This window comes from Papaver somniferum, chromosome 1 (assembly GCF_003573695.1).
Source record: "Papaver somniferum cultivar HN1 chromosome 1, ASM357369v1, whole genome shotgun sequence".
NCBI classification, from domain to species: Eukaryota; Viridiplantae; Streptophyta; class Magnoliopsida; order Ranunculales; family Papaveraceae; genus Papaver; species Papaver somniferum.
In genome coordinates, this window is record NC_039358.1 from 54,691,197 (window position 1) to 54,763,285 (window position 72,089).

At 38.0% G+C, this 72,089-nt stretch overlaps 3 protein-coding genes and 1 long non-coding RNA gene across 17 annotated transcripts in view; 2 read left to right on the forward strand and 2 right to left on the reverse strand.

Annotated features, from left to right (window-relative positions):
* Positions 1–25,538: 25,538 nt before the first annotated feature.
* Positions 25,539–32,017, forward strand: LOC113287134 (DExH-box ATP-dependent RNA helicase DExH9-like). Its single transcript, XM_026535815.1, has 12 exons — positions 25,539–26,107; positions 26,224–26,784; positions 26,972–27,076; positions 27,545–27,655; positions 28,289–28,539; positions 28,730–28,853; positions 28,945–29,224; positions 29,313–29,461; positions 29,654–29,800; positions 29,880–30,112; positions 30,516–30,780; positions 31,406–32,017. The coding sequence occupies exons 1-12, from the start codon at positions 25,643–25,645 to the stop codon at positions 31,682–31,684; spliced, it is 2,970 nt and encodes a 989-aa protein (XP_026391600.1). The 5' UTR covers positions 25,539–25,642; the 3' UTR covers positions 31,685–32,017.
* Positions 32,018–49,735: 17,718 nt separating this feature from the next.
* On the forward strand, positions 49,736–50,878 carry LOC113312289 (probable protein phosphatase 2C 34). The gene is made up of 4 exons (XM_026561076.1): positions 49,736–49,744; positions 50,004–50,121; positions 50,232–50,457; positions 50,576–50,878. The coding sequence occupies exons 1-4, from the start codon at positions 49,736–49,738 to the stop codon at positions 50,763–50,765; spliced, it is 543 nt and encodes a 180-aa protein (XP_026416861.1). The 3' UTR covers positions 50,766–50,878.
* Positions 50,879–64,684: 13,806 nt separating this feature from the next.
* LOC113329068 lies at positions 64,685–67,323 on the reverse strand. 5 transcript variants are annotated; one of them, XM_026576055.1, is made up of 5 exons: positions 67,202–67,323; positions 66,163–66,276; positions 65,948–66,065; positions 65,782–65,868; positions 64,685–64,816 (listed from the first exon to the last, which is right to left on the reverse strand). In XM_026576055.1, the coding sequence occupies exons 2-5, from the start codon at positions 66,271–66,273 to the stop codon at positions 64,725–64,727; spliced, it is 408 nt and encodes a 135-aa protein (XP_026431840.1). In that variant the 5' UTR covers positions 66,274–66,276; positions 67,202–67,323; the 3' UTR covers positions 64,685–64,724. The 5 variants fall into 5 exon arrangements, with proteins under 5 accessions (XP_026431840.1, XP_026431834.1, XP_026431846.1 ...); XM_026576049.1 differs by lacking the exon at positions 64,685–64,816 and adding an exon at positions 64,937–65,220; XM_026576061.1 differs by lacking the exon at positions 64,685–64,816 and adding an exon at positions 64,937–65,228.
* A 3,802-nt stretch (positions 67,324–71,125) lies between these two features.
* The window catches only part of LOC113287140, a 3,077-nt gene continuing 2,113 nt past the window's right edge, over positions 71,126–72,089 (reverse strand). For 7 of the 10 annotated variants that reach the window (XR_003329761.1, XR_003329764.1, XR_003329758.1 and 4 more), the window contains one exon: positions 71,126–72,089. This exon is cut by the window's right edge. This is a non-coding gene — a long non-coding RNA (uncharacterized LOC113287140). The other 3 variants (XR_003329774.1, XR_003329771.1, XR_003329756.1) reach the window with 3 other exon arrangements.

Genomic DNA, 72,089 nt, shown 5'->3' on the forward strand with positions numbered 1-72,089 from the left:
CATTCGGTGTAAATAATCATAAAAGAATTGCATAAATTAATTTAAATAAATTTTACCACATAACTATCGAAAGAATGGCTTCCTCCATCGCTCCAGAGATTGGGTTTAGCTCATCATGGTGTAAACTTGCTCAAAAGTGGATTTCATTGCTCAAAGTGTTTACAAATGATGAAAAATGGGAGAAAAAGATAAAATCGGGTTTGTAACAGTTATATTTATTACAAACCGAACTGTTACAGAGAATGAGAACAGAAAAGTGTCGTTGTTACTATAGCTTATACGACCCACGGCTCTTTGTCGTTTCCACTGTTGATAAACGACGGTCCTGGTAAGTGTGTTCTTCGTGTTCTTCAGCTCTGCAGCAGCAGAAGTGGAAGCTCTGCAACTTTGATTTTTCTCGTTCTGTGATGCTCTAAACTACTCCCAAAACTCTCTATCTCCCTTTATGAAACACCAGCACCCTTTATATAGCCAGTAGCACCAAGAAATCTCGCTATAACTCAAGATAATTCTCTCTTAACTCGGCCTTGATGAAAAATATTTTTGGAATATTTCTTCCCTAATTTAGCTTCTCACGCTATTTCCCCACGCCAAATTACTCTCAACGCATCCAGTCATTGTCCAGAAGTGTTCCAACATGCAGCAGCCACGCGAAAATCTCTTGGTCACTCAATCAGGACTCGAAATGGAAAACCAACCCGTGATGCTCTGATTTCATATCTTGGGTTATCTAGCCAAATTTGATCGAAAAAAACACACATACCAGCTTTTTTATGACAAATCACATCTACCCATGAAGTTTCAGCGATTGAATCGCACAAAAACTCCTCCAAAATCCGATCGAAAAATCTGACTGTGAATAGAAACGTTTTCCCCGCCAAAATATTTTTTTGAATTTGTGAAGAAGGTCACCCCTTATCAAGTGGTCGCCCCTTATCTGTTGCTGGAGTGCCGATAGTAATTTGGGTGCCCCTTAGTAATTTTCTCCGGGGGCAAATAGCACTTTTCGAGCAACTTTTTCCACACAAGTGTATTTCTCCAAAAACACCTACAAACACACAAAACATCAAAATTAGTACAAAAATCGAGCACTAACAATACAGACACTGAGGACAATTTAGACACAAAATGCGTCTATCAAATACCCCCAAACTTATTATTTGCTAGTCATCGAGCAAAATTAATCTAGAAAATAAAATCCTAACTCACTAGATGGCCCTAGTGACCGAGTTAATCTCGGGTGGGTTTAACAGAGGTGTACCCACAAAAACCATGACTTCTAATTGGTCACAAGTATCCAAAGAGCTATGAGGACATACATATTCTCAACCTATCTCCAAGTTACTAGAATGCCATAGAAATTAAAGGTGCCAGCTCTAAAGCTGACAAAAGAAAAGGGGAGAAACATCTGCACCACTGGTAGATAAAGAGATATCCGCTACACAACAAGATAAACATTGTAAGATGCGTCCGCTGATTTACAATTGGATAAGATTAGGAGAGAGATACAAATGAGAGGGACATCTTCTAAACAGCTGGAATAATTACGTGTGATGAGTTGAACCAGTGCTAGAAAGATCTTGTGTTAGATGGAAAGCGGACTAACAAAGCAACCAAAATGCATCTTTCTTCGACTCTCTCATAGTGCTCAGTAGAAATAACGTCTTCTTCGGCTTCAACTGTTGATGATAAATTCTCGAACCTCATAAAACCTTGACAATTAACTATTCACCTTAATTTCTTGCTTGAGACTTCCTTATATTTCTACTTCCATATGGCCTTATTGAACGTAACGATGATTTTTTCATTTTTTTTTCTTCTTTATTTTTTTTTTCTCTTTTTTTTTTCAACACAAAAAAAAACAAGACAAAAATTTAAATGGCCATGAGAGAAGGACTTTAGAACTTAGATCTTCGCAACTTGTGATGTCTTGGTATCATGAACTTCAACAACTTATATCATTTACTCTTATAACTTTTTGTAACTAAGTCTTCAACTTTGATTTTTGAATTATTCTTTTCTATTGTTGCTTCTAAACCTTAAACGTCTTCAGCTTTCTTCATAGATTTTGATGTCGCTCCGCTTGTTGATAAGGATAAGTTTCTACTGAGAGAGAGTCGTAATCCAGTAACTAAGACTACAATGTGAGGTTGCTTTGTCTTTCTGGAATTTCCTTCTGACCTACTTTCCTTTCCATCACGGTTACCCTCTAAAAGGAACAAGTTCTCTCCTGAATTTCAAGGATCTCAATGTCTTTTTCTCTAATGTCTCAATAGGTTGTTATCCCTAGCAATTCCAATTTCCATATTTTTGGTGAGAAACAATATGTAAACTTAGCTAACCGGATACTATGTGACACTAGAAGTTTCTCCCTTACACCCAAACTTAAATATAACATTGTCCTTAATGTTCTAAAGATGAAATTAAAAATATGAACAAGGAGAAACTGTTACCACTTGAGGGAAAAGAAATAAGGAAGGATATTACCGTAAGCATGAGCGTAGGTGCCTCCCAGAAAATTCTAAATTTAAAGTCTTTAGCTAGACATAAAATACCTCAAAATGAATTGTCACCTTCCAAAGTCGTATACCAATAGTCGAAACAATTGTGGGTCCATAAGACCAAGTAGGGCTAACACAAAAATGAGACAACTGCATTGGTTTAGAAAAATGAATAAAAGGAGCACGTCCTCATCTAAGGTTTCTGTCAAGACAACTGGGTTTATCCGGGGAACATAAAAGAGCTTCATATGTGTGTCTCGATAAAGTGATTCATCTGAAATACTGGTATTTAATAACCGGGCCACCTCCTGGAAAGTATCAGGAGGATCGGGTTGCGGAGTCTGAATAGACTCAAGCAATATCTCAGACACACAAAGATCGAGTCCCAAGTTAGGGACTCCAATTAGCGAAACTTGACGATCACAAGAACCATCACTACCCCCAAACTTATGATTTTCACTACTCACAGACAAACCTCTAACTATTGCTTGAATTTCTGGGTCCGTAGAGTCCCTAAAATACTCAAGAGCTTCTTCTAGTTCTCCACCCCCAAACTTAGGATCATCATTACTCTCAGAAAGACCTAACACTATTGCCTGAATTTCAGGGTCCGTAGATTCTTTAAAATACTCAAGGGCCTCTTCTAAAGATTGATCACACATCTGGTCTAAGAGAATGGTCTCCTCAAATTCATTTAAAGAATCTCCCAATAGAGTATCATGCCAATTATCCTGAACTAAATCTTGAACTAAAGTGCTAATCATATTCACTTCTTCTAATTCATCATTCTCAGAAGGTTGTCTAGTAACATTAAAGACATTTAGTTCAGTGGTCATATTACCAAAGGATATGTTCATAAGCCCAGTTCTACAGTTGATGACAGCATTAGCCGTGGCTAAAAATGGGCGACCTAAAATCACTGGGATTTGAGCACTTGGGTCTTGAACAGGCTGGGTGTCTAGAACAACAAAATCCACTGGATAAATAAACTTATCAAACTCAATCAGAACATCCTCTATGACACTACGAGGGACTTTGACATACCTATCAGCTAATTGTAGTGTCATTTTAGTCGGTTTCAACTTACCAAGACCTAGCTGGGTGTATACATGATACAGGAGTAAGTTAACACTAGCTCATAAATCAAGTAATGCGTTATCGACCACGTGATTACCAATTGCACAAGATATGGTGGGGAATCCAGGGTCCTTATACTTAGGGGGTGTTTGGTTCAGAAGAATTGAACTTACTTGACCAGCTAAAAAGGCTTTCTTATGGACATTCAGCTTACGCTTTCGTGTACAAAGATCTTTAAGGAACTTGGCATAAGCGGGCATCTGCCTAATTGCTTCTAATAACAGAATGTTGATGTTCACCTGCTTAAATGTTTTCATTATCTCGTTGAAAGTTGACTCCTTCTTTGTTGGGGCTAACAAATGTGGATATGGGGCTCTAGGCACATAGGTAGACCTATCAGGAATTTCTTGGGAATCCTTGGAGACTGTTTCAGTTTCCTCAGCTACGGGATCCTCTTGGGAAGTAGAAGGTGGGACTACAGTATGTCCACTAGACATGGCTATCTTATTGTCTACCATTTTACCACTCCTAAGGGTTGTTATCGAGTTCACATGGTTTGATGATTCCTCACCAGCTAAAGATATTTGATGGACTCCCCTTGGGTTGGGTTGTGGTTGACTAGGAAACTTTCCTTTTTCTCTCAAAGTCTCATTTATCTGACTAACCTGATTTTTTAACTCGGAAATGGCATGGGAGTTAGCATAACCTATGTTTTTACTTTCTTTTATACTTTGCGCAACCAGATGGTTGATCTTTTCAGAGCTTTTAATAAATGAGGCGAGAGTTTCTTCTAAACTCGAGATCTTTTTATCTGAAGGGTTCTGAGTTTGTGCTAGTCCTGAAGGATTCTTAGTATAACCAAAACCTAGGGGAATAACCTGAGAGTTACTAGACTGACCTTGACTTTGTCCCTTAGACCAAGAAAGGTTTGGATGGTTTCTCCAACCAGGGTTATAGGTTTCTGAATATGGGTCAAACTTCTGATAGTTCTCAAATCTAGTGTTGTAAAGAGCATTGGCTTGCTCTTCAATTGTATGGCTTTCCCAAAAAGGCTCTACTCTACCATTGGTTTGACTTAGTTCTAAATCTTCTAACCTCTTAGCTATGGCTGTTATTTTGGCATCTGATTCGAAAGATCCTTCTACCCTATTAACATTCCCTCTACTTAGAAGAATTTTTTTCTTGGGTTCCCTACTATTTTCCCATTGTTGGGTCTTATTGGCGATTTCATTCAAAAATTTCATCGCCTCATCAACAGTTTTATTCTCAAACCCACCAGTGCATAAGGACTCAACCATGGTTGTTGTTGAATAATCTAAACCCTCATAAAGGATCTTAACTAGCCGAACTTTCTCTAAACCATGATGAGGACATTCAGATAACAAGTCATTGAACCTTTCCAGATACTTATATAGATATTCTCCCTCTTGTTGAGCAAAAGTACATATTTGTGTCCTAATAGACGATGTTTTGTGCCTTGGGAAAAACTTATGTATAAAGGCAGATGTAAGTTGGTCATAGGTTTCAATTGACTCAGAATCCAAACTATACAGCCAAGATTTGGCTTTATCTTTTAAGGAAAAGGGGAATAACCTAAGTTTCAACGCATCATCACTAAGGTTTTTAATTTTCAGAGTACTACAAACTTCCTCAAATTCCCTAACATGAAAATAGGGGTTCTCATTCTCTTTTCCTAAAAAGATTGGGAGCATCTGTAAAGTCCCAGGTTTGAGTTCATAATATGCCTCGGTTTCAGCTAACTTGATACAAGACGGACGAGAGGTCCTAGTTGGGTTTAATAAAGCTTTCAAAGTTGTCATTTCTGGCACTACCAAAGGACTAGGAGTAGTTTCTTCACTAATTATCAAGTTTGCAAAGCTGAAATTTCCAAAGACAGGGCTCTCAAAAGAAGAGTCTTCGAGATCCCCGCCTTCACAAGAAGAACTACTAGGTTTGTCACTAATCAAACGACCTAGAATGTTTCTTTTCCAAGCCCGCTCTCTAATGACCTCGGGCATACACTAGAAAAACAAAAATACAAGAAAAATCCTAAAAGGAAGGGAATAGCTAAGCAAACACAAACAAGGCTGACTCCACCACAGCAAACCTACTGATTTCTAGCAAACAAAAAGCATGATGGCTCCACTTAGATCGTTTTTATACCAGCATCTAATCCTTCGAAAGGGAATTCGTTACAATTTAAGCAAACCTCTGTGGAATCAATCCGAGTCAAAGTAAGTTGAATAGAGGCGAGGGAAGCTCAATGGAGCTTTGATATCCAAGGCCTCACCGATATTACAAGGCGGCGCAGTCACGCATTCAACTCACATAAACCATCATGAACTTCGAAGTATGCTTAAAAGAGTAACCAATATTTTTCGAACGACTTTCCTACTAAGCTCGTTACCCTACAGGTCTCGTTCTATTCCAAATTTTAAAGCTTAGGTTCGCGATAAGTATCGTTTTCCTAAGGAGGGAAAGAAGAGAACGGTGATGAAATCCGAACCCTTATCTTGTATGGTCAATCCTTGCCCTTTACTAGGAAATTAAAGCAGCCGTATTCAGTTCCTCGACATATATGCAAATGAAGGAATACAGTAACTCGCTAGCAGGGGATTCGCGAGTGTTTCGACAAGCTTACCTCCCGTTCCAGACGGGGGATGAACCACTGAAGTCGACTCGGGCCACGACTCCTATGTCATGTGCGAACTCGAGGGGCCGAGGCGATATCGTAATCGCCGTCCTTCTCTACAAACAATTTAATATTTGAAATACTACCCTTTCTTAGGGTTAAAAAAATAAAAGAAAGTCCAATTGTCCAAAGTCCAAAAGAAAGTCCAAAAATAAAGTGCAAAGAAAAATAAAATTACAAAAATAAAAGATTCCTAATACAATCTAATAAAATTCTCTCTCTTTTTTTTATTGTTCTTTTCGCTTCGTCTTTTGATTCCAAATCTTTAAGTAATCACCAACAGCTTTGGCAACTTCTTTTTCTTTCGCTCCAAATTCCAAAAATCTGTAATGAAAAGACAAATACCAAAGAAACGTAAAATAGAACAAAGTAAAAAAAAAAATAATAAAAACCTAAAAAAAAAAAAATCTAAAAACTTTAGCCTAAAGACAAGTCCGCGTCGGCGGCGCCAAAAATTGATGATATTTTCAATGATGTCGTAGTAGTGGTAAATAATAGAGTCCGTTCAAGACTTGTGAAGACTTTGATTTTTAGACTTAATATTTTTAAACAAAGAAAATAAAGCAAATTAAAATTAAAGTGAAAAATGGTTGAGAGTACTGAGGCTAAGGATTCCACCGTTCATCAATACATATGTGGTTCAATAATAATTTTTATCATGCAATTCTAGACAATATAACTCCAATCAAAAGAAATTGTGATTCTAATCATTGCCTATCCTAGATTTTCAAAACATCAATTGTTAATCGCAAGCATGAAGTACCAAAATCATTAAACTAAGCATACTTCATCAAGAGAAAACACAACTAATTAATGGAAATCATTCACTCAATTTTCATTCGGTGCAAATAATCATAAAAGAATTGCATAAATTAATTTAAATAAATTTTACCACATAACTATCGAAAGAACGGCTTCCTCCATCGCCCCAGAGATTAGGTTTAGCTCATCATGGTGTAAACTTGCTCAAAAGTGGATTTCATTGCTCAAAGTGGTTACAAATGATGAAAATGGGAGAAAAAGATAAAATCGGGTTTGTAACAGTTATATTTATTACAAACCGAGCTGTTACAGAGAACGAGAACAGAAAAGTGTCGTTGTTACTATAGCTTATACGACCCACAGCTCTTTGTCGTTTCCACTGTTGATAAACGACGGTCCTGGTAAGTCTGTTCTTCGTGTTCTTCAGCTCTGCAGCAGCAGAAGTGGCAACTCTGCAACTTTGATTTTTCTCTTTCTGTGATGCTCTAAACTACTCCCAAAACTCTCTATCTCCCTTTATGAAACACCAGAACCCTTTATATAACCAGTAGCACCAAGAAATCTCGCTATAACTCAAGATAATTCTCTCTTAACTCGGCCTTGATGAAAAATATTTTGGGAATATTTTCTTCCCTGATTAGCTTCTCACGCTGTTTCCCCACGCCAAATTACTCTCAACGCATCCAGTCATTGTCCAAAAGTGTTCCAACATGCAGCAGCCACGCGAAAATCTCTTGGTCACTCAATCAGGACTCGGAATGGAAAACCAACCCGTGATGCTCTGATTTCATATCTTGGGTTATCTAGCCAAATCTGATCGAAAAAAACACCCATACCAGCTTTATTATGACAAATTACATCTGCCCATGAAGTTTCAGCGATTGAATCGCACAAAAACTCCTCCAAAATCCGATCGAAAAATCTGACTGTGAATGGAAACGTTTTCCCCGCCAAAATATTTTTTTGAATTTGTGAAGAAGGTAACCCTTTATCCAGTGGTCGCCCCTTATCCGTTGCTGGAGTGCCAATAGTAATTCGGGTGCCCCTTAGTAATTTTCTCCAGGGGTCCAAATAGCACTTTTCGAGCAACTTTTTCCACACAAGTGTATTTCTGCAAAAACACCTACAAACACACAAAACATCAAAATTAGTACAAAAATCGAGCACTAACAAGACAGACATTGAGGACAATTTAGACACAAAATGCGTCTATCAACAAGTTGTTACGCGAAAATGGACTCAACATAGTAATGTTACATGGATCGACTTCAAAATCTCGACATTAATAAAGTCGTCTCTGCAGTAATGCTGCATTCACACTTCTAGCATTTCACATTTCTTTTTATTTATTTTTTGAAAATTGCATTTCACAAATTTTCATGTGATATATATTTGTATATTCCAAAGCTTTTACAGATTAAATCGTTGGACAGTACAATTGTTAATAAAAAAATGGACAAAAAAAACGTGTAATTAATGTTTAATTGCAAATGTTTATAAGCATAAAACATAATTAATTTAAATCCAAGATTTATGGAGTCAACTTTTTTTAATTATTTTAATATATGCCTATAAAATTAATACATGAATTGAGGTTTATGATACCAAATTTAAATAATAAAATCATTAGATACCTAAAGGGTATCAAAGTTTCCTATCCCTTTAAAATATCAAACCAATCAAAGACCGTTCAAAAATATTCTTATGCATTTCACCACGGGTGCGGGGCAAAGCCTCGCAACACTAAATTAGCTGATCCCATCGGTCCCGATGCGTAGCACGGATTACATACTAGTACAACACCAAAAACAATTCTAAAAGAATATACCCTAATAGAGGGTGATGATGATCCTGATGGAAGCAGTGGGTCCCTTAATTAATATCATGGAACCCAACAAACCAAAAAGAATGTGAGTAGTGTTGCAGTAGAATATTAAGGGAAAAGGAAGAGGCAGAAAAAGAAAGGATTTCATTGATAAGAGAGTTCTATAGTTATATGGGTACAATATACTTTATATACATGGAAAAGAGGAACCCCAAAAGACATCTGTTTTGGGCCGCAAACCTATGGGTTGTAAGCCCTACAACACTCCTCCTTGTGCGGTCCAATAGAACTACGTATGCAGTGCTTCATATAAAGTTCTTGGAATATAGTTATTCAAATGTTTTCCTCTCCTTGATGATTTGTGTCGAAATCAATTGCCTCATAACTTTGACATGGAACAACCCAGTGGGACAAAACCTTAGTACAACTATTCACATGTAGTACTTCACATGTTATATCGTACTTTACATGTAGTTCATCACATGCAATACAATCTTCAAAGACCGACAAGTCTAAGTTAATTTCCTCGTTAAAACTTCGTCAGGAAAACCCAGAGGGACAAAACCCGAACTAAAGAAAAAGAGTACAATATTAAGAAAACTTAGAACATAGTTGGACTCGAATATGTTGCCTGATTAAAACCTTGACAAGAAAACCCAGTGGGATAAAACCTTGACGAAGGGGAAAGAGTACAACGTGACATATGAAGGTAAAGGTGATCAGTTGTAGATGATCACTTTGCTTCGTTGAAGTTGATTAATTGCTTCACAACTTCTTAGGCAGAAAATCCTTTAGGAAAAGACAATAGCCTTACTTGGGAAATTAATTCCTGGTGTTTGTTATTGTATAATTAAAAACCTTGCCGAGCAGCAAAACCCTGTGGGGAAAAGTAACCTCGGTGAAGGAAAATATTTCGACACACCATTAGAATCTCCCCCTGATGTCAGACAATTGTCATTAGTCTAATGCAGACAAAAGGAGTTTATCACACTTTTCTTTGGTGACATGAATGTTTATAAGACGATGTTGTTGATTCTGGAAGTTACGTGGCTTAACAGATATATTTGATCCGGATATTTTCAATAATGTCAGCGAAGGATGTTTATGTCTTCAATTTCAATATACTTCATGTTTTTAGTATTGTCTCGCTAAAAACCTTGTCGAGTAACAAAACCCTTTGGAAATAATTATTCTCGATCGAAGGGAAAAAGAGTAAAACACATCTTTAATTTCGAAGTAAAATATGTCGACATCATATCCTTTGATCCTCCCCTAATGTCGGCATCTCCCCTGATTACTTTCAGAGTTGTTCCACAAAGTTCCTTTAGTCATGTGCTTTTCGAAACTGAATATCAGTAATAACCTATAAAATAATCTACCATATTTCCCTCTGATTACTTTCGTTGGAGAAGAGATTATTGTTCCTTCATAATCAATAACTTTTGGATTGCACTTTCATTAGCACTCCTTTTAATGTCTTTTTAGGGATAATACAAATTTATGTCAATGGTTACTTTTAAGTACATGATTACGTACACTATACCATTCCAATGACGTTGCGTTGGCGTTGGGCTATATCTAGCTAACAAATTCACTGAGGATGTAAAATTTAATCGAGTACATTATTATACTAAGTAAAACAATGCGTCTATTGTATTTAGATATGGGAATTTCATCTCCCAACACATATTCGTCATCTTCCTTTAGACGAAATGGTCACTTATTTACATTTGAACCTCGACTAATCATGGGAATGCTATCAGGATGCATGTCTTTGTTAAATTGCATGACAACTTTAGACATATGCAAATTGGTGGAATAATATCCCACAAGATCATTACTCGGTCGATTTTTCATCTCAAATTCAGATTTTTAAATATATCTTAAGGTCTCTTATTACATCAAGAGTACCCATCGTGTATGTACCATCGACATAAATAGCTACAATTCCAAATTAGGAACTTTCTTGTGAATACGCAAGAAAAAATAACTTATTTGTCTACCCCTCCAAATCAAATAGCCACTTAGACGAGTATACCACTTCCGCCTGATTGCTTCAATCTATAAGTGAACATTTTATCTAATTGTAAACGCACTCTGTGGTTTAGAGTTATTTGATTTGCGAAACAAAAGTATATCAAGTATTTTTGTAAATATCTTCTATCTCTTGATTCTTTTAGAGATACGTAACAACCACATACATATGCTGCATTTCAAGTCTTTTTGAAATTACCAAGCTAACTAAGTAGCGGAAGTCTATAATGTTCATTACAAGAGAACAATTCCAGGGCTTTTGAGAAACCTCTCGCCATAAGGCGAGTCTTTGTACTTTAAGACTACTTTATTCTCATTATGTGTTATGACAAATTAATTATGTATGTACAATAGGCTTTACACTTGGTTGGTTAGCATTACCCCACCAAATACCCATATATTTTCCAAATAACTAAGTTCTACCTGGATTGTGTAGGCAAAATATGCTATTTATTTGAAATTAATCAAAATAAAGCGTGGTTCGATCTCATTGTACTTTGCTTCTAGAGCAACTATTTATGTATTATATCATCATTGTGCACGCATGATCCTTCCACTGACTCATGTGCATTCACATAATCTCGGGATTTCATTATTCTCTAGAATCATTTAAAACTTCGGAGGGTCCTCCAGTATTGATTCATGGACATAGTCAGAGACAATCAAATGAGATAATTTCATTAATGATACAAACTTGGTTGTGCCTTACTCATCTACTTCCTTTATAGGTGAGCATTGATCAAACTTGGTGGTTTATCCGTCTTCCTTTATGGATCCACGACCTCAACTACACTTTCACCAAGTGTAGTTGCAACACCTTAGTCTATGGGTGTACCCCATACTGAGGATTTCTAATATTACATGAATATTTGCAGCTGGTATGTGTGACCTTGTCACTTTAGCGACATCATTGTACATTCTGAAAATCGATTATTCTTTGTCACTTCACATTTACATTTGTGGAGTACAAGAATCAATGTGAGACACAGTGGGAACACACCACGATAATTCCTGTCGTTCCCTTAGAAAATACGTTTTCTTATCTCCCCATAACGACGGGAAGACTGTCTCATTAAAATGACAACCCGCAAATCTAGCGATAAGAGATCTCCTGCCAAAGGTTTTAAAAATGCGGATAATTGTTGGGAACTCATTTCCAACATAACTACTTAACATTTTTGAAGACCCATCATAATACGATGTGGATTCGTAATGCCACATATATAGTGCAACCAAAAACACGCAAGAACATGAATGTCAGGCTTAAATCCAGTTACCAACTGGTACACAGAAAAGGTTGACTAATATTGGGTTCTAAAATCAAATTAAGTAAGATGCATGTAATATTACATATCCCCAAAGCAATAAAAGGGAGGTTGGTACGCATAACACATTCCTTAGACACCATCTATAGCCTTTGATGATAGCCTCTGCCAGACAATTGGGTATAAGATGCTCTATATTGATCCTATTAAACATACAATATTCATCAAGTCCTTTTGATGTAAACTCTCTAGCATTAACAAGGGTGATTAGCCTTTGCACTTTGCATTGTGTGATATGTTCTAGGAGTTTTCAAACGCAAATTTCTTGGGAACTATAACTAGTCCAAAATGTCAAAACATTCACCAGATCCATCAGTCACTTTAATGGTCTGCATTCTGTATGAATACTTTTCTAAATTTCACCTTGTTTTCTTTGTAATGTGGAAATTTTACCATTTGCATCTTAGGATAATCTCGATCCTGTTTTATTGAAGACTTTGTAAAAATGAGTGATATGATTTCTTACGTAAAAGAATTCTGGGAAGGGGGGTTGTGCATCTAGTAACTTAGAAAATACTTATTGAGAGATATGCCGTCACTTTGCATTCTGTCAATCTTTTTCCCATTTCGTTAACTCAAATAAAGTGATATTTGTATGAGTTCTTTCAAAACAATAATCATGTCACAACCAAGGTTTCTTTATGGTTATTCCCAAAGCACGTATGAGTCAGTTTCCAATATTTCATTGTCGGAGTCAATATGGATTAAATAATCTGAATATTATAGTAAATTACATTGCACTAGATTGACTCATTAGTTTCTCTAAAATATATTTCCTTCCAAATATATTAGAGACTATAAAAGATGCAATCAATTACATTCTCATCATTTTGATGTTCCACATGATATCCATTTGCAAGGGTTACTTGGAAATTTAACAATGTGCGATTATCTCTTGGTACATTTAGTGATTTTGCGACGTATATGTTCTATCTTGAAAAAATAAATGAGCAGTGCTGCGCTCGATAAGACAGGGAATTGGTCATACAAAGTTCTTGTTGCCATTAAAGTTAATGTGAAAAATTGGTTGTTACTATGATACACATACACATTACATTATATATACCAACACCTATGACCAGGTGCATTTCCAACTCTTTTATTATGATGCGAGCTAGAATTACATCTTAGCTGATCCCATGTTCAATTTATACCTATAGTTTGGTGCCATTACTGCTGGGAAAAAACATATTTTTGTCTCATGATATATATGTCCCTTTTCGCATGCTTTATATGAGTCGGTTCGTCTAACCCTCATTACTTTGGGGTTCTTTCCATTTTCAATTTTGCTACATTTAGCTTAATTTGAGAAATTTATTTATCTCAATAGGCCAAGAGAATCTCAATACACATGTCAACCACTTACTTTAGGTTGAATATATTACTAAAGATAATTCTCTTGTTGTCATACTTCAACATATACCCGTTCGTTAGTATTATGGATGAAGTAGAGAAATTAAAATTTTATGACTCATATCATCTTTTGTGAGTTCTTCCACAAAAATTGGAATACATATGATTTTATTTGAATGTATCTTTTGAAACTACAGACAAATTAATAGTTGAACAAGTGGATTACATTCCAAGAATCATTCAAATTTTGGGAAGAAAAAATCATGTACGCATTAATGGTGTTCAAATACTTCTAAACCCAAAATAAATATATTTGAATTGAGTTGGTACAACCAATTGAACAAAAGACGTCAGTCAACTATAGCCAATATCATATTCAATAGAACAAAAAAATAACATTACGACCAAAATTATTAATGGACGAGATCAATAGTCATAATTTAAATTGACCGTTTATATGATATAGGTTTATCTTAAGGGGATAAAAAAAAACAGAACTAGACGTGTTCTAAAAACATATTAATAAGCCCAATGAATATTCGGTGTGAATGTAAACAGTTACATACCTTACACTTTGGTTCCCACGGTATATAAGCAAAACCGGAACTAGAACATCCTTGGTCGGGTACATCCCACAACCAGAACCAGATTGGAACACAATTGGATCGGCCTGGTTGGAACGTGTAACTATTCAGGAAGAACGAATCACCAACTCACCCACTTTTGATCATGACGTGTTGGAAACAGAGACCACTTCCAGTTCCACTTCTTTTATGTGAGCCCCCCACTCTCGTTTCCGTTTCGTTATCATGAGCCAACTAACTATTCAGAGTAACGTCAAGGACGGCAACTGGGAATGCACACCGGAACTGGGAACGGGACTGCACACCGGAACAGGTTGGGCTTGGGTGGGCCCAAATTGGAACAAGTTGGCTTTTACTTTCTCCTTCACGGAGATTTTTCCCATGGATGGAACATGCCTGTCAATGGAAGAATATCAGTCGGATATTTAGAATTTCGATATCCGATAGGTTAAGCACTACCGGATATCCGATATCCGATAATATCCTATAGGATATCAAAATTAGATATCGATTCCAATAGTCTAAGCTGTCGGATATCCGATAAATATCCAGTTATAGCAAAAAAACTTAAAAACCCTGGTACAACATTTTCATAATTGACACTTATTGGATATTTATCCGACAATATCCGACACTAGACTCGAAATTAGGATAAATTACAAATAAGTTCCTAACTTTCTATACTATCGGATATCGGATATTAACATTTCGGATGGGGTCTAATCCGTTTTCGAAATGTTAACGAAGAAATATTCGATAAAATATTTTATCCGATATCCGGTATCCGATAAAACGGATAAAATCCTATAGGATCTCGAATACTCGGAAACGGATACCGGATATCGGACAAATATTGATAGGCCTAGATGGAATTGTGGTTTTCCACTGACGTGATTAGCACAGCATAAGAGTATAATATTAGAATACATGATTAGATCACGGCATAAACATGTTATAAAGAATATATTAGCATGATAAAATTCATAAAATGTATTCACAACAGATCAGATTTAATCTATTGGACGGCTAAGCCAAAATCAAATCATAGAAAAATCAAATCACAAATCAATTTTTTTCACAAAATCGCACCCAATACCTAACAACAATCAAAAGGACGGGACTCTCCTCTTCTCACGGACTGGAATCAATTTCACACCCAAGCACACGAATCCATTACAAAACATAATCATTCTATTAGTTTTAGTATAGGGTTGAGTATTCCAAAATTTTTTCTCGAAAAGACAGATTCTAAAAATAAAACCAAACAACAGGGAAAAACAAAAGAATATATATGACAAAATAGATAACTTAGCTGATTTGATTTCAGATTTCGCCAATAACCGTGTTGAAAAAAATCATCCATGTAAAAAAAAAATCAATCAATCTCGCTCCGCCGTATCGCATCGTGCGTGATAACGTGTTGCAGTAGAATATTAAGGGAAAAGGAAGAAGCAGAAAAAGAAAGGATTCCATTAATAAGAGAGTTCTATAATTACATGGGTACAACATACTTTATATATACATGGAAAAGGGAAAATCCAAAAGATATCTGTTTTGGGCCGCACACCTATGGGTTGTAAGCTCTACAACAAGTAGTTGTTTTAGAGTTGTTGTTTTTTGTTGTCCATATAGAATTTTTGATTTAACCCATTCGATAGAGAAACAAATATAAAAAGGGGAAAATATCGTTTGGTCCTTTTTTAAGTGAGCCCATGTATGTTTAGTCCTTTGGGAAAACGCCTTTACTGTTTGGTCCATAATTATTTAAAAATATAAAACAGACAAAGGTACCTTTCAATGTGAATTTTTACTTATTTTCTTGTAGCAGTTCATTCGTCAAATGAACTCCTGTTAATTTCTACTTATTTTTCAGAAAACATATAAACCAGAGCTCATTCCAAAAATGAACTCCATATAAAAACCAAAAAAACCCAGAATTCATTCTAGAAATGGACTCCATATAAAAACCTAAAAAAACAGAGTTCATTCCAGAAATGAACTCCATATAAAAACCTAAGAAAACCAGAGTTCATTCCAGAAATGAACTCCATATAAAAACTTAAAAAAACAGAGTTCATTCCAAGAAATGAACTCCATATAAAACCTAAAAAAACAGATTTCATTCCAGAAATGAACTTCATATAAAAACCTAAAAAACGACGAAAAACACACAAATTTTCATCTTCTTCATCATATTCATCGTCTTCATCTGCATCTTCAACACAAGCATCATCGTCATCATTTTCGTCGTCTTCAACAACATCAGCACCAAATAAACCCTAAAAAATTGGTCGTTCATCGTCTTCTTTCATCGTCTTCACATCTTCAACAACAACAATCACGAGTTCATCTTCAAAACAAAAATATCATCATCTCCGTCTTTAACACCAACAAAAACATCAAAAACAGTAGCAATAAATATCAAAAAAAAACATCTTCATCTTCGTCGTTTTCATAATCTTTATATGATTAATCGTCTTCACCATTGATAGGTGTCTAAAACACCTAATTTTATATCTAGTATTTATGCTTTCTTTGCTACTTTTCTTGTAAATCATGTATCTTATGTTTTGTTTTTGAGTATTTAGGTACTTTAGAGTCATTTGAAACAAAAGAAGAAGAAACGTCGCTTAAAGGGCCACAAGGTGCAACCGCTGTTGGGTAAAACTATTTCTCATTATGTGCTTTTATTTCTTCATCTCTGTCTGAAAAGTATGTCGGCTTTAGTGATGCAAATTCAGTTTGAAAAGCACGACAACTTTAGTGATGAATAGAAATTGAAGAAAGAATAAGTAGGTCTGAGAAATGAGAGGCGGCTGCTGCTCAAAGAAAGCGTTCATTTGGAGTTAGAAGGGAGAAATCATCATTTCATATGTTGTTGCTAGAAGCACAATGGAGGACAGAAAATGTCATTGTATGATGGCTCGTATCAGTTCGTGGGGTGCCTTAAGTCATCTTGGATATCCCTTATCTAGTAGTACATGGGTGGTTATATCACTCTCATTTTCCAACACAAAACCTAAAAATCAGAGAAACCAATTCTTTCAATTATTTTTCACCTGACATCAAAAGTGGAGGCGGCCATTGTTGTAAGAGAAAACTCTATTGCAGAGGAACATAGAGATGGAGATCTGATGTCACTGTTGTTGTTGAAGCTCTGATGAAGCTGAAATTAAGAAGGAAATTAGGGTTAAAGCCATTGCTGCTGTTGATTTGGGGATCTGAGATATAAGGGTTTCTGAATTCGATTCTCAAAGAAAGAAAGAAGAAGTACATGGTGGTGCTGGCAGTGGAGACAAGAAGCAGCTGCAGCTGCAGGTGTTGGCTGTTATGGTGGAGCTGAAGCTACAAAATGAGAAGTAGTTGTTACAGGAATGGTTGTAGCTGCAACTGCAGTGAATGGAGCAAAGAAGAACTGAATGTGCAAGAGGTAGCCATCATGGCTGGATGCCCAATACTATGAAGCACCATGATGGTGCAACACAAAAGTGGAGTGTGCAAGATGGCTTGGCTATTGTGACTCAGACCTGACTCATTTGACTATCCAGATGACTCGGTCTGACTTTGACCGAGTTGATCCCAATTTGACTCGGTCTGACTGGACCGAGTTGACTCGTTTGACCGGTGACTGGGCGGACTTTGCCGGTCACTTGAGCTGTTTTCTGGCGACCCTCCGGCGACTTTTCGACGACCAAATTGGTAGAGTTTCTACACGGGTTTTTATGACTTTTGGTCCACGCGGATTTTCATCTAATGGACTTTGGGCTTTGAAGACCTAATTTTGGAATGCAAAGGACTATAAAAGAAGACTTCTACAACTTTTGGGAGAGGAGGTATTCCACTTGGAGCTAAAATTCCATTGAAACCCAAAAACGAAACCGAAAACTAGAACAAATAAACTAGAAAAATTGTGGACTGATGTGTCTTATTAGTAGGCTTGTTCAAACACTTCTACACCCTTCAGTTTCAGCAAACAAAATTTGAGAGGCAGTGATGGTAATGCTACAGCCAAAAATTCAGTAAGCATACTGACCAAGTGATAAAGTAGTATCAGGATAGTACATTATAAAAACTTTTGCAAACTCATACTCCCAATAACTTCAACAATAATTCATGTATCTTTGTCGTTACTCCCTTGTTCAAAAACCTCTCCTCCCTTACCAAGACATCCAACAAAGGAACAGGATGAAAAAATCCTTCTAGAGATAAAACTAAGAAGACTCTCACTGTGCTTGCAAAACTCAAGAAGCATTTCTACAACAGTGGATATTAAATTGTGCTCAACTTTCACATGTTCACCACCCTTCAACGTTTTACTAAGATATGCCGCTTGCGCAATTAAAAACTTTTCTTCCCAATAACCAAGAAGTACGTCAAGCATAGGTCCAACGGTACACGCAATCTCCTCAGGAAGAGGTTGAATCTGTTCAGCTCCTTTATGTTTCGAACAAAACCCATTTTGTTTCCAAGCAGTTTCATCCCCACAATCACAAAACCCACCACCAGTATACATAAGACTATAATCATGATCCTTATGATTCCCATTTTGAAAACAAGTCACACATAGATTTGGCATTTGGGAAAAGCACATACTGAGAGGTTTGGCATGAAAATGGTTTCTAAAAAACTAAGCCACATAGATTTGGCATTTGGGAAAAGCACACACTGAGAGGCTAGTCAAAGGCAATCAAAAGAGAGCACTCAAGTGTGCATTTAGTTTGCAGGTGTGCCTGGCAGGGACGCACTGTTCTGATTTGGGATATTTAGCCCAAAGGAAATCAAATGCAGATTTAATGCAGGTCAGTCTGAATCTAGGGATGCCACTTTAATGCAGATCAACATTTTAAGTTTGAAAAAATTGATAAGCTGATCATTAAAAGAATGGGTTTTTCGCAATAAGTTTTTACACTCGGGTGAGGGTCCAGTACATGGTATGAAGTGGGGAACCAGCTTTATAGCATGGGATAGTAAGTCTGGGATTGAAGTATATGCCAAAGGGAAATTAAGTAAGACCTAAAGTAGGTCTTGAGGAGTATGTTAGGGTGAAATACGTATATGTAGCTCAAGAGTAAGAAACGCATAAGGTTGATGGTGGATAATTATGACTTTTGGTAGTTCATACTCTTACACCCAGCAATCAATGACATTCCTTAGAAGTGAAAGTCAGGGAATTTGGTGTATACTCAAATATATACAACAAAGTGGTATAAAGTTACCTGTAGTTGTTTGCTACTTCACACAACTACACATTTAAACAAAAATATACAACAAAATAGATGAAGATAGTTCTTTGTAGCTCTGCCACTGCAACCATCTATTCAGGCTCCCAAATTTAGCTTAATCATGGTCTATTAAACTTAAAAGTAGTGGGAGGAGTTAGCTTACTGGTTCAGGTGGTTTGGGTGCTGAATCACGAGGTGGACGAATGTGATGCTTCTCCTATATAGCTCAAGCAGTGGCTTCGGATAATAGATCTCTGTGCAATGTTTTCCTGCCAACCCACATACAATCGCTACTGGAGGGAGGTCCATGAGCTGTGCTATCTTCATTTTATTGATAGATTTGGCTCTCTGCAAAAACATCATATTACAAAGGTGTTTTTAGCTACAAGGAAAAGACTGCAGAGTCACCAAGTATTGTTCCCAGTCATAGATTTTGCATAGAAGGTGGTGCAATATTAAAACCTTCTTTCTTCCGATAAGGTCAGAGGCGTCCTCAAGCCAGCTCTGGTAAATATCGTTGCCAATGATAGTTTGTTTAAAGTCCATAGCAAGCTGGCTCGTTCTTTTTATTTTCGTATTGGTCTTCATTTGATTTGCTTTCATTTGTTTGTTTTCTTTAACACTCAATGGCACAGAATCATGGTTCTCGCAATATGAATGTGACAAAAATATAACAAGTAAATAGATAACTATGTCATTCTTCTGCGAGTTGATTCAGAGCATTACTACACTAACATTATTCTGATAACGTATCATAGAAGTTCTGCAAGGTTCATGCCTATTACACTAGTAGCAAAGAAAAGAAGAAGACCCTTCTACTTTGAACCCTACACCGCCAGTGAGCAAACTCAAGTAAGTTACATGTGAAAATGGGTATGACATAGAATCATAATCAGAATTGAAGTATGAAAATGGGTATGACACAGAAGATAATTTAGTGCAAACTGGTTCAAAAAAGAACCATAGTCTGGGTCACCAAGCTGGAGCAATCATCCTCTACTGTGACTCGATCATTTTTATAGAGCAATTCAACTAGTGAAGCAGCTAAGGCACAAAAAAAGAAGTAATGCTTTACAGGCCAAATACAACGCCACCCAAAAGAAAACCACATACAACAGTGTACCAGTAGTACATAGTGCATCCAGAGTGCATAAGAAGTAAACATCACCTCCATTACATACATATTCAGATCAAAACAAGGCACTCATGTTCGATATCTAATGACGATACTGCTTATGATGCTCATTCAATCCATCCATCCTCGGAATAGTTCGAAATTACAATGTAACAAAGTAAAGGCAGCATTGATCATATGCATAAGGTTTTCAAAATACGTGCTAACACACAGACTCAAGTAACAAGGCAAAGAAAAAATAAGTTTGTAATCACATACCTGAAGAACTTTGTTGCATAATTTCATACTCCCTCATAAGTTCCCTGGCCTCATTCAATACTTGAGGATCACACTCAAGTACATTAGGGAGTTGGCCATCTCTAATTAAACGCCATTTATGCATATGAGGAATCTTGTAGTGAATCCCACCCTTGATTCTAAGAATCTCCTTCATGCAAGATTGTAATGTTATGAAGACATTATTTGCGTCTTCAACCGAGAAATTTTCAAACGCTCTCGTAACACTTGCGATAAACTCGTCTACTGTGGTTGGAGCATCAGTATGATGAAGTGCAGAAATAGCGCTGAAGAACCCAAGGTCTAAAACATTCAAGTCGGGGCTGTTTGGAGGTTGACACAACAACTCGATATCTAACCTGTAACTTTTAATTTAACCGCTTCCACAAATTTTTTATCATTATCGTGGACATGTGGTTTTGCATTATCTTGTTGTATAAAGATTTTCTTACAATTATTAAACGATCATTTCTTCTTGATAGCAGGCAGCAATTTCTCAATCAAAAAATGCCTCATAACCTCTTTGTCAACAGATTTCATGGCCTTGGTTTCCATTGTCCCAGCTTTGCGGTTTTTGCTGCTCCTTTTTGCGACTTCTTTAACCACAAAAGGCCATATTCCGATCTTACCATCAAAACCCGAGCGAGGACGAGCCACGTCCGTTAAAAACATGATTTTGGTGATAAATTTTTTACTTTTGCACGTGCGTAAAGGCTCTTCTTCTTCGGCATGAAGATAATACTTTTGTGCGCTTCTTGTAATGTAAAACCATTTTTCATCTAAATGAATTCGATTCAACATGTCAATGAATGAATTTGAAGATTGGATCATACCTTTGTCTATCATTTTTAAGCAAAAATTCACCCTTGCTATATTGTTTTCATCCGTAAGTCCCGTCCTCAAGGCATTCGAATGTGGTCGAAGGTTTCCATCCTTGATTAGTCGATGTACGGTTGATGTTGAAAAGTTTAGTTCGTGTGATATTCCTCTTATTGTTGTTCGTTTGCGAAGAGGTATCAACTTAATTCTATCCAAATCTAATCCAATTCTCTTTCTACCAACTCTATTGACCATCTTAGAAGAGATATCAACCACGTCTCCATTTGCATTAGCCACTTTTGAATCATGCCATAATCTCAAAACCGTTCTAAAACAAACTTCAAACCGAGCCGCAGTATCTAACTCCACTGTGAAGTCTCCCGTCTGTGCTTCCTTGCATCAATTTTTCAAGAATCCTTCTCTTTATATCATAAGTAGGTTCTGGTTCTGCAATGGTGTTAATGTGACAGTATATCTCCTCCTTCTTCTTCTCCTCCTCCTCTTCTTCTTCTTCTTCTTCTTCTTCTTCTTCTTCTTCTTCTTCTTCTTCACTATCACCATCATCATTTTTTTCCAGGTAACATTCGTTTAAATCGATGATACAATATTGATTTAAATCTCTAATAGTTGGATATGGAATTGTAATTGGAGATGGAATTGTAATTGGAGATGGAATTGTAATTGGAGTAGTTGATGGAAAATTACCTTGAGATAGAGTATCCTCAGGAGTTTGATTCAAGTTAAAACCCATTTCAGTTGGTAATTTTATCAAACACTTAAAGGGTGAATCCCCATTGACACACAATTCTTCTTCATCAATACACGAAAATCACCAACAACCATCAGAAGCACCCTATGTAGACGAAACTACTTGAAACCCATCACAAACTTCTCTTCACAATCCGCAGTAGAAGAACCCTCTACAGCAGAAACTAATTGAAACCCATCTTATCGCATTTGTACTTAACCAATCAGACCTACAAACTAAACCATACTTTCATTAATACCAACCCAAGCTCTTGATAAACCTCAATCTAATCAATCAATTGAACAGATTTGAATCAATCAATTGAACAGATTTGAATTGGGTGAAAACCAGTAGGAGGAAGTAAAACGACCAAAACAAGGAGATGAAGAAGAGTAAGATATCTGATAACATATTTGAATTGGGTGAAAACCCTAAATTAAAAACAGGAGTCGATTAAAATCCATGAAAAAATTATTGATGGGCTGATTAACTTTCGGATTTTGAATTGGAAAATTGTTTCTCAGTTTTGTTTGGTTTCAGAAAGAGAAATTTATCGGGAGAGAGGGCAAAAAAGGAAAAAACAGGAAATAACGGCCGAAATGATTGGTTTTATTAAAAACCTTAACCTTTCCAATATCCCAAACAGGCATATATTTAAAGAATGGAGGGAGTATATTAATCGAAACCCATATTATCGCATTTGTACTTGACCAATCAGACATACAAACTAAACCAGACTTTCATTAATACCAACCCAAGCTCTTGATAAACCTCAATCTAATCAATCAATTGAACAGATTTGAATCAATCAATTGAACAGATTTGAATTGGGTGAAAACCAGTAGGAGGAAGTAAAACGACCAAAACAAGGAGATGAAGAAGAGTAAGATATCTGATAACATATTTGAATTGGGTGAAAACCCTAAATTAAAAAACAGGAGCAGATTAAAATCCATGGAAAATTATTGATGGGCTGATTAACTTTCGGATTTTGAATTTGGAAAATTGTTTCTCAGTTTTGTTTGGTTTCAGAAAGAAGAATTTATCGGGAGAGAGGGCAAAAAAGGAAAAAACAGGACATAACGGCCGAAATGATTGGTTTTATTAAAAACCTTAACCTTTCCAATATCCCAAACCGGCATATATTTAAAGAATGGAGGGAGTATATTAATTTGGTTCCTTCTGCAGGCTTTTATATTTTAATTCGATTTCCTTTTTCTAGTTATAATGATTTTAGGAAATATTGAAGCCTATATAAGATGACCTAATACATCCAGTATCATTATTTATTTGATTCATCAAAATTACTTCTTAATTATTGTTTTCCAGTGTTGTTGTTTTTGTGATTTCACACTAATTTTCATTAGAACGATTTTTTGGGGACCATGGTTTTTTTGGGGGGACCATGGTTTTATTTTGGGTAAAGACATTAGAAGTAAATCTAGGTCACTCCTTATCTAAATATTTATATTAATACCTAAATTATCCTCCTGATTAATTTTGGGTGATGATTAGTGAATGATTTAGTTAAAAACTTAGTGAGATTAAATTAAAAGATGGGTTTATTATTAATTAAGTAGAATTATTGAGAGAGTAGAGTTAGAGAAGATGAAGGAGAAAAACATGGAAAATAGATTTTTTTTTTTCGAATTCACTAAGTTTGAGTATTCAAATGATGAAAACTCATCTGATTCTTCATCTCCATCCTCTCATAGAATATTTGTTAATCTTCAAAACCATCCGGATTTGAACTGGATTTTGAACAGTTCGGTTACTTTATATAAAGAAAAAGTATCCGAACTCATCTGAAGTTGTAGTTCGGTTGCCCCATGAGATGAACAAGTAACCGAACTCATCTGAAAGTGTAGTTCGGTTACTTGTTCCAAACACGCAGGTTACCGAACTCTCTAATAATAGAATTTCTAGGAGTTACAGCGTTATGTTCGGTTGGTTCTCAACTAACCGAACTTTGGTGTACAAAGTTTGGTTGGTCCGCAAACTGCATGCACTTTTGATCTAACCGAAATTTACGTAATATAAGAGTATATAAGTTTACAAAGTTCGATTCTTTCGCAAACTTGAACCTAACAGCTAACCAACCGAACTTTGAGTTCGGTTTCTGCGATAAAATTGTGAAGTTAACGAACTTAATAAACAAAAAAAATGTGAAGTTCCAGCGTCTATTGGCTAAGTTCGGTTACTTTGTAGTTTTAAAATTTTTTGCGAAAAAACCGATTTCTATTGGCTAAGTTCGGTTATTTTGGAACTCAACATAGTGGCCACAACAACACAGTTCGGTTAGACTGGATTTGTTTTTTTTTTCGGTTCTAAGGGTGGAGTTCGGTTACTTTGTAGTTTTAAAAGTTTTTGCGAAACAACCGAACAGAGAGTTCGGTGACTTAGTTTTAAATCCAATAGAACCGAACTGTTCTTCGTTTTCTTCATTTTCAAGAAGTTCGGTTAGTAAACTAGGGTTTTTTGGAAAATCGGCCTAACCGAACATGGCTCTGTAACTCCGACTAAAACCCTATTTTGATGATTTCTATTCTATTGAAGCAATCAAAATCAAATTAAAGTGAAGGGTTTGTTGGAAAATACCTCCGGAGTGGTCCCATGGCAGAATCAGGTTGCGACTGGCGTCTTTTATACTCGATAAAATTATCATGTAACAGAACTTAATTGTGATTGCATTGATGTTGTTACATTTCTTAAATAGGCGGTATTGGTGGTGGTGGGAGGAGGTGGTGGTGGTAATCGGTGGTTGGTGGTGGTGATAATCGAAGGTGATGGTGGTGGTAATCGGCGGTGGTGGGCGGTGGTGGTGGGAGGAGGTGGTGGTTATATATATATAGGTGGTTCTTATGTTGGTTTTAAATTAAATTAGGTTAAGGGTAGGTTAGTCATTTCAACGTGTTAGGACATCCCTTATCGTTATAGGGAAGGTGGCTAATAAAACCATGGTCCCCTCAAAAAAACGATGGTCCCTAAAAAATCGTTCTTTCATTATCTATTGGATTTTTCGGCTTGTACACTTCATCTACGTTAGTTATACGCGGGCTCATAGCAAAAGACCCAAACGGACTAAAACCCAGCTGGGCTTAGAAACCAAATACTCCATCTCTGGAGTCACGTCACGGGGGACGCTAATATATTCACACAGATGAGGTGTAGGGTTTGATCAGCTCTGCAGCCCCGCGCCTCACCTATAAACTGGGGTGTTTTCGATCTGTATTTATTCATTAGGAATTCATTAGGAAAACTTTGATTATTTATTTTCACTGCTACATCAATGGGATTCTTGAAGAGGAAACCAGAAGGAAATCATTGGGTAGAAGAACTCAGTGATGCACAAAAGAAACAGAAATCTCTAATTGGCGAAGATATTTCGGCAGTAGCAGCTTGTATTCACGAGGTATCGTATCCTAAAGGATATACGCCTCCTCTTCGTCGTTGTAATAATTCTAATAGGAAACCAGCAAAGGAATATCCGTTTAGTCTTGATTCATTTCAATCAGAAGCAATTAAATGCTTAGATAAGGGAGAATCAGTGATGGTATCAGCTCATACTTCAGCTGGTAAAACTGTTGTAGCTCAGTATGCAATTGCTATGTCTTTGAGAGATAAACAACGTGTTATTTATACTGCTCCAATTAAAGCTCTTAGTAATCAGAAGTATAGGGAATTCAAAGAAGAATTCTCTGATGTTGGCCTAATGACTGGAGATGTAACTATTGAACCTAATGCTTCTTGCTTGGTGAGTTTCTTCTTTACATATAAATCTATTTACTATGTTAAGCTTACACAAATTATTTTAATTGTTCAAGCTAGGGTTTAAGAATTGACTTTTCTATCTGTGTTGGAATTTCATAGGTTATGACAACTGAAATTTGGCGTAGCATGCAATATAAGGGATCAGAGATTATGAGGGAAGTGGCATGGGTAATATTTGACGAAGTACATTATATGCGAGATAGAGAAAGAGGTGTTGTTTGGGAAGAGAGTATTGTAATGGCACCCAAGAATTCCCGCTTTGTGTTTCTCTCTGCAACTGTGCCTAATGCCAAGGAGTTTGCGGATTGGGTTGCAAAGGTTCATCGACAACCATGCCATGTTGTTTACACGGATTATCGTCCTACACCACTTCAGCATTATGTGTTTCCTTCTGGAGGGGAGGGTTTATATTTGGTTGTGGATGAGAAGGGTAAATTTCTGGAAGATAGCTTCCAGAAAGCCTTAAATGCAGTTCCTCTTGATGGTGAAGGAGACAATAAAAATAAGAGAATTGGGAAATGGCAGAAAGGTTTAGTGGCATGTAAATCAGGCGAAAAGAGTGATATCTATAAGTTGGTGAAGATGATAATTAAGCGCCAGTATGATCCTGTTATAGTTTTCAGTTTTAGCAAAAGGGAGTGTGAATCTCTCGCTATGATGGTAAATTTGCTATTTATCTTGATATCTCCCATAGTAATTTACTTACTTGGTGCTTCCAGCAGCAAGATTACTGGTTCAGTCTAGTTGTGCTACTGCAGCTTAAGTTAATCTTGGTTTTTTCTTTTGCAAAATATTTTTATGGCCTCATATGTTTTTTTTTTTTTTATGTTCCTGTTTGGTACTTTAGATGGCTAAGATGAACCTGAGTACCGATGTTGAGCAAGAAAATATAGAAGAGATTTTCTGGAATGCAATGGACTTACTGTCGGATGATGACAAAAAGCTTCCTCAGGCAAGGCATTTCTTCATCTCCTTTATATCACTTATCCTGAGTTGGAATGATCTTATCAGTCTTCTGAATGTATAGCATTTGGATCTATAGTTTGAAAGACTTATATTGCTCGAGTTGCATCAATTGTTACTCATTGTGTTTTCTCTTTATCATTACACACAATTCGCATGTATATGCGAATGTTCCATATTATTCACGTTTTCAGAGCTGAAGCAGTGGCTCTAATGGATGCCAATGACTCAAGAATCTACTGTTGACAAAAAAATATTAGTAATATGATGCCGCTTATTAGTAAAGAGGACTTCAATATAGTGGTCCTTTTTCTTTTTATATATGATCAAACTTTTCAAAAACGCCTTCTGTCAAATGTGATTGCAATAGCACATGAGTGACATTTCTGGTTACCATTCTATCCACCTTTTTTGTAACTCGTGGCTTCTCTGATCTCCTGTTTCTGGCTATTTACAGGTGTCAAATTTGTTACCTTTGTTGAAGCGGGGAATAGGTGTGCATCATTCTGGCTTGCTACCTATTTTGAAAGAAGTAATAGAGATACTCTTTCAAGAAGGTCTGATCAAGGTTGGGAGCACGTACTGTATTCACTAGGGACTTAATAGTAAATTTCTTAACCGTAAATTCGTAATATATCACATAAAAGTATTAACGATTAATAGGAAATGCCCAGTATATATACCTTTCGATATTTATCCTCAAACGGATGGCTTCAGTTAAGAAATGTTACTGCTTTCGTCATTCATCTGTCCTTATTTAGTAAAGGATATGTTGTTCTTGTCTGAATATTGACATCATGAAGGGCAGCTTGAACCGATTGTTTCTCTTCAATATTATCCTATTTTGTTTGACCAGTTCTGGTTGAACATAGAGTATTCTTGAGGCAAGCTTCCGCTCAGTTGTCAAGCACAACATGATTTCAATTCTTGAAATTCCCTTATCATTAGGATTCTTCATACTTGATAGGCCTAAGGGTTACAGTTTGGTTTTTCACATATCATGTATGTTTTCTCTAGGTTGTTTTAAAATAAAGAAAGATATGTTTTTAATTTACATATCTATGTTTTCTGTTGGGAATGTTGCTGGTGGTTGAATATTTTTGTTTGTAGGTTGTTTTAAAATAAAGTAAGATATGTTTTTAATTTACATATCTATGTTTTTTGTTGGGAATGTTGCGTGGTTGAATATTTTTGTTTGTAGTGTTTGTTTGCAACAGAGACATTCAGCATAGGGCTAAACATGCCTGCAAAAACTGTGGTATTCACAAATGTGCGTAAATTTGACGGGGATAAGTTCAGATGGATATCCAGTGGAGAGTATATACAGATGAGTGGTCGTGCTGGCCGTCGAGGAATCGATAAGCGCGGGATATGTATTCTCATGGTTGATGAGAAGCTGGAACCATCTACAGTAAAAATGATGGTGCGGGGAAGTGCAGACTGTTTGAACAGGTATATTATCAAATCAGGAAAGTCTGTTGAATTTATACTGAACTGTTGTCAGTTTACGTTCTTGGTTTTAATTCTACTTCCACCTACAAAAGAGTTTGTTAATTACTGCCATCCAGTGGCACACAATTATCAGGTTGTGCCTTGATATATCATAATTTTGACTTTTGTCTTACATCTTCAAACATTACAGTGCCTTCCATCTCAGTTACAATATGCTTTTGAATCAAATGCGGCGTGAAGATGGCAATCCTGAGCATCTGCTTAAGAACTCATTTTATCAATTTCAGTCTGACCATGCCATTCCAGATCTTATGGTCAGTAACTTCAGTCTAGATTTGGAAGTGGTTATCCTTTTTGTCAGGCATAGGAGGTGCATTAATATTGCTGAGGTTTTTCTTTTTGCAGAGCCTAGCGAAAAAACTTAAAGAAGAGAAAGATTCAATTATGATCGATGAAGAAGAGACTTTGATGAATTACTACAATCTTTTAGAGCAGCACCATAAGTTGAAGAAGGATATTAATGATATTGTTTTCTGTCCAAAATACTGTTTACCCTTTTTAAAGTCTGGCAGACTGATTAGTGTCCAATGTACAAGAGGTGATAATAACTCATCTTTCTCTCTTGAGGACCAAGTTACCTGGGGAGTGGTAATCAAATATGAAAGGGTGAGAGCGATTTCTGAAGGTGAGAAAGAGCTCATACGCTTTTTGCCTCTGATATATACTTTTTATATTTCATGTTAATAAGTGAATTTCTTGATTTGGCCTTCCAGATGATTCTAGGGGGAAGCCTGAGGATGCAAATTACAAAGTACATGTTCTTACAAGATGTGTTGTTAGCAAGGATGGGAAAAAAACAATAAAGATCGTGCCCTTGGAAGAGCAGGGAGAGCCAGTTCTGGTTTCTGTGCCTCTATCCCAGGCAAAGTTCCCTATAATACATTTTTGTTCTTTCTTATTTGGTGTTTTCCAGTCATTTTCTATGACAAAGAATATAATCAGTAACAGGATTTTCATTAGTATAAATATCAGAAGATTTGCTTATGCATAGGCGTAGTTCCGGGATTCTTAATTTCTAAGTATAATTTCTTATCTTGTTCATTTCATTGTGCAGATTGATGCGCTTAGCGTTCGATGTTTGGACGTACCAAAAGATCTGTTGCCGTTGTCAGCTCGAGAACATTTTTTTAAGATGGCCTGTAAATGTGTTTACGGAGATACCAAAGGATCTCTGCTCCTGGATCCTGAGGAGGATATGAAGGTAAAAGTATCCTGATTTGCTCTCTTGATCGTTTTTCATCTAATTTAGTTATCATTACAACTACTTGTATACTACGCAGGTCCAGCATAAATATTATAAGAAGTTTGTTTCTCGGATGGAGACGCTTGAGAGCCAATTCAGCAAGCATGAAGTTGCAAAGTCCCCGCTTATTAAAGAAAAGTTAAAAGCCTTACGATTGAAGAAAGAATTGGAAGCAAAAATCATGCTAATCAGGAATAATGTGAGTTCTTCTAAAGCACTGGCTTTTAAAGATGAACTCAAGGCAAGGATGCGAGTTCTTCGGAATCTGAAGTAAGGATGCTTCTCTACCTTCTACTAGCATTTGTACATTAAGGTAGTTTTACTTCCATTAACGGCTTCTTAACTAGATGTTAAGTAGCCATGTCCATGGGTATTCAATAGCAGAAACCTACTATTTAAGTGTCGAACTTGTTCCAACTATTTCATACTTGGCAAAGCGAAATGATCATCCTGATGGTTGTTTGAGCCACTATGATACTCTCTTATCATCTGCATTCATATCTTTCACCTTAATAAAATATTGATGTAAAAAATGTCTCAGTACTTTTGTAAGCTTATTGACTTTCTGTTGATAATTCTTGCTGATCGTGGACGTTTCATTTTTGTTCTTTATCAATAATGTACTATTTCATATCTCTCTTCAAGAGATATTTAAGGTGATACCTTTTTGCAGGTATGTCTCAAGAGCTGGTGTTGTGGAGTTGAAGGGGAAGGTTGCCTGTGAGATCACCAGTGCTGATGAGCTGACACTGACAGAGCTCATGTTTAAGGGTGTGTTCAACAGAGTTACGGTCGAGGAGATGATTTCTTTGCTATCGTGTTTTGTGTGGCAGGAAAAACTTCTGGATGCCCAGAAACCCAGGGAAAGGCTTGACCTGCTGTTTACTGAGCTGCAAGAGACAGCAAAAAGTGTTGCCAACATTCAGCTTAACTGCAAAGTACGCATGAAACTGATACCCCTCGTTTTCTTTTGATCATATATACCTTAAGTATTCGTATATTGGTATATTGGTTTTGTTTAACATGGCAACTACCATTGGAAAGGCAGTTCTCAACAGGGTATACGGGTAGCCTCTATATCCGAGGTTTATAATTATATTTAGAACAGGTTGACACTTGAGTTGATTGTCTCGATGACATTGATTGTTGTACCAATCTAGTCATTGGTGTGTGAAGGAGGAAAGTAATGCTCATAAAGTACATGATATAAACTTAATTACGAGTGACACACCTTTTTAACTTTTAAACACGAGAGTTACCCAGTTTGGTTGAATTCTAATGACCAACAATAGAACATGACTTGCATCAAGTGGCGATTAGTTAAAATTCTAATAAAGCAGCCTTCTAATCACGCTTGTCACGAGTCTCTGTCTTCCAAAAGGGACTGAGTTGGGGGTTTGCTATGGGCATGCCCTGTTTAACTAATAGTTTGTTGAGTTTTCAGCTTTACTGTATGTGAAAGATCATTTATTTAGCTTTGTAACTATGATGAAGTTTGTTTGTTCCATAACTTTATGGAAGAGAATCTGAAAATGTTTTAATGTCGTTCTCTTTTTGCAACAGGTCCCAATTGACATAGAAGGCTTTGTAAATTCCTTCAGACCCGATATTATGGAGGTTGTGTATGCGTGGGCAAAAGGATCTAAATTCTGTGAAATAATGGAGATCACTCAGGTTTTTGAGGGTAGTTTGATCAGGGCAATTAGGAGACTGGAGGAAGTTCTTCAGCAGCTAACAGAGGCAGCAAAGTCTCTAGGTGATACCCAACTTGAAGCCAAGTTTCAAGAAGCTGTTATTAAAATCAAAAGGGATATCGTCTTTGCAGCGTCTCTGTATTTGTAAATTTCCTGAAAAATGGCATACTTGCCGAGGGACAGAAGGAAATATTTATGCAGGCTGAAGTTTCAGTCAGACTTGAAGATGCTTGTGAATCTCCCCCAGAAAGGAACTGCAATCGGGACTTGTTCTCTACACTGTCCTTAACTATCTTGAGTTTTTAGCTTGCAACATTTGTATTTGTCAACTGTCTGTAATGCCACTACATCAAGGCTTGAAGGACGGCTCTTATTATTTATTGGAGTACAATAGATTCGTTGGTGACGATGTTTGTTTTTGTTTTGCTAACAAAGATCAGTCTTGGTTTTCCGAAGCCAGTTGGATTATCTTGCGTCCCCATGTCTTTGGCTCTGCTCTATTGAACGACTTTAATTGTACAAGTCAATGTACCAGTACTTTTAGGGTCTATAGAGAGCTGATCTAAGAGGACTGAATACAAGACATGTAACCTGAACTGATGTGAAGGTCAACCTCCTAGGTTATCAGTACTCTTTTCTTCTTTCTTCTCTACTGAAGTTTTGAAATTTTTAGCCTTCTCTACTGAAGTTTTGAATGAGGTTTAGGTTTTTATTTAGACAAATGCGTGTTTAAGAATACTGAACAAAGAAGCTAAAGAAACTTGGAATGAGGTTTAGGTTTTTATTTAAAGAGTGTTTAGGTTCTCGGGATAAGAAGAATCAAAATGTAAAGATCAAAGCTGTGCAAATCCTAAAGATTTTATTTTGTAAAATTTAGTATGTGTAAAATTTTCATCATAAAAAATTTTGTTTTGGAAAAATTTTCCATGGTTTGAAACTTTTGACAGAAGTATTATCCACCTAAAATGTACAATTAAATATTTGGTGTAAACACGGTGTAAGAAAATTGGCGAGAGTTTATTTGTTTTAAGGGAGAAGATATTTAATTTTTCTATTCATTTGATTTTTTATTTTAATTTTTTAAATTACCTTGTAAATGACAATCTGAGGCTTTCTGGGTCCGGCTTTCGCGTATTGCAAAAAAAAAAAAGAAAAAGGTTGAGCAATGATTAAGCTGTTGATGAAGAGATTTAATCTGAAATTCAATGTTCCCAAAAGATTGCTTCTTCTTTAGTATACAAGTTAAGAAGAAGTGAAAAATATTAGAACCCCTGCTATATGGGTTCAACCATATACAAGCCCCACAAAGTGGATCCTCCACTATCAACTCCACAATTTCCATTTTTGATATTTTTAGACCGAGAACTTTTTTTTTTTGGGCCTGGTTTTGAATTTTCCCGGATTGCTGAAGTCATCAGGATTTTTAATAAAAGTGAAAATAAAATAATTACCCTCCAGTATTTATAGAACGCGAAATTGGGGGATAAAAAAACAATCGGGGGGATATAAGAAAAAGACAAAATAAGGATCCAAATATCAAATCAGGGTCACCCCTTGTCTAAGTATTTTTTAAATCCTAATCTACCCCTCACTAATCAGGTTTAGTGGTTAATAATAATTAGTAAAAATCTTAAGATTTGATTAAAGATTAGTGTGTGATGTTATTTGTGTTTGGGTGGGTGAGGTGAGAGTAGAAGGAGGGAAAAAATATTTGAGAGGGAGCTTTTTTTTGGTGAAAATGGAGGTTGATTGTGAAGAGAGAATTGCTGCTAAGAGGTTGAAAATTTGATTTTTTTTTCTTTGAATCCACCATTGTTGCAGCTGAAATAGCTCGGTGCCGGCATTGTATTCAACCGAAAAACTATGCTGGCATTTGTTGCAAAATTTCATAAATGTTTGCCACTATCTGGGGGGGTCCGAGACGAAATTTTCAAGTTTTGATCTTCAAAACCTTTTTTTTTTTGTTTTAATCAGTCCACTTCCGGCACAGTTTCATAATTATCGAGCATGCCGGTACTACTTCCGGCATGGTTTGTTGCTTGAATTTCTATGACGGCACATGATGTAAAGTATCCGGAAACTTGATTTCTTTTTCACTTGAGTACCGGCATTGATAAATTTCTATCGAGCATGACGGCACTATTTTCCGGCATGGTATTCATCAATTCCGGCACGGTCTTCATCACTTTCGGTTTTGATCTTCAAAAACTTATTTTTTTTATTTTAATCAGTCCACTGCCGGCACAGTTATCTAATTTCCGAGCATGCCGGCACTACTTCCGGCATAGTGTTCTGCTTAAATTGCTATGCCGGAACAAGATGAAAAGTATTCAGAAAATTGATTTTTTTCACTCGACTACCGGCATGGTCTTCATCACTACCGGCATGGTATTCATTACTTCCGACATGGTATTCATCACTACCCGCATGGTCATCACTTCGCAATGTCAAAAAAAAAAAACGTTTCCACAGTGAGGAGATTAATAATAAATGAAGATGGAAATGGGGGATATGATTTTGTTTTTTGATTTTAAATTTTTAGATTTTTATTTTGAGGGAAGGGTATGTTAGTACTTTTGCCCCCCCAAAAACACCCCTTAACACACACCATGCGTTGGGGGAAGTAATCAATATCCCCCAATTATTTTTTTTATCCCCCAATTTCGCGTTCTATTTAAAGCTGTTTTATACGGTAACAGAAACAGAAAATCAAATCAAATTAGTTTTCAGCTCTCTATTCTCTCTGCTCTCGTTGGTTTTTTCTTCAGAAACATAATTAGGTTTTTTCTTCACACGAAATTGTTGCATTGAAGAACAATAATTCGTTAGTCTGTTGCTGTGTTGAAGAGGAGACGAAGAACAAGGATCCGTTGTTGCCTTTTCTCAATTTATTGATGTTATTCAGTGTATTTCAGATTTGTCGAGTTTGATAACAGCAGGCTTGTATCAATTTTATCTTCTGTTTGTATCGAATCAGTTTGATTCATTACTTTTTCTGATTTATTGTTTGATTTCTATCTTCTACTGATTTTTGGGTTTTTGTTTTGTTTCGATTTTATTGAGTCCGAGAAGAAAAACAAGACAGTTTGGAATAGAGAAATCAACGTAGGTACGGATTGTGATTTCGATCTAGTTTTCAATTCAATTGATTTTGATTGTTATAATTGCGATTTGGTTTTTTCACTTTTTTTATTTGGTTTTGATACTAAGTATGTTTTTGTTGATGCTTACACAGGTTTGGTTGATACCGAGAAGAGGAATAATAAGAACATTGTTTCAGAAGTAAGAAAACAATCAATCTATGTAAAAATTTTATTTTGTTTTGGATTTCAGATATGTTTTCAAATTTTTTTTCGAATTATTTGTTTTTCTTGCATGTCCGATCTGTTAATTTTTGTTGATACTGAGAGGAGTATGAAGAAAAAATTTTGTTTCAGTAGAACAACTTCAAATTGATTTGTTAGACATGCTGTTTTTTTTTGTTACAGTATGTGTAACTTTAGGTTACACATATATATCCTGTTGTATTTTTAAGCATGTGTAAGGAAGATGCATATGTTTTTTAGTTGCAGCATGTTAATTTTAGTTTACACATATATATCCTGTTTTGTATTTTAAGCATGTGTGAGGAAGAAGCAGATGTTTTTTTAGTTGTAGCATGTGTAATTTTAGTTTACACGTATATATCATGTTGTATTTTAAGCATGTGTAAGTTGAAGTTACATATACAAGTCCTGTAACATGTTTATGTGTAAATAGTTGTATCATCTGTATCTTTTACTCATATTTAGCTTGCCGCATAGAATACTGAATTGCGTTCGTTTTTGATATTGTTATTGTGTGTTTGATATTTTTCAGGTTGTCATGGATCCTGTTAGTTGTGCTGCTGTTAGTTGCATTGCTGTTGTTCGCTACTTTTCAGATTTTATTACCCTGCGTGTTAATATTGATATCAAACTTGAAGAGTTTAAGAAACAAGTTTGCAGGGAATGAAAGCAGTTTACTCCACTTGGTATTACTTTCTTCTTCCGAGAAAGTGGGAAGGATTTTCCGTTTGACTGTGATTTTTCGTTGCAAGCTCTTATATCTATCACAAATAGTAAACATAAGACCAGTGTTGATATTTTCTTGCAAAATGTTCCTCGTGTGGCCTCTTCCTCTAGTTCCAGGGCAGATTCTTCTATTTCTAATGGGTCTAGTAGTACGTCTTCGTCCAGAAACAATCTTACTGTTGCAATGTATTTGGAAGATAAAAGCAAGCCTGCAAAACCTTTGTTATCGGATGGCTGGCCCAAGGTTCTTGGTGATATTGACCATGTGTTTGTTGAAGGAGTTAAGCAAGCCAGGGTTGCTTTCACCAAGTATCGTCTTCGCACTGGTTTCCAAATGATTGTAACTCACAATGAACGTTCTAGGTTCACGGCTAAGTGTGTAGATGAAAAATGCGGCTGGAAATTCCATGCAGCTTCTATCGATGAAAGGAACGAAATGTTTCAGGTAGGTTTTCCGTTTTCTGTCATCTAATGCTTAGCATATGTAATGTTTTGTTACAATATGTGTAACTTTGGTTTACACATGATGTTTTTTGCACCATATTGTGTTTTGTTTGAATTGTTTATATTTTGTATGAATCTCTTCAGGTCAGGTCTTATAACCCTGAGCACATTTGTGGTGCTGGTGGGCGAAACTTGAACCAAACTTACTCCACCAGCTTCTCGTCTAGTTTGATTGAGGAAGAAGTTCGCAAAAATCGTCACAAGAAGCCCAAGAAAATTGCTGCTGATTTCCAGACCAACTATGAGATCAACATGGAGTACTAGCAGGCATATAATGCCAGGGAAAAGGTTTATGAGACGATTTATGGCGACAATGTCAAGTCCTACTCGCACTTGGTACGGTATATTGATTCTATAAGGGAAACCAACCCTGGTAGTGTGATAAAGTTTGAACGTGAAAATAAACAGTTCCAACGGATTTTCATCACATTTGCTGCATGCATCAAAGGATACCGGTTTTGTCGTCCAATGGTATACCTGGGTACTACTTTCCTTACTGGTACATTCAAAGGTTGCTTGATGGCAGCTACTGGGATTAATGGTGGTAAAGGTATGTTTTTTCTACGTATTTGTTTTTTTGAACAACTTCAGTTGACAAATAACTGAGAGTTACACATGTGTAACTCTCAGTTACACATTACTTTACTCAGTGTGTAACTAAGAAAACAACATATGTAACCTTAAGTTACATATTTGTTTTAGCATGTGTAACTTGTATTTACACATTGTTTTCTGTTTGTGTGAAACTTATTATTACTTCGATTGTGCACATTATTCTTTCGATTTTGTAGGATTTTTCCCCCTTGCTTTTGCACTAGTCGATTCTGAGACGATCGACAACTGGGAGTGGTTTTTAAGGAATTTGAAAGAAGTTGTTGGTGATGGGAGGCCAATCACCTTCCTTTCGGATCGCCATGAAGGACTCTTGTAGGGTGTTCCACTTGTTTATCCAGATGGGTTCCACAGCTTCTGCTACTATCATTTGACGAAGAATATACCCATCACTGCAACAAATCATAGGTACTCACTTGTGATGGACCATTTCCGAGAGGCGACATACGCACTCTCACCTGAAAACCATGCGAAAGCCATACATAAGACTAGAGATTTGAACTGTGATTGGGTGGATGATTACATCGAGACAATCCCACCTCAAGCATATGAGAATGCCTATTTCAAAGGTTGTCGGTATGGACGAACATCTAGTACTCTAGCAGAATCAGTCAATAGCTGGGTTCTGGTTCATAAGAAGATGCTTGCATCTGCTTTTCTTGATCAGGTTAATTGATTGTGTGTGTATGTGTGTGTTTTGTTGTCTTTTTATTTCATGTTTTGTAACTTTATGTATTGATGAGTTTTTTTGTCCTTTTCAGATTAGGAGAAAAATAATGTGTTTGATGGCGGAGCATCGTGAAATTGGTGCTAATATGCTGACTCCATTAACCCTGAGTATGAAGAAAAGCTTGTGGCTCTTCAAGATGAAGTTTTTGCTTGGAAATATTGGTTGCTAGTCCTACCGTGTTTGAAGTTATTAGTGAAAGGTTTCACATAGTGGACCTCGAACACGAGACTTGCACCTGTCAAAGGTTTGGTTTCTTATGCTTTTTTCTTCTCTCTGTATGTTCTTTTTTTTAGAATGTGTATATCCACTTTACATTAGATATATGCATGTGTAAATAATACTTAAACATTTATTTTGTAAGTGTAACTTAAAGATACACATCCTGTACACAAACCTGTAGCTAGATAATTTTGAGTGTTTTATGATTTGTATGTGCAACTAACTGATTTTTGATTTGTTTCTGTTTTCTTCCAGGTGGAGCGTATATGGTTTTCCTTGTGCTCATGCTCTTGCAGCTATACGCAAGATTAAACGTGAGGCTATTGATTTCATTTCACCGTATTTTACAAGCGACTATTTTAGGAAGACTTATATGCATGCCATCCAACCGATTCCCAACTACAACAAGCCATCTGAATATCGTCCAGACGACACCGTCAACCCGCCTAACGTCAAGAAGCAACCAGGTAGACCACCAGGGAAAAGGATTATAAGTAAACGTGATAAGAAGGTGAAGAGGAAAGTTCATTGCAACAATTTCAAGGAAACATGTCACAACAAGGCAGGTTGAAGGAATCCTCGGAAGTTCACACTCCACTAGCTTGAGCCTAAGGAAGTTCATTTCTGCAACTAATGATTTGATTCTTATTTGTCTTTGATTATTTGTTTTTTTAGTTTTCTTCATGTTGGTTTCCATGGACCAAACGTTTTTATTTTTCTGCAACATTGATTATGTGTAAGGATCATTCATTCAGATTTTATATTTTGTCAGTTCACAGTTGAAATGCATTTTATTCTATTTTTTGATTCTTGTGTACGTCTGATCAGTGGTCAAATGCTTGTGTAACTTCAGTTTACACTCAAATATATGGATGTGTAACCAGAAGTTACACTGCTGTGAATGCATGTGTAACATTAGCTTACACATGATAAATGCTGGTGTAACTTTATTTTGATTTATTGGGCAATCCAATCAATGGCTTGTGTAAATTCAGTTTACACTCAAATATATGGATGTGTAACCAGAAGTTACACTGCTGTGAATGCATGTGTAACATTAGCTTACACATGATAAATGCATATGTAAACTCGAGTTACACTTTCTGCATCAAATTAAGATGTGTAGTTACTTAACTCAGGTTACACTAGCTTACACTTTCTTTGAATGCATGTGTAACATTAGCTTACACATGATAAATGGATATGTAAACTCAGGTTACACTTTCTGCATCAAATTAAGATGTGTAGTTACTTAACCTGTTGCATACTTTCTGAAACCTGTACACACAGCAGTAGTAGTTCTAACAAGATAAAAGTTTCTAATTCAAAGAATTTCAACCCAAAAATATTTTTGCAAAATCAAGAACTGCTAAAATCTACTAAGTGATGAAATTTAAAAGTTTCTAACAACATGTTTTCCAAGTCTAACATCTGCTTGTGGCTAACAACATATTTGCGAGTATAAATTTTTTTCTAATCCTAATGACTGCTTTTACACATCTCTGGATGGATCCGAAAGAATCTTGTATAGCATGCTTACTCTCATGCGGTTCAGCTTGTCAGTCCACCATATCATCATACTTGAGCTTAATTTTTTGTCAAGTGGTTTATTCTTCATCCTGATCTTCATGTAATTGCATAAACATGGAAGACAGTCAGGAATTGTACCTTGTGGGGGCGAAGCGAGATTCTTGGCATTTTCATTCATCCCAAGAGCAAAAGGACAGCGGAGTCTCAGTTCTGTAGTAATTGCAAATGCATATTTCTTGGCTTGAACAAGGTGTTCACCCTTGAGTTCCTTAACGTTTGACGAGTTCATGTAGGACCAAGCATTAGAGCTCCTCAAGTCATACTCCAGCAGTGTGAAGTGTGTGTTGTTGTTGCACATTGGGGCGAAAAGTCTGACTGCATCGTTCTTGTACTTGACATACTCCCTCGCAAGCTTCAGAATCCAAAATTTCTTGAATTCTTCGTAATCCTTCAAGTAAGAGATTTGCAAAAACCATTTGGAATGTCAAACTCACATTTTTATAAAAAGTTACAAATGAACAAGTGATTATGTAAACAGAAGTTACACATAGGGCCTTGGGTTTTACACTGCAAAAATAAGGATGTGTAACTTCAGATTACATATTATAAATGGTTGTGTAACTTCAGATTACACATTATACCTGCATTTGTAACCTCAGGTTACACATTATAATTGTTTTCCGACATAAAAAAAATCTTGAGTATGTTATCATAATCTTACAACATACACTACACATTATAAATGCAATAAGATTTTAAATATATCGAAGTACTTACGTATGCTTTTGGCGACAGGAATATCGCTTTGTCATACTTGTTGTTAGAGTTCATCTTTGTTCTCAATCTGCTAATGTAGAAGTCGATGAATTCTGACTCCAAGAAGGATTCTTTCTTGGTAAGCTGTAGCATTAGTTCTCCAGATATATCAAACAGCTCGCTACCATCTTCATTGCGTTCCATCCAAGTAATGTCTCTGCATTACAAAGAAGCAAACTATTATATCAATCAAGATAACAGAATCAAGTAGTAAAATACAACAATCAATAACAGAATCAAGCCTACTTGAAGTCAAGCTACTTACGTTTTTGGATGAGTATTGAAATATTCAAGCACCTTCTTCTTTTTCTCGCCTTCCAGCCTTTCGATAATTTCTGAACCTTTCACATCCTTTCTCATTGTTCCGTCATCTTCTTCAGCAATCTCGGCCATTCTTTCTTCTTCTACTTTTGGAACTGCATCCATTCTTTCTTTTTCCACTTCTGGAACTGCGGACATTTCTTCTTCATTAGATGTCTTCTTAATCCTCTTTGAATTTCTTTGATATTGTTTCAGATCTTGTGTTGGGATTTTTCTATTCCTCAGCACACGTTGTTGTATGAATGTTGGTTGACTTTCTCTTATTGTATTCGCAGCTTCCTTCAGTAACTCTCCTGCAGGTTTTGGAGTTTTTGCTAATCCAAGGCTAAAAAAGTTTTCCTATGTTGTACTGCGCAAACAAATATAGGCAGAATCTTAGTAAAATTAGCACATGTATGTAACTTAAAGTTACAGAAGCCAAAATAATAATGTACTGTATGTAACCTCAAGCTACAGATGCCTTTTACGATGTGTAACTTGAAGTTACACTTCCATTACAAAGAAAACATATTGTATGTAACCTCAAGCTACACATGTTTTTTACAATGTGTAACTTGAAGTTACACTTCCATTACAAACAAAACATACTGTATGTAACCTCAAGCTACACATTCCTTTTACAATATGTAACTTGAAGTTACACTTCCATTACAAAAAAAACATAAAACGGAAGAGTGGTTACCAGTTGAGATGGATTCTGCATTCTCCGTCACTGCAGGTCCATGTCAGTTTTGTTAATGTTGCTGACGATCTCATCTATCATTTCACTCACTTCAACATTCGTCATATCATCAGGGTTACCTCCTACTTGCACCAACCTGTAGGTCTGAGCATTGGCAGGATGTGTTTGCGGTGTTGTAACACTTATCACCATGGAGTCCTCAAACTGTGTTGAAGCAAAACTGTCCCCAAAAGTTCCAGGAGTTGGCTGAGTTGGAGCAGTCATAACCAAACCGTCACCAACAGTTGCTGGTATTTCCTCATTGACTTTTGTAGTTACATCATCACCTGCGGATTTTGCAGCTACATCATCACCTGCCCCATCCACAACTCCACCATCTGCAGCTTTCTTCTGCGCCTCATCCGTAACAGGTGTCTCTTCAACATTATTTATAGGAGTGGGATTTTACTTTGAAATGGGACTTTTCTTTGGTGGAGTCTTACAAGTTGTCACACTCTTCATACTTGAACTATATGTCCTGAGTGGTCTTTTGTGCCCCTCTGCAACAGTTTGAGCTTGCAGAATTGTTGGCGTATTTCCAGCTGCAAGGCTCATACATGGAACTGCACAAGGATTGAAATGAGAATTAAAATGATGATGATGATGTTGAATTTTTTTAATCAAATTTCAAGAAGAACAATCTACTGGCTTGGATAACTAGCATGTGTAACTTCATGTTACACATGAATATGGCATGGATACCTAGTGTAACATGGAGTTTACTCAAATTTATTAAGTCTAATCAAGTTAAACAAGCATATTAAAAATGAACAACTAAAATATGAAATTAAAAAGGTTCAAAGATCTTTGTGTCAACTAATTGGGTACCTCTATCAAGTTAAAGAAGCATATTAAAAATGAACAACTACTTACATTCTTCATGGAAAGAAGTTTCCGCGTCATCTTTCTCTTTCTCTTGCTCAGTACTTCCATCTCCTTGTTGCTGTGTCTCAACTAATTGTAACACTTCTTCTTCATGCTCAGTAGATCCATGCTCAGTACCTCCATGTACAACATCTTCATGTTGCATAAAATCTTCCTGGGTCACTTTGTAAGGATCAATACCCATTGCTTACATAATTTGGAAACTAAATTTGTGAACCTTGAATTCCGCTGTTCCTGAAAGGTCCCCTTCTGATATCCCTTCTGATATCCCTTCTCTTGCAATTGCATACACTACTTTAAACATTGTTTGCTTTGCTTGCAGTTGCTCTTTCAGATGGCTATTCTCAATAGTTTGTGCTTTCATCCAACTTTGAAGGTCGTCCTTGATGGGTACCACGGTTGATATACCCAGCTGCTTCTCAAGCTGTGAAAACTCAGCCACAAAGCTAGGAGTTGGCTGGAATTAACAGATGGAGAGGTTAAAAAGAAATTGCAGAAAACAGTTGAACATTCTAAATATACATTTTTCAGTTGTATGTGTAACTTAAAGTTACATAAGCACATTTTATATGTGTAACCTATAGTTACATAAACACATTTTTGCTAATGTAAAGTGCATATGTGTAACTATAGGTTACACATATATCTAATGTAAAGTGGATATACATATAAAATGTGTAACCTATAGTTACATAAGCACAGGATATATATACAAACATGATATATATGTTACATAACCTATAGTTGCATTCACTTGTGTTATCTTATGCATGCGTAACTATAAGTTACACAAGCACATTTAAATGTGTAACTTATAGCTACACATGAAAATTTTGATTACATCAAAGTTTTATCTAAATTACATTACCATAAATTTACAAAACCTAAACCAACTGACATATAACTCTTACCGAAAACTGTGTCATGTCTGTTCCCCAAATGTAATCAGAAATCCGGTATATATCCCACCTCCCAATCCTCGAGATATCTTCTTCGTGGTTCTCAACTTTTGGGATTAATCCTGCTGGCGTGTGTTCAGCAAACAATAACTGCAACATATAAATTTTAATTAGTCGATTGAACAAAAATATCCATCACGTAACACTAAAGCTACTGGAATAAGAAACTACACACAAGCTTTTTACCAGTAGGTATTGCACACAAGCCTTCACATTTGACAAACAACCAAGATTAGTATGAATTTCTTCAAACAAGTGCTCGTGTATTAAATCAAGCCACGACACCTTGAGCACCGTATATAAGTTTCAACGATACTAAAATATTTCGCGTTCACTCCATTGGCATTTTTGTCGCCAAAAAACAACACACAACAAAGATAAAGACCTATCAAGCAAACTAGATCCTTCTCATAAACTTTCTTTCTTTTCCCACTTTTGATCCTTTTTTCCATAAGTTGTTTTATCTTCTCTAAAATGTTTGTCTTAGTCACTGTCGTCTGATGCTTTGTAGATTTGATATCGGTGAAGTATTTGTTGTATAAAACATTATCAGTCAAATCACTAGGACAATATTACTTTAACAACTTCTGACCCTTTCTGCTTCCAATCCCCTGCATGCAAAATATACCATCCAACTTTGCCGGTGTAGACTCTATAATCTTATCATCACCAACCTTGAATGAACACGGTGTCTCACAATCCATGTCAAAGCAGTTCAAAAGCTTCAAGACGCCGTGTTTGTGGGTACTTATCTGTCTTGTTGTACTTGGTACAGTTGTATCATAGTCATCGTAATACATCATTACAAGTTCACCGTAAGAAGCTCTCCTAAGATATCTCTGAGCCCTATCAGTTAGTCCTATAGGCTTTATCACCTTTACTAAATCGTTTACTGCATTCAACGACTGCCTTAGGTTTCCTGTACACATCAGACACAAAAATAACATGAGTCAGTATGTTGTGTACTTATCAAATACACTCATTTTTAACTGCAAAATGAAAATCATGTTACACACTATGTGTATTTGCCAAGTACCAAAACTGAATCACTCTATTCCGTGTTGTGTAACCTTAACCTACACATGCGTCATTTTTTGATGTGTAACTATTATTTACAAACACAATACAGTTGCAGGTTATATTTTGCATGTGTAACTTTTAATTACATAGGCAATTGGCAAATCAGTTATGTTATTATGCATGTGTAACTAGAAGTTACATAGTCAATTGACAGGTTAATGGTTAAATTTTCAATGTGTAACTTATAGTTACACGTGCACAGGTATTACATATGATCAAAAAATGAGATTTTAAATGTGTAACTTATAGTTACACATCCCCTTGGGCAAGTCAGTAGTGACATCTTGAATGTGTAACTTACAGTTATATAGGATCATTTGTATATGTAACTCTAATTTACACACTCAATATACAAACCACAATACAGTCAGTGGTTAGATTTTGAATGTGTAACTTAAAGTACACATGCTCTATTTCTAAAGTTACATATGCTATATCATTTTGAATGTTTTTACTTACATTTTATCCTCACAAAACATACATCGCAACAGTAAATGGCATCTTAAAGGGAAAGAATCATAATACCCGTTATTGCAGCATCTTCTTTAGGTTGATTCCTTCTTCCTCTCGGCATTTTGAATGTAAATTAGTTTGATTATCTCCTAAATATGAATTTACAGTGCAAATTGTAAGAATACAAATCAATTTGATTTCAAATCATGAAACCTAAATTGCGAAACACTAATTTTCAAAAATAATCACAAAATCAAGAGATAAATGAAATCAAAACATCAATCAACTTACAGTTGATGTAGTAATTAATCAGATTCAAAACCTCAGTTCAACTTTCTGTTTCTAGGGTTTTGAAAACAGATTCAAAACCTCAGTTCGTCTTCTTCTTCTTTCTTGGTCTTCAAAAAACAACGAATACACTGAGATTTAACACATCAAATACAGTTCGAAAACAGATCAAATTTAATGAGATTAAACAGATCGAAAAACAGATTTAATTACAGTTACAAAAACAGATCGAAAAACATGTTAAAGAAGAAGAAGAAGAAGAAGAAGAAGAAAATATTAAACACGAAGAAGAAAATATTAAACACGAAGAAGAAGATTTGAGCAAAATCTACCTGTTTTAGTTTTTCGTTTCTTCGATCTGCCAAAAAAATTCTCTCAAACAAATTTCTCTGCACTTCTTTGAAGGTTTTCGACCGGCAGTTTCTCAGGTGAGATTCAGTTTCTCTCTCTTGAAATGAAATGAATGTGTCGGTTTGATAGAAAATCTAGGTTAGATACTTATATAGTGAAGGTTATTCTGGTCATTTCAACCGAATTAAAATTTATTTTTAATTCAGGGCCTAGTAATAAAACTCTTTTAACTAGGGGCCTCATATTATGGGTTATCCATGGATAGGGCCTTAGCCTAATTTCCCCTAAGAAGAATGGGTACAAAAGCTCTTTAACCCGTCTAAGCTCCCGTATAGCCGAGTGACTGAGTCGAGCAAAGAGTGAAAAAGGAAGTCATAAGTCGTAACTGACTAACTGTATGGTAAACCTGCAGGCTTTGAAGTTGCGAATTTCCATAAAGCTTTGGGCTATACATAGTCCCTGGTTTCTAGAAGAAGCATATTATTGGGGATTCACGGTCCAACAAAGGGGCTTCACTTGGATTCCTATTGACCAAAAAATTGGTATTTTTGATTCAATACCAAATATCTAAAATACCCTTCAATTAAAATAAAACATAGTCAAAAACTAAAATCAAAACCTATCTGTTGAGGATAATAGTCATGCACTGTTAATATCCCCTTAATAAATTTAAAATATAATATGGAAGGGCCACTCCACTCATTTCCAATTGGTTTTGAATTGGATGCCCGCAGACTTTAATTTGGTATCAGAGGTAGGCACGTGTGTGAGTAGGCCCAACGGTCACCGCACAATGTAGGTCCACGTGTTAGACCCAACGAGGCTACACGTGAGGGGGCGTGTTGAGGATAATAGTCCCACACTGTTAATATCCCCTTAATGAATTTAAAATATAATATGGAAGGGCCACTTCACTCATTGCCAATTGGTTTTGAGTTGGATGCCCGCGACCTTTAATTCTATCTTCTTCTGACCTCCCTCTCCTCCATGAACGTAAATCCTTCCCTTCCCTTCCTTTTTTTTTTTGTTTTCTTCTAATCGAGATAATTTTACCACAATTCGAAAAACCTGTTGTAATAGGGTTATAAATTCACTTACGATTAGGTATTAAGAATACCTAACCGTAAACTAGTTCTCTGAAACTACTACGGTTAGCAAAATTAAGAACTTCTAAGCATAAAAAAGAAAGAAAAAGAATCTGTAGGTGTTACGGTTGAGTTACTCTCCTGGAACCTGACCGTAAAAAAATCCTAAACTAACAAAAAAGTTACAAGTTTCTGAATGGATTTAACCTTAAATCTTTATTTACCTAGCAAAACGTGTTTTAATTAAGATGAAATATCTTGTTAGGAAATGTTTACCTAACTTCCTTTAATTACCTAATTTTGTGGCCTTTAATTACCTAATTTTGTGGATCACGAAACCTATGGTTTGGTTTCTTATTACCAACACACGGTTGCTTTGTTTACCAACTGAAAAACTTACCATAACTGATCAATGATTGTGTGTTTTTCCTGTTTTATAGAACAACCAAACCTGGTCGTAATTAACCTACGGGTTTTTTTTTCTTTTTCACCTAGCTGTAACTGGTTTCTTTTCAACTTAGGTTTTTTCCAATTTTTCTCAATTATGGTTAGGAGTTCATCGCAACTAGCCGTAAATTTTTCTTCCGGTAGGTTAGGAGTGGAAGTATTCAACCGTAAATCTGTCTGAAAAAGAAAAAAAAATTCCATCTTTTGTGTATTTTTAAGCAATTTGATTTCTCTTTATCATATAAGAATTCACCTGTTTTCTCACCGAAATCACTTGATTAAATCAAAATTTAGGATTTTTTTTCAAAAGAATTAGTTTTAAACGAGGGCTATTTAGTCACTATAAAATTATTTTAGATAAAGGGTTTCTGAAATTACATATGGATAATCCGTTTTTGTCCTATTAAATGACGTCCCAATAATAACTTTCTTTTAGAACGATAATGAATTTCCCTCTTTTAAGTTTCCACGGAAGACTTTTGAGTTGACGACTCTCACCACTCAATACAACAAATTATCATGCTAAATTGACAGAATACTCTCTTTCGGGACAAATTCTTCTGCAACGTGGTGCATTACGCAGTTGTTACTTGTTAGTGTTTGGTGATGCGAAAGCTCGTCTTAATAGTTCTGTAGTTTCAAAGTTACTGCTACCTTGTGCTTTCCTAGGGTATCAAATATCAAACTCAAATTATACTGGTGAAAACCAGAACACATCTCGAGGGCATAAGCCACATAATACACATCTTGAGCCGCTAAACTTACGTAATCAGAACTGTGCAGTGAGTTTAAACGTTGAACCATGAGCCATGACATTCACAAAAGAAAGATGTTAGCACTTTCAACTTGTCTAGAATTAACGAAGAAAGATGTTTATGTTTGCATCTACTTAAAATACATAAAAGAAGAGATCCAACCAAAATAAACTAATATTCAAGATATGGATCCTTCCGTCTTATCAACTCCACGTCAAACGAACTGAAACACAATCCATGAAGACTCAAACTTAAGAAATCTTAGTACTAGTACAGAAGCAAAGAGGAGGCTTCAATGAAAACCAAATTAAAATCCAGTAAAAGCGAAGAAACAAGAAGAGCACAGATCAGATGAGGTTCTTTTTCTTTGTTATCTACTTCTAAACTACTCTGGTCCTCAGGTCCTGAATCACTGAATGTACAGCCTGCAACAATACAAAACTTTAGATTTTTTTTATTTAATCATACAATATCCCTAGTATAAAAATGTTTGTCATCCGAAAAGATGGGCGTAACTCTTTTGAACTTCTGTAACACATACCTCGATCAGGTTAGTCGCCTCAAGAGGATGACTGGCTTCCTCGATTGTGTCGTCACCAAGAAGCTCCTCGATGTTTTGATTTGTTCTTGTCTGAACAGTGTTGAACATTTCAGTCCTTTGTAGCTTCCAGTCTTCAATACAAGAAGCCGCATCCTTGAGTAACGATCTGACTTTCTTCAACTTGTAATAATCACCAGCAGCTCCCTCCCCCAACATTTTTACAACCTTATCAAGCTATGTACAAATCATAATAAAGAACAAAAATATTAGTATGTAGATTAGAAGAAGCATACTAGTTAATATTAGGATTATATGCAGAAGTAGGCCTGGTCTGGACCTTCACTTTCATTTCTAGGCCACTATTTTTATTTCTTGCAAAACTAGGCAAGTTAAACGGATTCCATCCACTTTAATCATCTCGGTCAATTTATCGCGTTGACTTGTCAATATCTCGCCAAAATATCATATAGGGATATCTCATGGATGTGGTAAGATTACTGAAATAACCTTTTTGTACGTGCGCCACTGCTTTAGTGATTCTCGTCCATTTCTTCCTTCTTCTCTCTAGTTCTCTCTGGTTCTTCTAAATCAATTTTTTCTTCTGCTAAAATCAAGAGATAACTTAGGGGTTTTTTTTCTAATCAAACCTAATTAACATTAATGGTGGATGTTTAGAAGAGATTTTATCGTGGATATTAGCACCACCAGGAACATTGGTATGTGAAGGTTCGCAGGCAGTAATAGTCATTCTACAACAGCAGCATCAGCTGAATTTGGGGGTTCTTAAATGGATCTATTTTGGGGGTTCTTTGATGCAAATCTGTATTTTTCTTGACAATTTGATTCTCATATTAAGAACTGACAACAACAAGGTTCCTCAACGAGATGAAATTCGGTGAGTCGATGGTGTTTACACAACAACATCGATGGGTTTCTGGTTTTGGAGAGCAATTAATAACAATAAGTTTCTCGTACAATAGAAATTTCACAAGTTTCTCGTTGTAATTTCTTGAAATGTAGACTACAAGTTTCTCTTACCAGAGAAATTTCACATCAAAAGCAAATTTGGAACCAAAAAGATGTCGGCTGCCGTACAGGAAAGAACTTGAGCTACCACCATTGATTTGAGGGATGAATGGTGACTGATTAGTGAATGTATGTGTATTTGAGAAGGTACACGAAAATGGGTTTATCTCCAATTCGATTGCAGGTTAAAGGGGAGCTCATACAACAGCAAAATAGCCATCTCTGAGTTCCCAGTTTCACACACACAAAGGTGTTCGACAGAAAGCCTGAACGACAGTTCAGGTCTTGAAGTAGTCAGTTCACGTCTCTTCTCTTTGCCACTGCTCTAGCCATGGGTTAGCTGGCTTGCATCTCCACCAGCATATACCACCTGCAGTTCCACAATATTACCAGCATCCACCTGCATACACCACCACCAGTCACAACTTCATCCACAGTTCACAAACTTCATCTGCAGTTCAGGTCCCCCTACAACCATCAGTATACCAATAGCATCATGGGTTGCACCAATACGTCAATTGGCGGACACCCGTGGCGGTATTGGTGCAACCCAGATTGCAGCACAACATCACCTCCTCCATTGGCTGATGTTACATTTATTTCACCTGCAATGGTGTTTTCACAATAGGGAAATTCTTATACGGAATTTTCGTCGGGAATTATTTTTATATGATCCAACAGATGAATCAGTTAGACCAGTGGTGGTTTGTGATATTTCCACCGACAATACTCGAGATTTATGTTGAGAGCATAGCCTCACTGGAATATGGAACTTATCTGGAGAAACAGACTACATATGGGATCAGGAAGCATATCAAATGACAATGGTTAAGGTAAAATCATCACATCTTATGCTTTTTTCTTTGGTTAAGGAAGCATATCGAACCGATCCTCAAACTTAGACAGATCTTTAGAAAATTTGCAACTTTGCTCAGTGTAGCCATTTCAATTCACTTCGTTTTGTATACTTGAGGAATAGATTATGCAGCATCCTGAGCTCCTTTATTGGAAATCCTTAAGCGTTTATGAGTCTGTTAAGTTCGGCCGGGATGGGAACTGATAAAGTGAGCTTCTCCTGATTGATGTTTTTAGGGAGACAACATCTTCATATCGAATGTTGGAGATTCTCGTGCGGTGTTAGCAACGGCTTCTGACGATGGCACGTTGGTTCCAGTTCAACTTACAATGGACTTCAAGCCAAACTTACCACGTGAGTCTATCTCTAAGCCTCTGTAGTTTCACCTCATACTCTAGTCCAAGTTTAAGTCATTCAATTTCTTCCGTCTTGATATCTAAATTCTCTTCTTCTTTTTTTCTCAGAGGAGGCAGAACGGATAATGCATTGCAACGGAAGGGTGTTTTTCTTAGACGATGAACCAGGTGTGCATAGAGTATGGTTACCAGCTGAGGAAAAACCTGGTTTAGCAATTTCAAGAGCCTTGGGGGATTTCTGCGTCAAAGACTTTGGTGTTATTTCAGTTCCTGAAGTCACACAAAGGAGTATAACCAGTAAAGACCAGTTCATTATCCTTGCCACCGATGGGATATGTATAAAAATCATTCTAATTTGATTTCCCTCGTGTTCCTAATTTCACATGAAAAATGGTACAAATATTCGCAGTTTGCTAATGTAAACACTAAACTCTGATCTTATCGACTCAGGAATGGGATGTTATCTCAAATCAAGAAGCAGTTCAAATTGTTTCTTCAACACCGGATAAACGTAAAGCTAAAAGAATAGTCGAATGTGCCGCACGCGCATGGAAACGTAAAAGACGAGGAATAGCTGCAGATGATATTTCTGCTATTTGCCTTTTTTTCCACCCTTATGCATCCATCGTCTCGAAAGTCTGAAGTCTCAAATACTGTACTAAATTGTAAGCTTTAGGTTAGGCAATTGTCTGGGTTAGGGCCATGTTCCCATTCTATGTCACTATTCAGAAGGCAAAAAGGGCCTTCAGTCTCAATGCCATTCCCATTCTTCGGACTTTTCTGTAATGTCTGTTGCATTCATTTCGACCGGTGCAGCGTTGCTTCTTTACTGATGATGTATGCTCAGGCAATTCAATGAGTTCAGCAAGCACTGAATGTTCAATAGATTTGAAGGACTAAAACGTCTTTTTAGCTAAGAAGATATGGACAGCTGGAAGATAACTGCAGCTAACTTTCCATCCATCACTTTTGGTCAAAACTTGCCTAGTTTAGCAATAAATAGAAAAAATGGCCTACATATGAAAAGCACCAAAAAAACAGGCCTATTTTTGTAAAAAGCCCTTAATATTGTGTATATATACCCATATATCTATGTATATATGTTTGTATTCACCTCTTTTTTAAGACAATCAGACTCGACCATTGTTGGTGAGCCAAAGTCCTCTTGGGGACTCGTACCTCTTTCCTTAACACACTCCCCATCAAATGCATATCCATATTGTGTACACATATATCTCACTATCAGACACGTGTATATAAAAAGGTACGTGGAAAGCATGCAGGCCAAAACATCAAAACATGATGCATCACGAAACACCCAATAAACCCCGAGGAGTTACTTTATCCCATCCCCAAAAGAGGAGCTTAAGATCAACGGTGGAGAGAAAGTTAGCTGACACGGACTGACAGGGGCAGAAGACACTTGTCTGACACGAGCAGACCCCTCAACTACCCGCATTAAACACTCTGAGCAGTGTACGTGTCGACCAACCTGTGGAACGAGCGATGATGCCTCTGCGGGATCAAGGGGCAAACGCAGACCTCCGCGTGATGGACGCAGGGACACAAGAAGATAAGGTTCCAACGGTCTTCAGAGATGGGGCCCACGTTCTAACCTTATAAATACCCAATCTCCACTAAGAGGGAGGGGGATCGAAAAAGATGAGGAAGGGAAGGAGAGAGAGAGAAATAGTAAAGGTAAGTTAATCCCTTAGAGGAGAGAAATATGTAAACCCCAAAAGTCATTCAACTATTCATGTAACCGTGAAGAACATAGTAAAACAACAAACCCCGTGGATGTAGGCCTTAGTGTTGAACCACGTAAACCTTGGTCTTATTTACATTTCAGCACTTTACATTCATTTAGATCCGTGCATGTTTACTTGTATGTTTTGTTTTCCTTAATACTTATACCCCATGCACAAACGCCACGCATGGAGTTGTTGGATGAGGCCATGATAAACCCGAAGGTTTTGAGCCGATGAATCTACACCCGGGTACCATCATCATAATTTCTTTAGATGATAATGATTGATTGTGAGCGTTCGGACCCCCTCGTGGTTTGTGTGCTCACAATTTGGCGCTAGAAACAGGGACTTCGTCCCGGTAAAAGATTTATCTTGTCCTGTGATTTCATTTTAAATTGGCATATGATTGCTCTAATTTTATCAGCTCGGACCGTATAGATCATTCGTTAACTATATTATGTTCAAAAACCCACCTTTGATTTGATTTTCGATAAGAGTTATTGTTCTAAGCTGGTTATTGTTCTAATCCATCGGATTTACAATTTTCGTAGTTTTTATACTAAGGATCTCCTTTAATAAAACTCTAACCCGTATTTTATATCCTGCGGGTGTTAATTCCCTCTTGAAAAATTGTATTTCGCCAACTAACCTGCTTCACGCGGATATTCCCGTTTCTGTTGTTTGAAATAACTTATGCAGAGAGAACGTGTTGTGAGTAAAGAAGGAAAGTTTACGCGAGATTTCATTATCAACAAAAGGGCACGTGATGGAAAAGACGCAGGAAGCAGGAAAATCCAAAGCTTTGTCAAAAGAAACACCCAGGACAACCCAGATCATCACCCGAAGCAAGCAGAAAGGAGATAAAGCTAAAATGACCAATCGAAGGCAAGATACTGCAGAAATCACTTCACCCATGAACGCTAATTCAGTTGCAGCGGCGGCTCTCAGAGCAGCAACGATAAAGTACGGGGAGGCTGCGGTAGTCCCGAAGGCTACGGAGGCTAGCAATACCTTCGCCATGAGTCAACTTAATCAACCAAGAGAAAGGGTGGACGAATCCAGAACATTCCAACCCGCGCACCATCTAACCTTTGGAATGTCGCTAACAAATAATCAGAATCAAACCATACCGGCGGCTCTGGCACCTCAGAGGGGCGCTCGCTCCAATTTGGAAACACCAGCAACCGAAGCTGAACCCCTGCCACCTTTAGTACAGACCATGGAGGAGGGCGGCACCACGGCTGTAGCGGCACGCGCTGGGAATCCCAATCAGGGGTCCAACCAATCACACCGACTAATGGCTGAGCTTGAGGAACTGAGGAAGAGCCAGCAGGTTTACGCAGAAGCTGTAGCTCTGTTGGCCAGAGAAAATCAAGATTTAAAGGAGCGGATTGCTCTAAGCACGAAGACCAGCCAACAACTTGATGAAGCAAGCTCCAAAGCACCAGAGCCAAACCAAGACTGTAGAGTCGTCCTAGCGGCTAATGAAGATGCGAAAAGGAGACGTAGCGTATCCGACCCGGATTATGACGATGGAGAGTCAGACGGTAATGAGCTGAAGAATTTAGAGAACCAACGCGCAATGGAGGAACTACGAAATGAGATGATGGCGGAGATCAGGCAATTAAAAATAAACAAGGTGGGGGAAGGTTAGAAGAGGTCATGAGAGAAGCTAACTCCACGCCATTAACGCATCGCTTGGCCAACACCCCTATTCCACTGAAATGCCCTGTCCCGACGTTCGAATGCTATGATGGATCCAGCGACCCTGCTGCACATGTTCGGTACTACAACCGTGTCTTAGCTAGATGGGGTCAGAACGACGCCGTACTCTGTAGATACTTCCCGTCAAGCTTGAAGGGATCGGCGTTATCATGGTTCGATAATCTGCCACCAAACTCCATCCACTCATACGACCAACTCGCAGAGAAATTCTTAAGAACATACATGTACAACAAGACTGTAAACACAGGGATGGATAAGCTCTTTTCACTAGCCATTGGCTACAAGGAAACCACGAGGGAGTACACAAACAGATGGCATAAGATCTGCCAAGCCATAGGGAGCGTGGACCCAGTGGTAAGCATCAACTGCTACAAATGGGGCTTAGACCGAATGAGTCCTCTATTTGTTGAAATTCACGGGAGCGTGCCCAAGACAGAAGGAGATCTCCGAATAATTATCGAAAAGCACGCTCGACTTGAAAAAATTCAACGGGAAAACCCGAGGGCATATCCGCAGAGGTCTCACCGCACCAATTCGGTGGAACAAACCAATGGGGCCAAAAGGGGTTGCTCAGATGAGAGACCTCACGAAGATAGGAAGGAACGGAGGGATGAACGAAGAATAGGCGACCGAAAATTCGAAGATCAAGTTTACAAGAAACTCAACGCCAGCTATGCTCGTATCCTACGAGAGATCAAAGGGAGGGAAAACTTAGAGTGGCCATGGTCTAAGGGAAAGCATCCCCCGAGATCCGAGAAGTCTAAAGATTACTGTGAGTATCACTGTTTCAACGGACACCAGACCGAAAAATGCAAGAACCTTAAAATAATGATCCAAAAATTAATTGATGCGGGAGAGCTCAAACATTACATACGAAAGGATGTTACCGAGGACAGATCCAAACGAACCAAACCAGTCCAACTTCCGGAAGAAAACCGAAAAATCAACACCATCTCGTGTTCCGAAGCCACATGACCCTCACTCACCGCACAGATTGGAAAAAGGTTACGGAAGCAATTCGAAGACCGCTGCGAGTTATATAAGGTCGATGGGATAGCGGTGGACGAACACGAAGAATGGATGGAATCTCCTATCATCTTCGATGCCGAGGATATCGAAGAAGATATGGAAGACCATAACGATCCCTTGGTCCTAACATTACCAGTAGCTGGATGTAACCTCAAAAAGATCCTCATAGACGGGGGAAGCTCTGTAAATGTCCTATTCTATGATGCATTCAAACGAATGAAGCTCCATGATGAACAGTTGATGACCTCTTATCACACCATCTACGGATTCAATGGAGCAGCCACGAAGCCCTTGGGAGACATCGTGTTACAGGTTAACGCAGGACCCATGAAACTGGATACCCGATTCAGTGTGGTGGATACCCCTTCCCCCTACAACGCCATTATTTGACGAAAATGGGTACACAAGCTCAAAGGAGTTGCGGCAACATATCACCAATACCTCAGATTTCCAACACCTGAGGGAATAATGGAGATCAAGGGAGATCGAATCGCTACGCGAGAGTGCCAGGCCACTCAGGATCATATCAACAATGAGCAAGAAGAACAGCGAAAAATCCGAAGAGTAAGAAATCAAGAAACCGCGAAAGAGAAAGCCGTAGACCTATTCCTTAAGGAAACTACAGGAAAAGGATTGAAGAAAGATGGTAATGTCCAAGGCTCGGAAACAAGTACCTCAACAACCAGCGAAGAGCAGAAACACGCTAAATAGCAATTAAAGAGCGCCCCAGTCCTCGGAGACCCGAAGCCTGTGTTCACACCAGTAGAACCCGTAAAGGAAATCAACATAGGAACGGAAGAAGACCCGAAGATGGTCAAAATTGGGACCATCATGGACGAAGTAAGGGAACATTCCTTAACCAAACTACTCAAGGAATATGCGGATGTGTTCGCCTGGAAGTTAGGAGATATGCCGGGGATTGACCCAAAAGTAATCCAACATGAACTACGCATCAAACCGGGCACGCCCCCGTTCAGGCAGAAAATACGAAAAGTGGCTCCAGAATATCATGAGGCAGTAGAAACAGAACTTCGGAAGCTACTAGACGCAGGATTTATCAAGGAAGTCAGGTACCCTACCTGGATCTCCAACATGGTCATTGTTCCTAAGAAAAATGGAGGGGTTAGAATATGCATCGACTTTACTAATCTCAACAAGGCATGTCCAAAGGACAGCTATCCCCTACCGAGCATAGACCAGCTGGTAGAAGCAGTAGAAGCATACGAAGAACTATCATTCATGGACGGACATTCTGGTTACAACCAAGTAGCCCTGGCAGAAGAAGATCAGCCACACACAGCGTTCTATACCCCACATGGCCTTTATTGCTATACCAGAATGCCTTTCGGGCTCCGAAACGCAGGGGCAACATACCAAAGGATGGTCGATGCTATCTTCAAGCCATGGATTGGAGGAACCCTAGAAGTCTACGTGGACGACATGCTCGTCAAAAGCAAGCTGCGTAAAAATCACCACCAGGACCTGAGGAATATCTTCGAAGCAATGAGACAGCATCACATGAAAGTGAATCCGGAGAAATGTACTTTCGGTGTCACCTCGGGGAAGTTCCTCGGGTATCTGGTGACGAAAAGGGGCATCGAGGTAGACCCAGCGAAGATTCAAGCCATAGTAGAGATGCCGTCCCCAAAGAATCTGAAGGAAGTGCAGAAGCTCAATGGGTCCATCGCAGCGATGGGCAGATTTATTGCACGGTCTTCGGACAAATGCAAACATTTCTTCAATATTCTTAAAAAAGGGAGCAGGTTCGAATGGACCACCGAATGCGAGGAAGCATTCCAAAAAATCAAAGAACATCTAGCTTCAATCCTGATCCTGCAGAAGCCAGACCCTGATGAAGTTTTGGCACTGTACATAGCAGCAACGGAGGACGCAGTCAGCGCGGTATTAGTCAAAACCAATACAAAGGTGGAACAGCCTATCTATTACGTCAGCAAGACACTCAATTCCGCGGAAAGAAATTATACTAAGATTGAACAACTCATCCTCGCACTGGTATGGGCTACCCAAAAACTGAGAACCTACTTCCTAACTCACCTCGTCAGGGTACCATGCAAAGCACCATTGGAAGCAGTCCTCAAAAGCACGGGAAAAGTGGGCCGAATAGCCAAATGGAACACCCATCTGGACCAATTCAACATCATTCATGAAATTCAACATTCTCAGAAGTCCCAAGTGCTGGCAGATTTCTTAGCAGACCTCCCCCTTGACAACGACGAAGAGATTAAGGGAATACCAAAAGCCGAGGAAGAAATCAAGGATCCAATGGATATCCTCGAACCTGCGAGTCATAGACAATGGGAAGTCTTTGTCGACGGATCTAAAAATAAGGAAGGAGCAGGAATAGGTATTGTCATTATCACCCCAACTGGAGAAAGGATTATACAGGCACTTAGATTGGAATTCAAAGAGCATACCAACAACATTGTTGAATACGAAGCTGTCGTACATGCCCTACGGATAATAATAGAGATGGGGGTAACCGATGTAAGGCTGACAAGTGATTCGCAGCTTGTCATACGGCAAATAGGGCTCGAGTATAATGTGTACGATGACACCCTTTCATCTTACATGGCCTTGGTCCAAACATTGGCATCACAAATCCCGAACATTAAGTTCCGGCACTTATGCAGAAGGGACCTCAGGCACGCGGATGCCCTAGCATATATATCATCCATGCTAAGGGATAAAAATGCCGAAGGTATTAAAATAGCAAGGGTATACGAGCCTTCGATTGCATCTCAATTCTCTTTCGCTACCAATCAAGATGTGATGGAAGAAAATATCGAAGACCAGGTAGGGGAAGACATCCATAATGACTTTGATGAAGAGGACATACTGTCAAGAGCAAATCAATACGAAGACTTCAGCAACGAAGATGACTGGAGGGTGACAATACATGCCTTTCTCGAAAAAAGAAGCTTACCTGCGGATCGGAAACAAGCTAGGAAGATACTCTCCAAAGTGGGAAGATATGATCTTCGGGAGGGGGTCCTGTATAGGAAATCCTTCCTTGGACCATTACTACGCTGCTTTTCCCGGAAAGAGGGGCATCGAATTCTAAATGATATCCATTATGGTGACGCGGGGAATCATAGCGGCATGAGATCACTAGCTGACAAAGCAAAAACGCAGGGATATTACTGGCCGACAATGATACAAGATGCCGCGAGGATGTCTCGACGATGTGAAGAATGTCAGCGCTTCGCGAAAAAGATCCACGCGCCGGCAACAATGTTAAACTCTGTCGATAGCCCGTGGCCATTTGCAAAATGGGGCGTAGACATCGTCGGGCCTTTCATCGAAGGATCAGGGAAGAGACGATTTTTGATAGTAGCCACGGACTACTTCAGTAAATGGGTGGAGGCTAAGGCCTTGGCCAGGATCAGAGACGCGGATGTGTTCACTTTCATATTCCAGAACATCATTTGCAGATTTGGTATACCTGCTGAAATTGTATCTGATAACGGCAAGCAATTACAGGGAAAAAATATAGACATGCTCTTCGACACTTTCAAAATAAGAAAGAACAAGTCCACCCCCATATACCCCCAAAGCAACGGACAAGCGGAAGCTACCAACAAGACCCTCGCCCTTATACTCAAAAAACAATTAGACGAGCGTAAGGGAAGATGGTGCGAACAACTGCACAATGTCTTATGGGCATACAGGACAACACGAAGATCCGCTACCGGGGAATCCCTGTTTCTTCTAACTTATGGAGCTGAAGCAGTCATACCTACGGAAATCCTCATGCCAACCACGAAGACCGAAGCTTGGGAGAAAAACCTCACAACAGATATGATGTTAGAAAGGTTGGACGACTTGGAAGGAAGAAGGGAAGTAGCATTGCAAAAGATGCAAAATTATCAACGAAGACTGGCAAGGGAATACAACAAAAAGGTAAAGCTACGGAATTTTGTAGAGGGACAGTATGTGTTGAGAACAATCCCACGGTATCAGCAAGAAAAGAAATGGGGAAAGTTAACACCTACATGGGGAGGACCTTTTATGATCCACGACATCGCGGGTAACGGTTCCTACTACCTTCGTAATCTAAAAGGCGAGGTCCTCCGGAATCCTTGGAATGCTAAATGGCTCAAACCATACTTCCCATAGAAGCAACGCAGATTTGAATCTGCTTGGAGTGTACCAGAATATGAAGGGAGCCTGACCGCTCCACATGTTTCTATCTCTGGAAGAGGAATTGCAGACCTCAGCTTATCAATCAAACAAGCTTTCAAATTATCAAGTCAGTGGAATCTACCCACAATATTGGGGAAAGTAGTTAACCTACAATCTCTCAGGGCTCCCCCATCAGTGTCCATAAGTGTAGGACCAGGGGGAAGGCACCCAGCAGAAAGAGATACCCAATCAATCTTAAGGCAAAGGGAGTGAATGGGTGCGTAAATATTTTAATCCCATATCCTAGAACGTTTCCCCGGCCCCCACCGTCTGGGAATCCTCTGGCCCAGGATTCGCCAGCGGGGTGACAGGCCTCAAGACGATCACGAAGGTACCTTCCTTCAGTATCGCACTCAAAAACACTTGAAAACTTTTGTTTTGTTTTTTCACAAATACTTAGAATAAAAACAAAACAACATTGTAGGTATATCAAGAAGAGGATTCATTTCATAAAGGGTGATTACAAGAAGTGAAAGGCCAAAGTCAAGGATACACAATCAAAAAATACTCCTTTTACAGGATCATCAGCAAAAAATATCCTTGTTACATGATTACAAAAAATATAATGATGCCGCGGAGCCTACAGAACGCTGCGATCTCTACCTAAGTGGCGGCCCCATCGGCAGGATTATTCCGAAGACTTGATGGGACGCTCCCACCAGAAGAGGGGCCCGAGGAGATGGGCAAGGCGGAAGGAACGGGACGACGAGGATAGTTCTTCACGAGACCATGTTCATTCCTTAGGCCAAGTTCTATCCTCTCCAGCATCTTGTTCGTCTCCTCAGCTAATTGACAACGAGCCTTGTGTTTAATAACTGTTGTCCGCTGTTGGGCTTGGGATAATAACGAAGATATCCGATTCACTTCTCTAGAAGCAGCACAAACGGCCTCCTCGCGGGTTGCTGCTAAATTCTTGAAGTGATTGGTCTGTTCTTCCTGCTGCGCTAAGGAAGATTGAGCCTTTTCAAGTTTTTCATTTGTGACGCGAAGGCGTCCCTCGAGCTCTGAAAAAGACAACACCACGGAGTTAGCATAGAAAAAAACAAGGTCACACTCGATGAAAGGGGATTATACCTTCGACACAAGCCGAAGCCTCTTCATACTCATTAACAACCGCATCTCGCGCTTCATCAAGATGATCATATTCCACGGATAATTTCTTATAGTCTAGTTGAAGGTTGGTGAGAGTAAATTGACAGGCATCTAATTCTACCTGCTTCATCGAGTCCATATGACGAAGGTGGTCGACCTCTTTATTTATCTCTGAGACCCCTTTGCTGAGTCTGTACATGCACACTTCAAGATTCCTCTCAGACTCAGCATGACGAGCTACGTCGGCACGAGACGCGGAAAGAGCATTGCTGAGAGCGTAGACTTCAGCACGAGCATCATCTTTTTCCCTGGCAAGACAGAGCATATTATCCTGGACCACTGAAAGAGGAATGGATCGAGCCATCTGTAATTCTTCTTCCAACAGCTGAATCCTAGATTCCAACAAGGAAGTGCGCTCACGGGCTTCCCGCAGATTATCACGGGTCCACAGCAGTGTGCCATTAAATAAAGCACGATCATGGTTGTACAGATTTTGCATGTCGACCATCTGAACATGCCGCGCGCGCCATACCTCAGCCCGAGCATCCCATTTCTTAGCTTCACTCTTAATTTTCTCAACCAAATCTCTAATACGAGATTTTTGCCGAGCTCTTTCGTTTCGAAGCCATATCAGCTCGGGGACGCCACCCACTGGAGATAGGGTGGGAGACTCAGACAGAACAACTAAGAGATAAAAGAATGACGACATAAGGCGAGGGAAAAGAACCAAACCTGTGAAAGTGGAAACTTGGCTACGAGTTTGCTCTAACTCAGCGCGCACTGCAACAAGTTCTGAACGAAGATCAGCCTCTGCTTCACCCAGCTTTTCTTTCTCCTTAAGGCTTTTCTTCAGCTCTTCTATTTCCACCTCAGCCGCAGATAATTCCTTTTCTCGGTGACGAAGCTTAGCCTCGAGCTTCAGAGATTTCGCTTTGAAGAACTGATACAGCACGTGGTTGCAATGCTCGCTCCTCATCATCTACACATCAAGATGAAAAAACATTATTTCACCGAAGCGTCTGATCGTCACGTAGAAGTATGTACGAAAATTTACCTCCAGCACACGCTGCTGCGGAAAGCCATATTGATACCCGTCGGCAATGGCCATCATATCGGCAACGGAAGTAGGAGGTTCCGGCACAAGGGTATCTGCGGGAACAGTCAACCTTTTTCCCCAGGCTTCAGACACCTGCGCCTTAGAAGACATTTCCATCATGCGACGGGTATACGCAGTTGATTCCTTTTCCCCAGCAACAACAGGAGCGGGATGAGAAACAAACAGAAGATTCTTTTCCTTAAACCAATCCATGATGGCGTCCTCACCCTCAGATGTCGGCGACGGGGGAAAATTATCGGCAGGCGCATCAACGACAGATTTTCCTTTCTCTAACACGACCCCCTCAGCACGAATGTTGGCATGCTCCTCCGCACCTACATGCACAGCAGGCTCCTCCGCACCAACATCTTCTACAGTAGCATCCCCATTACCATCACCACCAAGAACATCCCAATCATCATTGGGGGAAAGTAGAGAGAAGTCCTCGGGAAAATCGAGGGCTTCGTCAAAGAACTCCCCCGTAGAATACATCCGATCAAAAGAAAATTCTTGAGAAGTGGGAAGGGTATCCGCGACATCACCAGCAGGGATGGAAACATCCCCGATAACAACGTCATCAGCCACCACAGCTTTGTTCCTTCCTTCATCACCAGCGTGACCTACGAAGACCTCTTCTTCGACATTGATAGGGGAGGTACCAGTACGTTCCTCCCCATCTGTAATCTCGTCCTTAGTAAACTCTTCGTTCACTGGACTAGTAACTTCTTCTTTGGCTTCAACCTCGCCCATCACCGTAGTAGAAGACTGCTTCGGCCTAATCTTTTTCTTCTTCAATACCTGAAACCAACGCCACAAAAAGAATTATTTTTCCCGTCTAATGGAAGTTCTAAAAAAGAAGCGCAGCTAGAATCTGCGTACCTGAGCAGCCGAGATATTCTTCGGTGGAAGTATAGCACCGGAACCATCCTCTTCGTCTCCCTCTACGACGTCCAGGGCATAAGGAAAATTCATGCCCGCAAAGTTTAGACGCCAGGGGCAGAAATCTCCATAGCGAACAGGAGGAGACTCGCGCGGCTTACTATTATCGGTAGGCCGCCAACCGCGGGGACCATGAATCCAACCGTAAGCCCACGGACCAACTATCTCGATAACGGTGGCGTGCCACTCGTAGTCATGATCGCGCTTGATCCTCTCTCGCGCGGGGAAGAGTTTCCGACGACTGGACGCCTCCGTGCCAGGAACATACTTCAGCTTGGCATCGCTGACCTCATTTAGCAGACGAATTTCTCCTCGAGGAGCAGGAAGATTCCGAAGGCTGACACTCCACGGCTTGCGATTCTTACTATTGACGTAATCACCGAAGGAGTTATTGAAATTCTCAGGAGTATACCATTCCTTCTCCATGGGATTGGGGACGTAACAAGTCATCGACGTTTCCCCCTTACTCCGCAGATAGCATTCCTTCAGGGCGCGGAGATAATTCCCCGATAGTTGGGATACGGAACGGCTGTGAATATTGGTGGAAGAACCCTCACGACTAGCGAGCACGTCGTAGTAGAAGGAATCACCTGATTTATACAACGGCAGCATGAGACCAGCTTCGAACGCCCCAACCGTCGTTAACAAATGAAATTCATCGAACTCATACTTGGAGATAAGCTCATACATAATATCATCCTCAGGGGCATAGAAACGAACCCCGAAGGCCTGAAGCTCATGCTTTTCCTTGAATATTTCAAGATCGATATGCTTGAAGGTTACTTTTTTCCTGCTAACAGAGACACTGCGTATCAAGGGAGCAGCCTCATCCTCCTCGGCGGGGCCGGATGAACTAACGAACGCTTCCGAAGCTTTTCTCTTAACGGGAGGATTCTTTGAGGATTCAACCCTAGGAGCTACACCCTTCGTATTCTTTCCTTTAAAAGTCGGAGAAGACCGTAGATGGTGCTCGGGCACTAACGAACGTAGAGGAGGAATGTCAAAAGCAACAGCGCGGGGCGGAGCCTGCGTACTCCTAGTATCATCACGAGGACGAGCCACTGAGAGATCAAAGACTCTTCGAGAACCAGACGGGATTATCGGCGGAATCTCTTCCCTAGAGGACGAGGCTTTCGCTCCAGAAGAAACTCGACTCCGACGAACATCATCTTGAGACTCTCGCCGCGGAGGAGATCTCGATAACCCAGAATCAGGAGTCTGATAAGTAGGCCGCGTACGGTCAGACATGGCTGCGGAAAGAATAAAATCAAGAACAAGTTACACGCAATCAAAAAACATTACCAAAAATCAAAAAACACATCCATAGCAATACAACCACGATAATGTAGCAACCCCAAATTAGTATACACACTCAAAATTTCACCCTTGAAGGAACGGCTTCCTTAATTTAAGATGAAGAACAGGGGCAAACTAGTATACAAGCATCAGAAGAAGTTCTTCATCACAAACAAGGAACAACAGTAGCAGAGAATTCACAAATCAACACAGCATAAAACGGTGGAAATAAAGAAAAGAAAAACTTACCGGCAAAAACAACAGTAGAAGAAACAAACAGGAGAAGCGGGCGTGATTAATGCTAAGGTGGAGAGAATTAAGATCAAAGGTGCAATGAAGACTGACAGAGAATTTAAGATCAAAGGTGCAATGAAGACTGACAGAGAATTTAAGGTCACAGGTTCAATGAAGACAGACAGAAAATTTAAAGGCTGGAAAAAGAATGAAAACTGAGAGTGTTTAGGAAGAATGAAATTAAATTTTCTTTCTATCCTTAAAATACCCGAAAGAAAGAGAAGGAAATTAAGGGAGGAATGGGAAACGTGCCCGTTACATAAGCAGTTAATGCACGAATAAAAGACGTGCCCAAGTATCTAGGAGAAGTTATTAGGAGTGAGAAGAATATGCGACGATAGTTTTTCTTCAAGGCACCCACTAGTCATTCAAGCCTGAAGAAAAGGGGCAAATTGTGTACACATATATCTCACTATCAGACACGTGTATATAAAAAGGTACGTGGAAAGCATGCAGGCCAAAACATCAAAACATGATGCATCACGAAACACCCAATAAACCCCGAAGAGTTACTTTATCTCATCCCCAAAAGAGGAGCTTAAGATCAACGGTGGAGAGAAAGTTAGCTGACACGGACTGACAGGGGCAGAAGACACTTGTCTGACACGAGCAGACCCCTCAACTACCCGCATTAAACACTCTGAGCAGTGTACGTGTCGACCAACCTGTGGAACGAGCGAGGATGCCTCTGCGGGATCAAGGGGCAAACGCAGACCTCCGCGTGATGGACGCAGGGACACAAGAAGATAAGGTTCCAACGGTCTTCAGAGATGGGGCCCACGTTCTAACCTTATAAATACCCAATCTCCACTAAGAGGGAGGGGGATCGAAAAAGATGAGGAAGGGAAGGAGAGAGAGAGAAATAGTAAAGGTAAGTTAATCCCTTAGAGGAGAGAAATATGTAAACCCCAAAAGTCATTCAACTATTCATGTAACCGTGAAGAACATAGTAAAACAACAAACCCCGTGGATGTAGGCCTTAGTGTTGAACCACGTAAACCTTGGTCTTATTTACATTTCAGCACTTTACATTCATTTAGATCCGTGCATGTTTACTTCTATGTTTTGTTTTCCTTAATACTTATACCCCATGCACAAACGCCACGCATGGAGTTGTTGGATGAGGCCATGATAAACCCGAAGGTTTTGAGCCGATGAATCTACACCCGGGTACCATCATCATAATTTCTTTGGATGATAATGATTGATTGTGAGCGTTCGGACCCCCTCGTGGTTTGTGTGCTCACACATATATGGAGTTCGATATAGCTCTGGTGAAGACATTTCTATTTGCTTTTGTTATGTCATTAAGGAGATTACCGCAACACATAAACAATCATGAAAAAGACACCGAATAAAACAGTAATGTGGAGTAATTATTTTACAAAAAGCTTGTAGGAAAAAAAATAAAAATCAAGAGACGGTGACAAGGTTGCTGACTCTTTAGCCAAAAAAAACTAAAGCATCCACAACCATGTCACATATACAGATCCAGATTTCACTATATATCATGTTATAGGTAATCAAGTTATAATTAATGTAGGATCAGCTTCTCTCGAGCGTGTAGTAGCACCTCTTAGTCTTATAAATGTTTTAGCATCTCCTTCTCTTACTGTAATAGTGTAGCAACATGTGCGTGCCTTAGCACATGCCAGTGTAGTAGCACCTCCTGTCTCTGGTGCACTAGCACCTCCTTATGGTTATGTAAATGTAAGTGAGCAGCATCTAATTTTAAGTGCATTTACAACTGCTAACTCTCTTAATTAGTTTTATAGATACAATTTGCCCATTATTAATCATACGGTCAAGGATTAAAATCTAACTGGAATCAACCAAATCAAAAACAGCATAACATATATATGGACGGAGTCACTACGACAAAACAAGTTAAATTTAAGGATCCTTCATGTTCTTTCAATTTGGCCAAGACATTCAACCACAAATATAAATAAACAAAACTAGACAAAGATGCAAATACCCATTCTTCGGTTTGTAGGATTCATAAACTGTTCAAGGAAATTTTTATCGAACATCGGTAGAAAATCCCCTATTTAGCCAACTATTGGTACAAACCAACTATTTAGCCAAATTTAGAGAGTGGATGTGTTTGAGAACCAAAAGTTCCTCTTTGTTGGAGATGGTCCTTATAAATTAGTTGAACGAAGAGAGAACAAAAAATAAATAAAATAGTAGATTAACAAAGAAATATTGATGCATATTATAGATATAACATTACCGGTATCTGATGAAAGTCGTTTCTTTTCCAAACTTGAAAAACCTTTTGACCTGTCCTCCTTGTTCTTCCCATCCAGGAGTCTCAAGCCTAGAAAACAGAAAAAACCAACATTAAGACATAAATTCAGATAACATAATTTTTAATTAACGCATAACCGAACAAATACCATTTTGTACTCTTCCTATTGTGATAACACCATCAAGGAAGAAGGTAGTTTCTGTTTCTGACCCCTTAGATGCATAAACCCGAAAGAAGGGAACATTATCCTGCTCCTGCTCCTGCTCCTGTGATTTGTTACAAAAAGAAAGTTAACTTTCTACAAGAAAGCATTGGAAACCCCTTAATTAACTAAACTTGGAAAGAAAAAAAAAACCAAAAAACCTGAGAGCCATCGTTGAGTTCTAAATATTTCATCCCTTCGTTACTCCAAATTCCAACAGAGTAGAGATAGCACTTGACCCTTTTGGTCATTACAGGCATATCATAATCCATAGTCTGAAAGAAAACATAGATATCAGCCATACAAATTGAAACATAGAACTAAGAGACATCAAGCAATGAAAGTAATGGTATTAAACGAGGTTGGGAGGTAACAAGTAAAAAGAGTGGCACGCGGCTCGTTTGTCTAAATCTAAAGAATACATGAATTATGTTCTTGTGACTGCTCATATAATTGCTAAATGTCTAGTCTTGAATAAAGCAGGATAGCTGAGGCTATCCCTGGTGGATCGTGAAAGATTGGAGCGGTTACACGGCAGATGCACATCTGCATTGCAAAGATTTAGCAACGAGCACTTACACCTCACTGGATCTGCAACCAAACTTGTCTATTGACCCTTTTCCACTTTCTGAGCAATGTTCTCAAATACTTTCTTCAACTATCAGCAACATCTACCAAGGATCTTAAACTGATGAAAGTCAAGATGTTAAACTGGAATTTTTATCTTTTAGTTTCCCCGTGTAATGGATCTATGTCCATTTGTGAGAATCTTGGTTGGGAACTTGGGTTTGAAAACACTAGTAGCTTCGTAACCAGAAGGTTCAGGTGTACATGCATCAAGTTCACCATGATTTGCAAGATTAAACTTAAGTCTTTTCCGGTACAAACAGCTATTATATGCCATACCTTCAGAGTAAAGTTTGAGATAATCTAACATGTACTTCAAACTTCAGCTAGAACTTATAATAGGTTTCTGATAAGGCTGTGGTTAACCAACTTTAGTGGTGATGTTATTGTTGTTAAAAGAGTAGATCTGATGAGAGATCTAACATATGATGAAGATATATGATCATAAAGAGACTCTAATATCAGCATACCTACTTGTTAAAGCAAATCTATCTTTGAATGATAAACAAGGAACAAAGAAAAGAAAGAAAGAAAGAAAGAAAGAAAGAAAGAAAGAAAGAGAGAGAGATCTACCCTTCAAGATGCTTCAATCACAAACACCACAAGAGCTTGAAAGAGATCTACCAGTAAAAAGCACAAAACAAAAGAGAGATCTACAAGTAAAAGGATGAGTGAGCTACTTCGTAAAAACCCCAAATGAGTGTACAACTGAGTTGGACGGATACTAGTAATACACAAGAGATAATATCAGTCTAGGGTTAAAGGAGTACTACTAGGTCTATGCCCTGGTAGCATAACATATCGTGTGAGTCGGACATAAAGCATGTGCATGGCATGCGTTTTAAAATATTTTCTTTAACTAACGGGAAATTTGCCGTTTAGTCCACTAAATTTTGCTCAAACTGCCAAAAAAAAAAAAAAAAACAAACAAACTTGGCTAATCATGCACTAAATGCTAAGAAGATCTTTCATAAGAAAAGATATAAGTAAGTATTTAACTAATTGTTCAAGCTGGTCATAAAGTATTAATTAGTTAATCACTAATTAACTAATTTCCTGTAATATATTAACCAACGTAGTCTTTTAAGTCTATACATTAACTAATTAACTAGTTACATGAAAAACAAACACGGATATGATTGGTGGATAAGATACTAAATTTTGTTCAATTTAAGGTGGCAAGGCAGATCTGGACTCTGGAGTCGCTTCTTTTCATTATAAAACCACACGTGACTTTAAGCTTAATAAATAATCACTCCATCCTTGGCCCTACCCTACATTTCTCTAGCAGGGCTAGCCCTTAAATCTCTCCGGTGCAGATGTGTATCATAACGAAAATGATATATATCCCCAATCTTTACCCCCGTACTCTTCCCACCTATGTGTCATGCCGGCATTGGTTAAACGTAGTGATAATTAGATTTCTTGCTAATCTTAATTCAAGATATCAAGGGCTAAAAACAACGTCACCTAAAGGAGAAAGGAGTGGGGGAAATGAATAAGGAAAGTTCAGCAGCTTCGGTATCATAACTCATGTTATATTGTTTTTAATTTTTTTATCTACACATTGAAGAACTTTTTCTATCTAGGATACTATGCCAGACCATTTTCAAATTTTGTTGCAAGCCTTATAATTCCTTTTTAAAATAAACTTATTCTTATATTGACTTTTTTCTAAAAAAAATATGTGGTTTTTTTATGGACTTGATTAGTAGTATTTGTTAACTTTTTATGATTTATTTAAGGTTACTAATTTGTGGTGGTGGTGGAAAGTTGGAAACTGTAGAATAGAACTTCAGAAAAAAGAAAAGAATCGGAGGTGCAACGCAATAAATGAGAATTAGATTTAAACAATCTACAGTAAATAATTAGTAACTGATCAATTTGATCTAATTAATGGTAAAATAATCAGTACAAGTAGTTAAATACACTCACAGAGAAGCCAAATGTCCCATCAGACTTCTTTTATTATCGTTTTATTACTTCTGTCAAAAGTTATCAGACGTTTGGCAGTCGGGTACTTGAGCAGTGATGCATGAAAATTACAGCTGCATGAATCATCAAGGATGCCTCAAAATTTCAACTACTTTTCTTGTACAAACAAAAGAATCCTCTCTTATGTTTTTCCTGCCCTCTCCTCTGTTTCTCTCTCTCTGATAACAACAACAGGCATCGGAAAGAGCGCAAACCACAATCAAGTGATGCCAACGAAAAGCGCTTGTAATCTGACTAGCATATTCCATTTGAGCAAGTCATATATGTATATATATATATATTATTTTATTTTTATTTTTTTTTGTAAATTGGTAGTATTTTAAAAGAGCTAATTTAGAAGGCGCGATCGGGATATTTAAACTTTTTTTTGCTAAGAAATAAACTTTTCATTGACAAAAGAAGAAAGTTACAAACATACACAATCTGTTCTTTCACAAGGTAGTTCAAGAAAGGAAGACAAGAGACCCAAATTTCATTAACATGTAACTTTCTAGACCGGCGTGCAAGCCGGCCAGCAAACTTATTCATAGCACACTTAGTATGTACCAACTTAAAAACAGAAGTACTAAAGAGAAGACAACGACAATCCTGGATAATATCACTGCATCTCCAACTGGCCGAGTGACTGACTCCATTTACACAATCAACCACTTGCAGACAGTCACTAACAAACAAAACTTTGGTCAATTTCAGCTCCACTGCCCAGGAAATAGCCAAAAACAGTGTCATTGCTTCATCACTAACAGCATCAGGAGCAAGCCCAAAGTTCGACTTACAAGAAATTATTCTTCCTGTGACAACACATAAAATCAAACCAGTTCCCATGTTAAAAGTTTTAAACGATCCATCAATGAAAAGAATACTATCAACTTCACATCTGGGAGTTTTAGTATCCACTCGAAAAACAGACTGCAGAGGAGTATGAATATAAGTAGGCCTGTCAATGGAAGAATATCCGTCGGATATTTAGAAATCCGATATCCGACATGTTAAGCACTACCGGATATTCGATATCCGATAATATCCTATAGGATATCAAAATCAGATATCGATTCCGATAGGCTAAGCTGTCGGATATCCTATAAATATCCGATAGTATCCGGTTATAACAAAAAAGCTTAAAAACCCTTGTAAAACATTTTCATAATTGACACTTATGGGATATTTATCCGACAATATCCGATACTAGACTCGAAATTAGGATAAATTACAAATAAGTTCCTATACTATCGGATATCGGATATTAACATTTCGGATGGGGTCTAATCCGTTTCCGATATGTTAAGGAAGAAATATCCGATAAAATATCCGATCTGATATACGATATCCGATAAAACGGATAAAATCCTATAGGATCTCGAATACTCGGAAACGGATACCGGATATCGGACAAATATTGACAGGCCTAAATATAAGTGTTCAACATTCTTTTAATGCTGAGGATAGCATTATCAAGATTTATATTAACCTTCTGAAAACTACTTCCCAACGCAATTTTCATATACACCACATTATAATTGCACCTACACTAGGCCAACCAACAGGGAACGGTGACTGACCCAGCCTTATATCAAACCATTTAAGAAAGTAATCATCAGGCCATATGAAGTCAAAAGAGATCATGTGTTGAAGAGATAAAGCAAACCAGATATGAGACGCCACAGGACAATGAAAATAGAGATGAAGGACAGTTTCAGGTTCATCATTGCAAATGAGACATAGATGATTAATGGTATTGTTATATGCATTCACGGTAGCATTGACAGGCAACATACTAGCAAAAACCTTCCAAATAAAGAACTTAACCTTTGGCAGACAGTTCAGCGACCAAACTTTAGACCAGAAAGAAGACTCTTCAACAGTAGCAAACTCATTTGTATACACTTTATAAGCAGATTTGATTGTGAAATTACCATCTTTAGTATGTGCCCACATAACCATATCCTCATGAGAGGGATTCAGGCGAATCAAACCAATTTTAATAACATCTTTAGGACAGAATTCAGAATATCAAGGTTCCAAGTATTACACTACAAGAAAAGCTGTGTATTGCAACACGTCACTCATGAGGCCCCTATATCCTTTTGCCACACAAAAATATTTTGCCACACCAGTGGCAACAGTCTGGGTGGCAAGAAATTATCGCCACACCTTAAATGTACCGTAGCAAAAGCTGGGTTTTTTGCCACACCAATATGTGAGGCAATAATATGTGGCAAAAAATCATTTCCTATATTTGTTTAATTTTAGTTCTAATGTAATTTTCAAATCTTCTGCCACACCTACTGGTGAGGCAATAACGTGAGAGAAAAATACTCTTTAATTAAATATATATGATTTTTTTTCAATTTTCTTTTATTCAAAATTTCTTTTGCCACACCACTAAATGCAGCTAAAACCCTTGCTTGCCAGTAGCAAGAACATGTTTACAGATTTATAGACCACTGTAATGCTATGTAATTTATACACAGTAATAAAAAAATAAATAAATCCATACATAAAAATTGGATTAAAACAACGAAATTTAATTTCGTTAAAAACACAGTATTTGTTACAAAGTCGTGAGCCCCATTTCATCGTAAAAAAAAGAAACAAAATATTTTACACAATCTCCCATCTTAATCAACATCGATCGAAAGTAAAGAAACCTTATACTTCAAACTAGAGTCATTTTATCCACTGTTCCTAGGACACGAGCACCTGCTAAATAAATCAAAACAAAGACCACCAAGTAAGAAGAACATCAGAAAATGTACAGAATCATGTCCAATGGAAGCTTGAAGGGGTTAATTGATTTATCATAAAAAGTTGGATAATATGGGCTCTAACAAGAAAAACATCTTCAAGATGGAATACTAAATCTATCTCTAACGTCTTAAGGAAATATTATTTTACATCAACAAAATAAACCAATGGAATCCTGGACTCTAAGAAAAGTATCATACTAACATGCAGAGAAATATTATACTAACATACATGCAATTATGACCACTTACAGTTATCTCACATTTTTGCTTAAGATATTGCCCAAATTATATGAATTAAAAATCAAGGAAGAGATACTTACATAATGATGACCAACAAGTGCTAAACAGTTCTCCCCAGTCTACTAGCATAGATGGTATTCCCATTTTTGACAAGGAATTGTGTGCAGTTAAGCCAAATAGATTATCCACAAGTGCTAAACATGCTAAACGAAAGAAATACCATTTAAATATTGTTACAGATAGAAACCACTTTAAGGGTATAATTATGTTTCGGGGTTCATGTATCCCAACCTAACTCTTCTCTACTAGCTGTACACACCAATATAAGAAATAACTCGACCATAAACAGACAAATCCAAAACCAAATAACAATACCGTGAATAACTTTGGGTCGCAGAGTGAAGGTTAACCATAAAGACCAACATATGCATGTACGTACCATTTAAGCTTTGCATTGACAGTGGTTTTTCCTGCCAATT

Bases quoted from the DNA above. Each gene is read 5' to 3' on its own strand.
- LOC113329068 (XM_026576040.1), bottom strand. From the start codon at position 66,273: ATGGATTATGATATGCCTGTAATGACCAAAAGGGTCAAGTGCTATCTC. The intron at 65,869-65,947 runs GTATTTGTTCGG...TCTGTTTTCTAG, and splicing joins AATAGGAAGAGTACAAAATG to GCTTGAGACTCCTGGATGGG. The intron at 65,239-65,781 runs GTAATGTTATAT...CATAACCATAAG, and splicing joins ACGACTTTCATCAGATACCG to GAGGTGCTAGTGCACCAGAG.
- LOC113287134 (XM_026535815.1), top strand. From the start codon at position 25,643: ATGGGATTCTTGAAGAGGAAACCAGAAGGAAATCATTGGGTAGAAGAA. The intron at 27,656-28,288 runs GTTGGGAGCACG...TTTTGTTTGTAG, and splicing joins TTCAAGAAGGTCTGATCAAG to TGTTTGTTTGCAACAGAGAC. The intron at 30,113-30,515 runs GTAAGGATGCTT...ACCTTTTTGCAG, and splicing joins CGAGTTCTTCGGAATCTGAA to GTATGTCTCAAGAGCTGGTG.
- LOC113312289 (XM_026561076.1), top strand. The intron at 50,122-50,231 runs GTGAGTCTATCT...TTTTTTTCTCAG, and splicing joins CTTCAAGCCAAACTTACCAC to AGGAGGCAGAACGGATAATG. The intron at 50,458-50,575 runs ATGTATAAAAAT...ATCGACTCAGGA, and splicing joins ATCCTTGCCACCGATGGGAT to ATGGGATGTTATCTCAAATC.